General features: G+C 43.3%; 3 protein-coding genes across 14 annotated transcripts; 2 read left to right on the top strand and 1 right to left on the bottom strand.

The window, feature by feature from the left end:
• Positions 1-720: 720 nt before the first annotated feature.
• KLHL20 (kelch like family member 20) lies at positions 721-32,795 on the top strand. Of its 5 annotated transcripts, none has more exons than XR_010611451.1 (14): positions 721-831; positions 2,950-3,010; positions 13,466-14,039; positions 18,927-19,085; positions 22,959-23,053; positions 23,667-23,782; positions 24,186-24,369; positions 25,554-25,697; positions 25,894-26,027; positions 26,628-26,836; positions 28,730-28,836; positions 30,850-30,930; positions 31,954-32,013; positions 32,399-32,795. XR_010611451.1 is itself a non-coding variant. In XM_065674019.1 (13 exons), coding segments are annotated over exons 2-13 (1,827 nt in total). In that variant the 5' UTR covers positions 721-831; positions 2,950-2,987; the 3' UTR covers positions 31,955-32,795. The 5 variants fall into 5 exon arrangements, 3 of the variants coding, with proteins under 3 accessions (XP_065530091.1, XP_065530090.1, XP_065530089.1); XR_010611452.1 differs by having other exon boundaries at positions 32,640-32,795; XM_065674019.1 differs by having other exon boundaries at positions 31,954-32,795.
• Positions 32,762-38,602, bottom strand: CENPL (centromere protein L). The gene is made up of 4 exons (XM_065674020.1): positions 38,264-38,602; positions 37,733-37,984; positions 36,403-36,945; positions 32,762-35,096 (listed from the first exon to the last, which is right to left on the bottom strand). The coding sequence occupies exons 1-4, from the start codon at positions 38,576-38,578 to the stop codon at positions 35,025-35,027; spliced, it is 1,182 nt and encodes a 393-aa protein (XP_065530092.1). The 5' UTR covers positions 38,579-38,602; the 3' UTR covers positions 32,762-35,024.
• Positions 38,447-55,757, top strand: DARS2 (aspartyl-tRNA synthetase 2, mitochondrial). Of its 8 annotated transcripts, XM_065674015.1 has the most exons (19): positions 38,447-38,550; positions 38,582-38,612; positions 39,041-39,177; positions 40,156-40,255; positions 43,208-43,274; positions 43,570-43,671; positions 44,830-44,925; positions 45,930-46,053; positions 46,686-46,732; positions 47,461-47,567; positions 48,389-48,458; positions 49,064-49,243; positions 50,015-50,122; positions 51,331-51,393; positions 51,572-51,724; positions 52,625-52,843; positions 53,282-53,392; positions 53,608-53,683; positions 54,857-55,757. In XM_065674015.1, the coding sequence occupies exons 2-19, from the start codon at positions 38,608-38,610 to the stop codon at positions 55,042-55,044; spliced, it is 1,953 nt and encodes a 650-aa protein (XP_065530087.1). In that variant the 5' UTR covers positions 38,447-38,550; positions 38,582-38,607; the 3' UTR covers positions 55,045-55,757. The 8 variants fall into 8 exon arrangements, 7 of the variants coding, with proteins under 7 accessions (XP_065530087.1, XP_065530084.1, XP_065530086.1 ...); XM_065674012.1 differs by lacking the exon at positions 38,582-38,612 and having other exon boundaries at positions 38,464-38,550; XM_065674013.1 differs by lacking the exon at positions 52,625-52,843 and having other exon boundaries at positions 38,493-38,550.
• The last annotated feature ends 14,188 nt before the right edge of the window (positions 55,758-69,945 follow it).

The following is a 69,945-nucleotide window of genomic DNA, read 5'->3' on the forward strand; positions in this document are numbered from 1 at the left end:
CCGCACACCTGCCGGTGAGGTTTCACCTTAGGCAGAGCTCGAAGTGTTCAACATGGTGCCAAAAGGGTAGGGAGCAGGGATGGGGGAAGCCGTGCAAGGCAGCGTGAACCAGAGAGAGCTCCGAACCAGCAGGCACGTCGGGGAACTGTCCATCCCCAGCAGGCGGCGCGGTGGCTGCCGTGGAGGAGCTGAGGGAGCAGTTAAGTGGCGAGGTCACCGGTGCGTGGATGAACATACTAGATCTGGAGGTGCCATCCTCCGACTTCCTAACACCTGCTCTTGTCCTCGTGTTTGCCGTCGCACTGCCTCTGGAGGCTGATTAGTCCGTAACTACTCCTGGAGGGAAACGACCTGTGGTAGCCCGGCATGTATCGTTTGCTGCCGCCTCACCGGTACATGGGCTTGTACTTAGAACCTCCAGGGTGTGGGTGCCTTTCTGGGGTGCCGATTACCCGGCGGGATAGGGGTAGCCACCGGGGCCCTCGGCACAGTGAGTGCCGCATGACGTCGGCAGGCGCACCCGGCCAACACGGATACACCGGCCGGCACGGACCCTGCCGGCACAGGACCAGCTCTGGGGAAAGTCACAGCCAGCGGCGGACTGCACCAGGCCCCGCCTTATACGGGGCCGAGGCCGGGGCCGCGCCAGCAGCCGCTGCCGCGGGTGGGGACGGAAGAGGCGGGCGCGGGCCGTCGCGCAGCAGCAGCGGTTGGCGGGGCCGTCGCGCGGGGTCGGGTCATTTCCTGCCGGTGGGGAGGGGCGCGCCGGGTGCGCGGTGTTCGGGGCGGCTGTTGCGGGACCGTGGCTCGGCGGCGGATCCCGCGCCCAGCGTGAGTGAGCGCCGCTCGGGCCGTCCGGAGGTGTTGAGCTGGGGGCTGCTTCTCGCCGGAGCCCGTGGCTGCTGGGGGCCCGTTTGCCGCAGCGGTGCGGGGCCGGGCGCGCTGCCTTCTCCCGGTGCTGCTGGTGTGGCGGGGCAAGGCTGGCAGCCGTGCGTGTGGCGGTGTCTCGGCAGGCCGCCGTTGCAGCGCGGCCTGGGCCATTCGCTCCCGGGCCGGTGGGGAAGCGGTGGCCTGGAGGAGCGCGTCCGCCTTCTCGGCTCGGGTCGGCTTCTCCGGCGGGTCGGGGTCCGCGCCCCTGCCTGCCGCTTGCTGTCATTTGCCGGCCGCCGCGGGCTGTTGGCCTGAGGTCTGCGGGGGAAGGGGCAGGAGGGAGCCGTGTTCGTGAGGGAGGAGCAGCCGCATGTCCCGGGAAGCCTACTTGCGCCTGCGGGTGATTGAAAGCCAGGGCTACGCATTGCTGAAGAGGTTGTCATTTCGTCCGGTTGCTGCCCCGCAGAGAGCACCAAACCGAGAATCCCGAGCTAAAATGTGTTGGGGCTTTTTTTTTTTCTTTCCTTCTCATGACTTTTCATGTGTTTTAAGGGGTTTAAATCTGATGCAATCAGGCATCTTAAGAATAGCATCGTCTACACTTCTAGCGTGTGCAGAATGCTCTGAACAGCCTTTGAATGTGTTACAGCACGCGGGCAGTTGTGGAGATGCTACTTTGCAGTGGGGCAGCTGGTGTTCCCTGTGGGTGCATGCAGTGAGGCTCGCTTTTCCGGGAAGCCCTTCGATGCTGGGGAGAGGAGGGGTAGCAGGGTCTGGTCGGAGTGAGGTCGAGCATTCATAGTTTGGATTTAAATGGGTGTGCAGTGCCCTAACCAGGAGGAATCGGCTGGCTTTATTTGCAGGAAACGATGAACCTGAGTAATTTGCAGCTGTGGAAGACAGCAAGTCTGAGCTTATTCTTCATCAGCTGGCAAACTGCTATGTTTGTGTTTCTGTGATAATGTACCTACAGAATGCTGCATATAAAATAATGTGCTTCTTCACGTAGCCAAATATTTATTTTGTAGTTAAATTGTGCCAGAAAAAATTTTGTTACTGTTGGATGCAGGACTCCAATGAGACAGTTTCAGTCTTCCAAACATTATTTTATTCTTCCAGAATTTAAGTTTTCCTATTTGAATTGTTACTTCTGTTTATTGTCAGAGTTATTCAGTCTCGTTCTGTCATTGCTTTTCCTATAGTTTCACTGTGTTCTGATTTCTCACCGCATTTATGGATGAGAGGAAGTCAGTATGGAAGCAGAATATCCTTATGTTTTTTTTAATATATGACTTAAGTTAGCCTTATTGCTTTAAATAATGATTGAATTAAATGTACTCCTAATTGAGTTGATATTAAAAAGAAAATTTAGATGATTGATACCTTTGTAAAAAGGGTTAATCTACATTAAAATTGAAGTTAGTGGTTGAACGTGGAAGACCTGTGCAGTTTGCAACTGTTATTCCCCTCAGAAAATGGATATTTGGAGTGGAGAAAGCATTAGGCAGCATCATTAATCTTTGCAGATGTACTACCATTATTAGCATCCCTTTTACCTCTGGGGAACATAGTTATCTTCAGTTTGCAGACACAAGTTCTATCTTGCGTCAAATACTGTTTCCTCAGTGTAGCTGTTGAGCAGCACAGTGCTGTTTATTAGGTGCCAGCCTGCCTTAAATCTGGTAAATGTATGAAGGAGAGATACCTCCTGGCTCTGGGGAAGGAGTGAGAGTAAACACCCTGTTACATGAGGTATTTTTTCCTTTGGTAGAACAGTTTTAAGGATTCAGGGAGGCAGGCAGTTTATTGACTTTATGATGTGTGTGTTCCATTTGCCTAAAGAATCATTATGCAGCTGTGATGAAATTTAATGTTGATGATATTTTCTCCTGTTTTATTCTCTACAGTCCAAGACATCATTAATCTAGGCTGTGAATTATAGCTGGTTAAGAGCTTGAAGGCGTATTAGTCTGTGGATGTGGTCTGTTCTGTGGTCCTAGAGCCAGGATGAAGAGCAGAAAGAAGGTTCTCTTACTTCAGAATATGACCCTTTTTTGTTCTCTTTTTCTTTTGGATCAGGTCTTGAAGAATAGGGTGAAGGTTTCTCTGCGCGGTGCATGGACGGAAAGCCAATGCGCAGGTAAGACTGTGAAGAACAATTGTCCTTCTCTTACGCAGCCATGATAAATCACACAAGTTGGTTTCTTAAGTGACTAGACAATTTCTTTCTTTTTTATTTTTATTTTTATTTTGTTGTTGTTGTTAAGCCCTGGCTAAGAGAATTATAATATAAAGTGTTCACTCTTAGTCGTTACTTAAATGTATTTAGCTTTCTATATTTATAACACCAGAAGTCTCTAAATGAATGTGCTGTTAGAAAGAGTACAGCAGACGAGTTATCATGATTCTCCATCCCCCGTTTACTATGCTGTTTAAAATTCGGTATTTAACTACTAATTTAAGTGTGTGAAATAATCTGCCTGGGAATAAATTTAAACTTTAAGAGGCATTGTTTCTCCCCTTAACTAAAGAAGTTTAGTTGCTTTGCTGAGGTAAGGTCTTGGGTGAAAAGGAGATTTTGTTTTCAAATTATGAATGCCAGCTGCCTCACTTCGAATGAGTTCAAGATGAAGTTTAATTCAGGGGAGTTTTTGCGGTGATTATGTTAAAAACGTATCTGTTATATAGAGAAACAATTACCGCAGTAAATCAGCTTGATGACAGTTTGGCAAACAGGGTTGTCTGCTAGTTCTAGTTGCGTTTCACTATCCAGTGGCAATCTGATGGAGAAACTTAACAGCAGATATATTTCTGTGCTTGTGTGTGATACAAGCTGTGTGGAAGCAAAGTTTCCTTAAGTTCTATACCTCTAAATGAAGTAAATACAACTTGCACAGATTGCTCAGTCTGTTAGCACTCTTCAGGATGTTGAAAGCAGGGAAACTTTTATTAACAATAATTCTGTAAACAGTCATGTAAAAGTAGAAAAGGAATTTTAATCATAGATGAATATGTGGAGCATTTCTGTCTACAGCATTTGGCACTTCAGGCTTTGGGGGACTTTCTAAATTTTATTTGGATAATGGGCGCAGACCAGACCTTTGAGTACTTTTTGTTTTCTCTCCCTCTCTGGCAAAACAGGGTAAAGCATGGATAACAAGTCTGACATATTTACGTGCTCTTAATTTTGAACTAACTAGCTGATTACTGTGCCTCGACATATTGTACTGCTGCAGCCTAGGCATGTCAAGCAGGGCTCTTATCATAAGCTGTGGACTTCAGTTCTTGAATATACTTGCATGTTTTAAGGGCCTCTTTGTTGATAAAATTTGTTTTTCTCCCGCATGTCTTAGCAGAAAATGATAAAAGATTCCTGACTGAATTTTAAGCTCCCAAATCTTCCTATAAAGTCCAGCTAAGCAAATGGTGGAGTACTTCCTTCTATCGTTTTATTCAGAGCTTTGCAGCCGTTTTATATCATGTGCAAGAGTCCTGTTAGATACTGCAAGAAGAGGGAAGTGAGACTTAGTCTGTACTCTGTTAGTAAGCATGCTGACTTGGTATCAAATGTATACAGCATTCAGAGGATGGGAAGTACAGTTTGAACAGAAAAGTCATTGCAGATACTTCTGTCAAGGGTATAGTAGAGAAAACGCATTGATGTTGAAACATGATTTATCTTCCTGTCCTGGTTTCAGCTGGAACACAGTTAATTTTCTTCCTAATAGCTGGTGCAGTGCTGTGTTTCGGCTTTAGTGTGAGAATAATGCTGATAACACACTGATGTTCTAGCTGTTGCTAAGTAGTGCTTACCCTGATGAAGGACTTTTCAGTTTCCCTTGCCCTGCCAGTGCAGAAGAGCATAGAAGGCAGGAGGGAGCAGAGATGGAACACCTGTCCCAAACTAGCCAAAGGGGTATTCCATACCACAGCATATCATGCTCAATATATAATATGGGCGAGTTGGCTAGAAGGGTCTGATTGCTGCTTGGGGATGGGCTGGGTATTGAACAGCGAGTGGTGAGCAATTGTATTGTGAATTGCTTGTGTTTGGGGGGTGGGGTCCCCCTTTTAGTTTTATATCTCTCTCCTTGTTATTTCCCTTATTATTATGAGATTGTACTTTATTTTAGTTATTAAACTGTTCTTATCTTAACCTGCAGGTTTTGCGTTCTTTTGATTCTCCTCCCCATCCCGCCTGGGGAGGGAGAAGTGGAAGGTGTGAGCGAGTAGTACCTGATACTGTGTTTCCGGCTGGTCTGAATAATGACACTTGCATTAAGAATGCAGTGACAGTTGGGGCAGGCTATACTTTCTCACTGTCAGGGAGCTGCAAGAGAACATTGTTCTGCTGAAGGAAAAAGCAAGGCAGAGGGGACCTCTCAGTGAAGGGTGTAGTCCCACAGTACCCGAGTAAGGAGGGCAGGGAAAATCTGATAATCAGGGTCAGTCAGGAGTCTGGTGCTCATCAGGCAAGTCTGCAGTGATGAAGAAGGGCTTGAGGTCAAGCCAGGAAGCCAACTCAGCAAGTCAGTATCAGTGGAGTACAAGGTCAGGTGCAGATGTGCTCAGGCCAAGCATGAGGGCTTGAGCAGCTCCCAAGCAAAGTGGGGAGGTCCTCCTACCTCTTTTCTCTTCCCTGCAGCCTGATTCGAGGTTATAGCAGTGCTGTACTGGAGGGGCCTTGAGCAAAGGCAGCCAGACCATGCTGAGGGAGAGCCTTCAGACCCCAGCAGTGCATTTGGGGCTCTCGTGTGCACTTGAAGTTAACAAGTAGCTTGGACATAGCACTTGCCCAAGATGAAATACTAAAGTCTTAGGGAGGTTTGGAAAGACTTCAGTGATAACTTCATCTTTCAGAGTATGGACATCCTCATTCTTGGTGAAACTGAGCTTTCTAGGTTTGGTAAGTGGAAATCAAACTAAACAATGGAATAGGGACATATCATAGAAGCATAGAATGGTTTGATCTGGGTTGGAAGGGACATTAAAGCTCATGTGGTTCCAATCCCCCCTGCCTTGGGCAGGGACACCTTCCAGTAGACCAGGTTTCTCAAAGCCCGTCCAACATTGCCTTGGACACTTTTAGGTATGGGACATCCACAACTTTTCTGGGCAACCTGTTCCAGTGCTTCACCACCCTCATAGTAAATATGCAGCAGATCTTTGCTGCTCTCCTGTTGAGTAATGTAAAATACTGTTGCAGTCAGGTTTATCCGCTTGTTTGCATGACTCGGTCTCGTTGATAATGTGTATCTAGAACTTGCTGGCTAGGTAAGAAGAGGAATTGGTGGTATTTTTAATGATAATCAGACTTTTAGCTGACTAATTCTTAGAGTATCGATTGTCACAGTAAAGCACTTCCATTTACCTAGTTGCCAGTGGTGTTGTCACTTTTGTCACCAAAGGTATTGCATTTGGCTAGGCCAAATCAAAGGTCTTTGTTTTGGCAGTTTTGTAACCAGTATAGGAAATAATATATTCTTTATGTATGTGTTAAATTGAAATCAAAGCATTGAAAGAAATTGCTACTGGTTTGGTTTGAATTTTCATTTGCTACTAAATTCTGTTGCTACTGAAATCCAGTAGTGATGTATGATTTTGGATTTCAGTTGATGTTTTCAGCTTGACACTTGTTCTGTTGCATAGGTCAGCCTATTTTTTTTTTTTCTGAAGAGTGTTAAATCTTGCTTATAATCCTATGCTAAAACAAAAACATGTTAACCTAAACAAAAAAAAACACCACCACCACCACCAAAAAAAGGCAGTCCACTGACTTGGCAGTTAAGGAACTCTAGGGCAGTATTAGAGAGAATTTTTTTTAGATATGTTATTAGATATTTTTCTGAACTTTGGATGGATCTGCTATAAGCTCCTAGGATGGATGTTTTATAGTAAATAAAGTTTTGGCAAGTGGTGTAGCCTAGTAAAATGGAGGCAGAGCAGCATATTTATCTAGCTCACTTAGGGCTGCAGACTGCCTGTGTTCCCATTTGTACTTTGCAGCAGTGTGCTACAAAAACTGATCCTTTGTCAGCCCATTGTATTTGCTGATTTCCCAAGCCCTGCATTTGATGGAAGCTAATCCCAGAATATCTGCATAACTGGGTGTGAATCTTTTATCCTTGCATACACATTTCTTCTCTGATCCTCAACCCTTCTTAATCACCCTGAGTGTTCAGGAGCAGCTCTTAGCTTTGTGTGTGTGTGTGTGTGTGTGTGTGAGGCAGCTAGCCTGCCATGTGAGAATCAAGTGTTGCCTTCTGTCTTTCACACCTCTAAGCTACTGACTCATCATTTCATTCTCTATGCATATATATGCATAATGCATGCATAATGCAGTTAAATTATTATACCTGTGGAGGTGCTTGCTATCAGTGTCCTTCTAATTCATGCTTCCATGCCTGTGTAAGCAGCAACCCACAGTGCTTAACATCAGGTATCTGGTTTGATCCAGTATGAAAATTCCCAAGCTGCTGCATTACCCAGAGATAAGTTGTGGACGAATTTGCTAATTTGTTTATTACTCTTTTAGAATCATAGAATCATAGAGTAGTTAGTTTTGTAAAGGACCTGGAGATCATCTAGTTCCAACCCCCCTGCCATGGGCAGGGACACCTCACACTAAACCATCCCACACAAGGCTTCATCCAACCTGGCCTTGAACACCGCCAGGGATGGAGCACTCACAACCTCCCTGGGCAACCCATTCCAGTGCCTCACCACCCTAACAGGAAGGAATTTCCTCCTTATATCCAATCTAAACTTCCCCTGTTTAAGTTTTAACCCGTTACCCCTTGTCCTGTCACTACAGTCCCTGACGAAGAGTCCCTCCCCAGCATCCCTATAGGCCCCCTTCAGGTACTGGAAGGCTGCTCTGAGGTCTCCACGCAGCCTTCTCTTCTCCAGGCTGAACAGCCCCAACTTCCTCAGCCTGTCTTCATACGGGAGGTGCTCCAGTCCCCTGATCATCCTCATGGCCCTCCTCTGGACTTGTTCCAGGAGTTCCATGTCCTTTTTATGTTGAGGACACCAGAACTGCATACAATACTCCAGGCAAGGTCTCACAAGAGCAGAGTAGAGGGGCAGGATCACCTCTTTTGACCTGCTGGTCACGCTCCTTTTGATGCAGCCCAGGATACGGTTGGCTTTCTGGGCTGCGAGCGCACACTGCAGCTGGCTCATGTTCATTTTCTCATTGACCAGCACCCCCAAGTCCTCTGAATCTCTGCCCAATCTGTAGCTGTGCCTGGAATTGCCCCGACACAGGTGTAGGACCTTGCACTTGTCATGGTTGAGCTTCATAAGGTTGGCATCAGCCCACCTCACAAGTGTGTTGAGGTCCCTCTGGATGGCATCCCTTCCCTCCAGTGTATCAACCGGACCACACAGCTTGGTGTCATCGGCAAACTTGCTGAGGGCGCACTCAATCCCACTGTCCATATCAGCGATGAAGATGTTAAACAAGACCGGTCCCAACACCAATCCCTGAGGGACGCCACTCGTTACTGGTCTCCAGCCGGACATCAAGCCGTTGACCACAACTCTTTGTGTGCGGCCATCCAGCCAGTTCTTTATCCACCGAGTGGTCCATCCATCAAATTGATATGTCTCCAATTTAGAGAGAAGGATGTTGTGTGGGACAGTGTCAAACGCTTTGCACAAGTCCAGGTAGATGACATCAACTGCTTTACCCTTGTCCATCAGTTCTGTAGCCCCATCATAGAAGGCCACCAAATTGGTCAGGCAGGATTTCCCCTTAGTGAAGCCATGCTGGCTGTCACCAAGCACCTTGTTGTTTTTCATGTGCCTTAGCATGCTGTAGAGGAGAACCTGCTCCAAGATTTTGCCAGGCACAGAGGTGAGACTGACTGGTCTGTAATTCCCTGGGTCTTCCATTTTCCCCTTCTTGAAAATGGGGGTTATATTTCCCTTTTCCCAGTCATTGGGAACCTCACCTGACTGCCATTACTTTTCAAATATGATGGCCAGTGGCTTAGCAACTTCATTCGCCAGCTCCTTCAGGACCCGCGGATGGATTTCATCAGGTCCCACGGACTTCTGTGCGTTCAGATTTTTAAGATGGTCTCGAACCAGATCCTCTCCCACAGTGGGCCCAAGGTCTTCATTCTCACAGTCCCTGTGTCTGCCTTCTAAGACCTGGGTGGTGCAGTCAGAGCCTTTGCCAGTGAAGACCAAGGCAAAGAAGTCATTCAGAACCTCAGCCTTCTCCAAATCCTGTGTAGCCAGTTCTCCCGAGAGCTTCCTCAGGGGGCCTGTGTTGTCCCTGGTCTGTTTTTTGTTTGCTACGTACCTGTAGAATCCCTTCCTGTTATTCTTAACATCCCTGGCCAAGTTTAATTCTTACTGGGCCTTAGCCTTCCTAACCTGGTCCCTAGCTTCCCGGACAACATCCCTGTACTCTACCCAGGCTGCCTGTCCTTGCTTCCACTTTTTATAAGCCTCTTTTTTCCTTTGAATTTTCCTCAGCAGCTCCTTATCCATCCAAGGAGGTCTCCTGGCCCTCCTGCCGCACTTCCTTCTAGTTGGGATGCAGCACTCCTGAGCCTGTAGCAGGTGATCCTTGAATATCAACAAAAAGTCTTGGCCCCCCCTGCCTTCCAGGGCTGTATCCCATGGAACCTTACTAAGCAGGCTCCTGAAGAGGCCAAAGTCTGCTCTTTTGAAGTCCAGGGCAGTGAGCTTGCTACATGCTCTTCTCACTGTCCTGGGGATCTCAAATTCGACCATCTCGCGATCGCTGCATCCAAGGCTGCCCTGGAGTGCCACATTCTCAACAAGATCTTCCCTGTTGATGAGCACAAGGTCAAGCATGGCACCTCTCCGTGTTGGCTCCTCTATTACTTGCAGAAGGAAGTTGTCTTCCACACAATCAAGGAACCTCCTGGATTGCTTGTGCCGGGCTGTACCCTCGCTCCAACAGATGTCAGGGTGGTTGAAGTCCCCCATGAGAACAAGGGCCTGCGAGCGTGAGGCTTTTCCTATCTGTAGAGTGCTTCATCCGCAGGTTCTCCTTGATCAGGCGGCCTGTAACAGATCCCCACAGTAATGTCTCCCGTGGCTGTTTTCCCTTTAACCCTGACCCACAAACTCTCTGTAAACTGCTCACCTGCCCCCAGACAGAGTTCCATACTCTCCAGCCTATCCCTAACATAAAGGGCAACTCCCCCTCCCCGTCTGCTGGGCCTGGCTTTTCTAAAGAGCCTGTAACCTTCCATTCCAACACTCCAGTCATAGGAGCCATCCCACCATGTTTCTGTGATGCCTATTATATCATACCCCCGTAGATGTGCACACATCTATAATTCCTCTTGTTTGTTCCCCATGCTACGGGCATTTGTATAGAGGCATCTGAGACGAGCTCCAATTGAAGCCGGCTCGTTGGCTGGAGCAGCTGGAATATATGTACATTGTTCTGAGCATTTATTATAGGTGTTGGCAACTGACTGGGTGTGTTGGGATGGAATGATGCCCCCCTCCCCCAACACATCTAGTTTTTTTCCGTCTTTTCAGTTTTCTTTAGTCATTAACCAGGACTTTCCTGAAGGAAGGAGGCTGGATGCAGTGCAGGCACTCAGATGAATGCTGATGGGAACAATGCAGGAACGCCTCCAGGTCTTACTAACTAGACTCCCTTTCAGTTTATTTAAAGACTTGTTAAGCAGTCTCATTTGGGCAGAGGAATCCTGTTCTGTCCAGTCTTGGCTAGGAAGGACTACTGCCTAAATCTGGCCAGTTATGTGGCATAAGATGGTCCACCCCATTGCTCTGTGTCAACAAAGTCTTGTGTGGTGGGATTGACAAGGTACACTGTGTTCCTTGTGGCAGCATAGCCTTAATCTGATCTTTCTGTATTTAGAATCTGTGCCAGTCTAGAAAGTCCTGAGATATACTTTAGGGCTGTTTTTAGCAGGAGTTGTCTTTGAGGACAGCCTACAGATGTAGTAGAGGGATTCTGCTTTCTGGAAGCAGGTATTGTTTTGGACATAGGTCATCTCTTGTGGGATGTTAGTTATGTGGAATGGTTTTTTATTTGAAGAATGCTTGTTCTGTACTGTTGTGCTTTGACTGACCAAAAATTATTATAGTAAGTGTGTGTCTTAATAGGGCTTGTATTTTTCTTTTTTTTTTTTTTTCCCAGGGGTTGGTTTGACATAGCTTGAAGACCCTAATGCACAGTAAAAATCTGTTTGGCTTGCTTGACAAGAACTAGATTCTGCAGGTGGTTTTTTGTCACTAACTTTCTCTGTCTCTTGGTAGAGGGATTAAATTACTTGCCCTCTGGCCTTAGCTGCTGAGGACCATGAAAATAAGCTAATTAGGTAAATTGATCTTTAGTCAAGGTCTTGGGGGTGGGGGTGGAGGGGTACCATTACACTTATGTTGTCAATGTTGCTGTGAGGAGAGCTTAGCACATTTTTTATGAGGAACTTGGCAGAACTTTGAAAATGATTGTCAAACCCTAGGAGGTGAATTTGGGTTGTGAGGGACAAGAGTGGGTGGAGGAGAGTGAGAGGCAGTATAACAGCAGAAGGATTTGTTAGAGATGTCAGAAAAGGAGAATGGTGATGGATATAAAAAAGATGGAATAGGGGTAAAACCCAAGGCATTTAAGGTGCAGAGGCTGAACAAGAACAGGCAACAAAACCGAGAGGGGAGATCCAGCTGGTAATGTCCTGAAACATCTGAATATGATGACGGAGTGTATGAGGGGAATGAGAAAACGAGCTAAGATGCAAGTGAATAATTTGAACTGCTGTAAAGAGACTGGTTTCCCTGTGGTTAGAAAGTTCATTTGAGATAATAATGAGAGGGAAAGATGAGAGTTACTTATTTTTAATTCTATCCTTCAAGCATGCTGCAAAATACATTGAGCAATTGCAATGTGAAGTTAGATTTCTTTTTAACTCTTAATATGAACCAAGTGAGGTAGTGACTGCTCACAGATAACAGTGTACCAGGGGAGATGGTAATGGATAGCATGTATTGGGTCTTTCAGTAGATCTTCAACAGCTAGTGTACTAACTGTATAATTCATAACTATCAGTATTCTGATATTTTGTGCAGTATGCCTTAATTAATCTAAGTGTTGGTTTTCCTTTGAAGTGGGAAGAGGAAATAATTTATTTTCTTTATTTTCATAGTAATTGATATGTTACTGGTGCTGATGCATCTCTTAGTAATTGTGCATATGATATGTGGCAGAAATTCACATATGGTGTGCTTGGAACGTGCAAAATGCCACCTCAGTTATGTGTGTACTAATCTGCTTATTTAGTCTGATTGCTGAAAACAGAGTTAGGTTTAATTCTTGCTTAGCATTGATTTCAGTCGTAAAGTGTTGTGAAGCCTGGGGTGTAGGCAGATGTCTCTGAAAAGTGAGGTTTGAGGTGTGTCATCTTGGTTCATCCCTACAGAGCTGCAGAAGGGTTTGGGGCAATACTGCATTCCCATTCTCTCGGGTTAGTAGTATATGTGGTGTGAAGTGTGATCTGTCAGCGTTGTCATGCTGCTGTGCAGAGGGATACTGCACCTGGTCTGTGGCAGAGCTGACATCTGCTCAGGGATGTGAGGGATAAAGGAAAGGTACCTGAACTTTCATCAAGAAGAACATCAACTAGTTCCACATTGCATGTGGAACTTGTAAGATAGTATGTTGTTCCTACTCTTTGCCAGAACTTTGTTGGAAAAGACTTTGTTTAAACCAGAAACTCGGTTTATATATTCTCAAGTCATTCCTCATCTCTAAAGTTATCATGACTTTATTTTCTTCCTTTTTCACTAGGCCGATAGTTGTAGATACTTTGATTGTTTTGACTTTTTCCTGATCAGTCTGATAATCGTGATTGCCTTCTGCAGTTCTTAGTATACCATTCTTGGGAAAGATTAACCTTCTTTTGAAATGTGTCAGGGAAGCTGGATTGAGTCAGAAGCCTCCATAATTCAAGAATAACTGAAGAGGTGATGATGAAATGGGTATTCTGTGAACCCAAAACACTCATGGTAGGCTGCAGGCTATGTAAGTTGCTGAAGTTTGTGTGACAGTTTAATGTGTTCATATATCATTGATGAGTGACCCTGTAAAAAACTGTAGGTAGAAGAACAGAAAAGCTTGGTTAAATCATGCAGCTGGAATTCTTCGCACTGGAAATCCATTTCTAGCTCTGCTAAAGAAAACTCAAGTGACAATGGGCAAGTGGGCTAATCTTTTCTGCTTTGAGTCACTCCCTGTGAAATGGGGATATTGCTTCTCTACCACACAAGGTTATTATGAGGTTCAGTTAATGAATACGTGTGTGTAGTTCGGTATTACAGCCATGTGTCATAGAAAACATACAAAAATAGGTATAAATATAAGCCTGTTACAAGTTGACATTTGTTTACTTCTAGGTATGCTTTGGTTAGAGACAGATTCCTCTTTCACGTGATTGTGTGCTTGTTTCCGTGTTACGACAAGGAGCTACAGTCACTGCTGGTTTTGTGCTTGTAATCAGTGCGAGCTGTAGAGCTTTGGCTTACAGTTGGTGGTAGATTAGTTGACGATGGTCCTGTCTTATGACTTCCTCCGCTGCAGGTGTAGCAGTACTCGACCAGGAGAGACCGGAATGGATGTGACTAGCCGTTGCACACTTGGAGATCCTAACAAACTGCCAGAAGGGGTGCCACAGCCTGCTCGCATGCCCTACATCTCTGACAAGCACCCTCGACAAACCTTGGAAGTCATCAATCTTCTGAGGAAGCACCGGGAGCTGTGCGATGTGGTGCTAGTAGTTGGTGCAAAGAAGATCTACGCCCACAGGGTGATTCTGTCAGCCTGCAGCCCTTACTTCCGAGCCATGTTCACTGGGGAGCTGGCAGAGTCTCGGCAGACAGAGGTAGTAATTAGAGACATCGACGAAAGGGCCATGGAACTGCTGATTGACTTTGCATACACTTCTCAGATCACTGTAGAAGAGGGAAATGTCCAGACCTTGTTGCCAGCTGCTTGCCTTCTCCAGTTGGCTGAGATCCAGGAGGCCTGCTGTGAATTCCTTAAGAGACAGTTGGACCCTTCCAATTGCCTGGGCATCCGAGCTTTTGCTGACACCCACTCGTGCCGTGAACTATTGAGGATTGCTGACAAGTTCACACAGCATAACTTCCAGGAGGTAAGAAGCTAGTGTGTTGGAGTTAGGGTGTAAAATGTGTGAATGTGTCCTGTGACAGCTTTGAGCAGCAATCATCTTGTGCTTCTTTCTAAATTCTGCCTTTACATTTGCTGTGTGCCCTAACAGTGGTGAGTTCCAGTCATTAGGTAGGGAAGAAAGAGGAAAGAAGTACTTGTAGGACTGTGTTGTACTGATGGTTTGTATATGATCCATAGCATTTCTTAAAGTTGGGTGGCAAGTGCTATGTGGAAGGCAAGGTTGCAGGTGTAGCTGGAGTTTGGCAGTGAATTTGACAGGACTGCATAATGGTATGACATTTCATTCAGCTTTCAGAAATGTTCTGGATTCTATGTGATTGGAGAGGAGCCAGGTGTTAAAGGAAGGACAATGCATCAATAGAACCAAAAAAGTTTGATGTCGAGTTTAGGGATCGGAAAGGCAGGTGTATAGGGAGAGCATACACCAGCTTCAGTGGAGTCTTAACTCCCTTGCTGTAGCAGAACTGGGGATTTGCATCTATTATTCAGCAGAAGCTGTTTAATTTTGTAGCTTACCTTTCTAAACTCATCTCTCTTCATATGTTAATTCTGCCTAGGTGATTTTTTTTTAATGTTTTTTTAATTTTAATTTTTTTTTGTCTTTTGGGCTGGGGAATTGCCAGCAACTGGTTCAGGGAAGGATCAGCATAGTAATCAAGAATTTTGTGAGCAGTAGTCTGGAAGAGTGAGTCTTTGCTTTGCTATGACACCCAGATGCAGAAAGGAGTCTAGTGCTTTTAAGCGGTGTCTTTCCTGAGCCCTGATTGGAAGGGTAAAAATTTGTGTGTGTTTGGGAACGAGCTGCTCTCTAGGAGTGCTCTTAGCATGGATGTCTATTCCCGTGCTAAAAGAGATTAGCCTCTTGCCTCTTCTAGAAACTGCACTCTTCCATCCCTTGTAACATGTAGCCTGCCGTGGAGAAATCTCTTTCTACCTGCTTCACAGGTAGATCTTTTCCAAAGGGGCTAACTCCGGTATCAACTCCTGATGCTCATTTAGTGTCCCCAGAGAAGCTGCAGTATGTAAATGCTGTAATTGATTGCAGCTTGCTAACTTTTCTTCCTCTGCAGGAAACAGATTGGAATTGTATTAGTTTCAGTCAGTACTTAAGAAAAATATGAGCAGAAGCAAACACAATGGAACTTGACTGTTTGAGACGTTGAAGACAATACTTAGTGTCTAACTGTAGACACATTACATCAGTTTACTCTAAAAGTTGCAGTTAAATACATCTTTCCTATCTGTAAAGACTAGAAAATAGAATCTGCTGTTTTAAGATGAGAGCTTGTGTTCTGCAGAACTTGGTGATTTCCCAAAAGCCCTGCATGTTAGCTCCATTTCGTGTGCTCGGTGCTTGCTCTGCATTTTGTTTCTTACATAGTTTTTCAGGGGGGAGGAGCAGGATGGTATAGCAATTTTTTTCAGTGCTTGATTGTTTTAGTGGTTAGATCTGTGCTGCTTTTGTTATTACATGAGTAGGGCATGCTTACAAGTCTCTGAATGACAGCATAACAATTTTTGTTTAAAATGTTTTAGCATTAATACATATAGCTGGCTATTAAGGGCTGCTTGCTATGGGGTTCTTTTCTTTTGCAGTCCCTCAAAAACAGCTTTCTGTCTTTCTTAGCCCTGTTAAAACATACAAAGCAAAAGTTTTGGACTCAAAACCACTCCTGCTCAAAGATGACACAAATTAAAATTGACTTAACTGAATCACGGCCTCTGGAAAACACTTACTTAGATTAGAGCTCTATTTTTTATTTTTTTTTTTTTTGGCCTGGGCCGGTTTTGATGTCCCTTTCAGTGCCCTGGGAATTTTGCAGCTCTTCATCCTTAATGATCATTTCTTTGCTCTTACTGTTTCTCTGCAGACAATCTTAGTGATGCTGCTTGTTGGGATTGTGTTATATTCTGCCAGTATTTTCCTTCTGGAGAGTGGATTGGTAATCTCTGATGGAAGCCAGTGATCTATCTACTTAATCATCCTCTACTGTGGAGGCTGAGAACTGATAAAAATGTGCCTTCCTCTGCAGAGGTTGTACGCTCATCATTCCTCTGAGCTGGGCAGAAGTGCGAGATGGGAATTTCCTGAATGACAATGTAAAATATTAAGCACTAGGCATCAGGCCAATCCATGCAGTTTTTATCGCTTCGTGTCCTCTGCTGCACTGACCTCTAGTTCTATTAATTTTTATGTGTATGTATCTGCATTACATCATTAACTTCTTGGTAAAATATTTTTCCAAGTTTTCCATTCTCCTTAATTTAATTTGTTGCCTAAACCCCCTAGTTAATCTTGTGGATATAATGTGAAATGGTTCTGTTAACAACTCTGCTGTATAGGAACAACTTTTGTATTCTTTTGTTTGGTCTCTGACACCTCTGTGAAGGGAAAAATATACTTGGGGATGAACAAGGTGCACTTTGTATCAACAAACAAAAAAATGCATTCTATGTGGTATACTTTGACATTTATTCTATTTGTAAAAGCAGCAGTGCACATGAATACTGTAGAGGAAATGAAGCCCATCCTATTCTTGTTTAATAAGAAGTCAGTCTAGTAGACCATGAGTATTAATCAAGTAATTATTAGTGTCCTGATAATTAAGCCAAAATAAGCCAAAGCATTTAAAGTAATTTACTGTATAAACTAACAAGTTGCATAGTAGTAATGATTTGGTTTGCAGAAGTGCTTCCAGTACTTTGAGTTTTGTGAGGTTATCAATGAAACTGGGTTTTCTGAGGGTGGATGGGAGAGTCTGTTTTCAGACTCTGAGGCTGCATTTACAAACTGTCAGAGTAAAGTTTAGACATGAGCTAGTCAATGTAGAAAGGAGGGAGACTATGGAAAAATGCTGATAAATATCTTTAATGACCAACCCAGTTCTTACTGTAAGGCTGAAGAAGTGTGGGTTAACCTGTCCCTGAAAGCCCATGGAATCCAAGAACAGTCTGGTAACTGATCTCATTATTGTGGTCTTTTTTAACTATATTTTCTGTTGTCAGTAATTTTCTAATTTTTATGTGTCTGTTGAGTGCTTTTAAGTAACTTCTTTAGGTAGTTAAAAGGATTGCACAGCTGACTCCTGTTGAGATGGTTGTGTCAAGATATTTTTCTTTAATTTGTGCTGCAAATCATAAAATAAGTCATGGAATTCTAATGTGCTCACAAATGATAAGAACAAGCCAATATTAAGTTACTTTTTGTCACTGAACATCTTGGAGATTACAGTCGACAGACTGGGAATGCTTGTAGGGAAGCCAAGCTGGCAATTGTCAATCAAACCATTTCTGCAGTTCTCTTTATTTTGATTCTTGCATCTTTCTCATGCTACCTGTGTGGAAGACATGGCTGTGCATGAGCTCTGTAACTTCTAAAGGCAGTCACAGACTGACTCGCGTGTGCTCTGCAGTGTGTTGTGTGAGCAGTCCTCAGTGATAGATAAAGCATCCTGAGAAACTTGGTTGCTAAAGCCAACTGTATCCTGGGCTGCATCAAAAGGAGTGTGACCAGCAGGTCGAAGGAGGTGATCCTGCCCCTCTACTCTGCTCTTGTGAGACCTCACCTGGAGTATTGTGTGCAGTTCTGGTGTCCTCAACATAAAAAGGACATGGAACTGTTGGAACAAGTCCAGAGGAGGGCCACAAGGATGATCAGGGGACTGGAGCACCTCCCGTACCAAGTTAGGCTGAGAAAGTTGGGGCTGTTCAGCCTGGAGAAGAGAAGGCTGCGTGGGGACCTCACAGCAGCCTTCCAGTACCTGAAGGGGGCCTATAGGGATGCTGGGGAGGGACTCTTCGTCAGGGACTGTAGTGACAGGACAAGGGGTAACGGGTTAAAACTTAAACGGGAAGTTTAAATTGGATATAAGGAGGAAATTTTTTCCTGTTAGGGTGGTGAGACACTGGAATGGGTTGCCCAGGGAGGTTGTGAGTGCTCCATCCCTGGCGGTGTTCAAGGCCAGGTTGGATGAAGCCTTGGGTGGGATGTTTAGTGTGAGGTGTCCCTGTCCATGGCAGGGGGATTGGAACTAGATGATCTTGAGGTCCTTTCCAACCCTAACTATTCTATGATTCTATCTTGCATGCTGAAGGAATTATGTGTTTGGAGATTGTCAGTGGCTTGAATTTCATAAGAGATCAGTCTTTAGAGCGTTAGGAGGCTCTGGTTCCCTCTTTAGTTCATCTGGACTTGTGGATACTTATATATTAAGAACCAATGAAAGAGGCAGGATCAAATGAGTTCATCTCCTTTCCTGAAATACTTTTGTTCTGCCACAAATCGGCATTCAGGAAGACTTTCCATGTTCTCTACAATGCCTCTGGTAACTTTTTTCTGAGACTTTTATTTTGTTCTCTGATTTGAATTCCTTGTGAATAGAGCCTCTCTATTCTGATAGTGCTTTTCAGTCACATATTTATCAGCTATGCAACATTTTTATTTCTGCTTTGTGTTAGACATGCCAAACAAGGAGACTGATTTTTAAGAAGGGGTTTATTTTTTTTCCTGTATTTTGAAATCTGACCAGTGCGTTCTGTGGTTTAAAGTGTCCTACAAAAAAAAACTAAAAATTGTGTAAAGGTCCCTTTCACTTGCATTCCCATCTAAAAGTGTCTTTGTTGTGTTGCAAGGGGCTGCATTCTGCTCTGTATAGCAAACCCGTCACATGCGTTGATGTCAAAACTGATGGGTATTTGGCACTTTACTGGGTCTGTACATTAGACTGTAATTCAGGTGGACTGTATCCTCTTTAGAGTTGCACTGAAGTGCTGGTGTGGTGAATGCTCTGGTGCTTTGGCTGTTCTCCTTACTTTTTTTTCCCCTCCCCTTCGTTTTCTGTTTAACCAGGTAATGGAAAGTGAGGAGTTCATGCTGCTTCCTGCCAATCAGCTCATAGACATTATATCCAGTGATGAGTTAAATGTTCGCAGTGAAGAGCAGGTGTTCAATGCAGTGATGGCCTGGGTGAAATACAGCATTCAGGAAAGAAGACCCCAGCTGCCACAGGTAATCTTGAGCACAGTAGCATTCGAGGCTGCTTTACCCAGAAGAAGAGTAATGAGGGCTGAAATGGTGGTGGCACAGCAGTGTCAGTTCTGAATGTATACAAAGCTCTAGTAAATCTTTCTGACTTCCACCTATGCTAGGTGTCCTGTACTCTCAGTTCATCTAGGTTGGAAGGTGCACTGTCTGGAGCCATCAACAGGGGCTTTGTTGAATGGTTTCCAGGTAGGACTTGCTAAACTAGATCACTCCAGTGGTCCGTCCGGAAAAACTTGTCTGCATTGCTTTGAGTGTTGTATAAAAAACATAGTGGATAAAAGAAAAAAGCGCTTGTCTTCATTTGTGATGTGTCTTCAGTCTCTGCTGCTTGATGCCTTGGCCCTCGTGATCTTATACTGGAGCTTTTCAGAATGGTTTTGTTGAAATACGATGTTTCATCTTAGCCAAGCCATTTTCTGACGAAGCTTGTCAGCCAGAAAGCCTCTGAAATCTCAGGCTTTCTGATCAAAAGAGGTGAGAGTCTGCCTGCCTCAATGTTTCTGCTTTGGAAATAGACATTAAGTGCAACTTTATTTAGTTGAAAGCTTTGGAAAACAATTTCCAAGTATAAAATATTAACTGAAACAAGCCAGAAAAACGTGCTGTTCTCTTGGTATCTCTTAATACTCATATAAATGTTTGCCTTTTTAGGCCTCTCTGTCTATACCTGCTTTCATCTCTAAATTCTAAACCATTGTGAAAGACATGTTACTAGTTACTGTTCCTTTACTACGCAATACTGCTCACATTTAAGAGAGCTAAATGGCTGATAAAACTTCTAAGTTGTCCTGGGTTCAGCAGTAGCAGTCACATTTTCTCCTTAGTAGCTGGTGTTTTTGACTTTTGGCCTGGGAGCAGCACTGATAACACCGATGTTTTTAGTTACTGCTCAAATGTTTACTCTGACCAAGGACTTTCTGAGGCTCATGCTCTGCCAGGGTAGAGGGGAAGCTGGGAGGAAGCAGAGACAGGACACATGACCCAAACTAACCAAAGAGATATTCCATACCACAGTACATCATGCCTAGGATGTAAACTGGGAGTTACACAGAAGGGCTAGTTCACTGCTCGGTCAGGCTGGGTATTGGTTGGCGGGTAGTATTGTATTCTCTTCCTTTGTTATTTCCTTTATCATTGTTATTATTGATGGCAGCAGTAGTGGTTTGTGTTATACCTTAGTTACTGGACTGTTCTTCTCTCAACCCATGGGAGTTACATTCTTTTGAATCTCTTCCCCATCCCTCCGGGAGCAGGGGGAGGGCAGAAGCACAGGGGGGAGTGAGATGGAGACTGCGTGGCTGATTTACGGCTGAGCTTAAACCACGACAGTTCTTTTTGGGGCCCAGTGTGGGGCACAAAGAGTTGAGATAACGACAGATCTGACCAGAATGTGTCAAATCATATTTATGATAAGCATGCATTGTTTCGGATTAATAGTCGCTCATCACAATGCTGATTTATTGGCTCTCAAAGTTTTTGCTCTTGATCTCACAGTGTCAGCATGTCGGTATTTACATTTTACATTTACATTTACATTACAGCTGGTATTTGCTGTGTTAATGTTTATCGGATGGGGGGGCTCAGGCTAAGGTCCTTGTTTCACTGTACTTTATGGTAATGACTTGTAATACAGGCGGGCTCCGGCAGCAGGGCAGGATGGACACGGCTGTGATCTTGTACCTGGCCGTCCCGCTGCTCTTCACCATGCCCTTGTCATCGCGTCCGTCTTTGTGAAGCTGCAGAGAGCCAAGGGGAGAGGCTCTGGGAGCTGCTGGCAGCTGAACCGGCCCGGGAGAGCAGCCCCAGGGACCAGGAGGCTGGAAGGGGGCGGCTGCTGTTGAAGGAGGTCTGGGCAGTCGAGGAGGGGAAGGAGGCAGCTGCCAAGCAGCGGGAGGAGGTGGCGGAGGAGCCGAGCCCCGTGGCCAAGCCCAGCCCCTTGGTGGCTGAGAGCATCCCCCAGCAGCTGCCCGCCGAGCCCCATGAGCCTGAGCCTCAGGAGGATGCGGAGAGCAAGATACCACCTTTGGGAGTCTCAGCTGGGTCCAGCCTCGGGCACCCGGGACAAGTGGAGGATGCAGGAGACCACGCAGCACTTTCCAACAAGGCAGAGGAGGAAGATCTGGACTCAGAAAAAGAGAAGCTGGTGGTGAGAGAGCTGGCAAGCACAGCAGCTACACCAGCCCCAGTGACAAGTACAGCAGCATCGTTTGAGAGTTCTGAAGGTGTTGAATGGCCTTTGGGTACCCTTGGGACCTGCCTGCTGATTGTGATGGGGATCAGCATGTTGGCACACATACAGAGTGTGTTTTACCCACGACCATTTTGCCTGATCTCAAAAGTTAAGCAGAGTCGGGTTTGGGTCTTGTCTAGGGTTAGATGACGATATAGGAGGACCAAGAGGTTTTCCCCAAGGCTGGACAGTCATGAGTGGCAGGTTGTGTGGAACAGTATGGGTGAGTATCTAGTCCACTTGGTCCCTCCAGTGCTTTGGAAGTGTCGGAGATGGAAGGCAGCTCTATGGAGTCTCCAACGACAAGTTGCAGAAACTGCTGAAGGGGAGGGTGAATAATTTTGAGCCTGGTGGGCCCATGACACTTCAGGCCATCAGGGCAGAGATGCAACATACAGATGGACTCGTGATCGAGGGGTGGACTTAACAATGGACGCTATTGCCCAAGTTATTCACGAGCGTGAACACTGCAAACAGCCTCTCCTGCTCTGAAAGACTGTTAAAAGAGATGGAGCCTGACATCATGGACTAGGTGGACTCAGCAGCTTTATAGGGATTGGTCCATGCATGCAGGAATAATCTCTCTCTCTGTTGATGTGTGTGTGTATATATATATATGTGTGTATATATATATATATATGAGTGGTGGTATATTCAAAATGTGGGATCTGAGCATGACGTGAATAGTATGGAATAAGGGGTGGATACTGTCCTGGGTTCAGCAGTAGCAGTCATTTTTTTCTCCTTCTTAGTAGCTGGTGCAGTGCTGTGTTTTTGACTTTCGGCCTGGGAACAGCACTGATAACACCGATGTTTTTAGTTACTGCTCAAATGTTTACTCTGACCAAGGGCTTTCTGAGGCTCATGCTCTGCCAGGGTAGATGGGAAGCCGGGAGGAAGCAGAGACAGGACACCTGACCCAAACTGGCCAAAGAGGTATTCCATACCACAGCACATCCGGCCAAGGATGTAAACTGGGAGTTACCCAGAAGGACTAGTTCACTGCTCGATCGGGCTGCGTATTGGTCGGCTGGTGGTGTTGTATTCTCTTCCCTTGTTATTTCCCTTATCATTATTATTATTATTGGTGGTAGCAGTAGTGATTTGTGTTATACCTTAGTTACTAAACTGTTCTTACCTCAACCCGTGGGAGTTACATTCTTTCGAATCTTCTCCCCATCCCTCCAGGAGCTGGGGGAGGGCAGAAGTGTTGTTGGGGGGGAATGAGAGAGAGACTGCGTGGCTGATTTACGGCTGAGCTTAAACCATGACATAAGTAAACTAGTGTTTCAGGCAAATGTATTGACCTCTGTAATTTTGTAAAGGTTTTTAATTGTGACCCTGTTTTCAGCTGTTAATAGATCGAGTGGGTTGTTCCCTTTCAAAGACTGATATTTTGCTGGGTGTATAAATGGGTGTATTGGAAAGGTAAAGGTGCTGGAAGAGGAGCTAAAATGCCAGGGTTAGGCTGTGTAAATGACTGTGCATGTTTGCTAGAGGAATTATTAACTCTTTATCAAAATCTGTTGGCCACTATTTTCTATTTGGCTTCTTGCATCTCTGTGGGTGTATGTGGTTTACCATACATGTTCTGTTTTGTGTTTTAGGTCCTGCAGCATGTCCGTCTACCACTGCTGAGTCCCAAGTTTCTTGTGGGTACAGTGGGTTCTGATCCACTTATTAAGAGTGATGAGGAATGCCGGTAAATCTCCTCATTGATTTACACAATGGGATTTCATTGCATTGTGTCTGCTCTCTAAAATTGTCCTGATTTGTCGGTGGTAAATGGGTAATATCTCACAGTTTCCTCTCTTGCAACTGGGAGGAGAAGAGGCAAGAAAAAGTGTTTTCTGTTTGCATAATAGCCAGTGGTGTGCCCTAAAAATGTTTTTGTTCTCTCAAGTTTCCAGTGAAATAGTAAACTTTAAGTGTGCAGTTTTACTGTTGATAAAATACCTTTCAGTGTACTGTTTTCCACTTTATGTTTTTTGTTTTTCTAGTTATGGCCTTTCATTACAGCTTATGACTTGCATGGCATTCACAATCTCCTTAGGACTTAAAGTAGCTTTTCTGTGTAAAAAGTTTGCACTTTGATAACTTAATTGGATACTGGGATTCGTCTGTTATTTCCCACAATGGCAGTGAAGTGATGAGTTTATGTTTTGACTCGACCTGTTCATGCACTTATATAACTTGTGAATACGTGAAGTGTGTGACTATTGCTGGCTTCTGTTGTCATCAGTTTTGATTTGTATCTTCTTCCAAGATTGGTATCAGGCGAACTTTGGGGATTAATATTTTCCTATCTTGCACAGGGATCTAGTGGATGAAGCTAAGAACTATCTCCTGTTGCCCCAAGAGCGGCCACTAATGCAAGGACCAAGAACTAGGCCACGCAAACCCATCCGCTGTGGAGAAGTGCTCTTTGCAGGTACGTGTAGCTCCTGCTGTCTTAGGTCAGAAGAATCTGTTCTGGGTTTTCTTATGGTAGTGTTCTTGGAAGGCCAGTCCTCACAACATATTTCTGAAGTGACCTGTGCATTACAACATATTTCTGAAGTGACCTGTGCATTAATATTTGGAGGTTTGAGTTAATTTTCACTTTCTTGCTTGTTTCTTTGGTGCTATGAACACCACAGTGCTTCCAAACTTACATTAATAATCTTGAAAATCACGTTCTGTCTTCTAATTGTAGTTCTTAGAATGAGTAACTCAGGGACGGTAAGTGGGTCAAGACTCACAAAGTCCAGAGGGATAATTCATACCAGGCAGACACAGAGTACATGAGCTCAGTGCATTGTTATGACGCTGTTTCTTGTGCTTGGTTCTTACAGTGGGGGGCTGGTGTAGCGGGGATGCAATTTCCAGTGTCGAGCGCTACGACCCTCAAACCAATGAGTGGCGAATGGTGGCTTCCATGAGCAAAAGACGCTGTGGTGTTGGAGTCAGTGTTTTGGATGATCTTCTTTATGCTGTGGGAGGCCATGATGGTTCCTCTTATCTTAACAGTGTAGAAAGGTAGGTCTCCAGAAGGCCAGTGTACAAGATGTTAACTCTGAATGCCTAAATCTGGGTGAAGCCTCTTAAAAATGAATTCATTTTGCCAGCTGTGTTGTTGTTCTGTTGAAAACCTGAAATTTATACTATGTTATATACATTTCCTCCTCCCTTGTGTACCCTTTCAATATTGTGTTGGTTTACTGCTGAACTGGAACTTAAAGCATAACAGCTTGTGTCGTGTTCTCCCCAGCTTAACGAGACAATACATAGCCTTTGGTATAAGGAAGGTATATATAAGAGGTGGGTCTGGGTATAATTGGTGGGAGGAGTGCTGATCCTGGTTAACCTTCTTTGCAATTGTGGCCTTGTTTTTAGCATTATTGAGGAAGGTGAGGTTACAGTAAGCATTCCTTAGATGTTGAGGGAAAGATCCTGGAATTTTATTGTGGAGTGGAAACTAAAGATTTAAGGAACTTTGGCACTTACACAGAAGAAGGAAAATAGGTCAGTTTTAGACCTGTGAAAGACTTAAGTCAGAAAAGCTTTACCAGGCTTCATATGGCAATCCCCATAACGAAAAGCCGTAAGATTCAAGCACTGCTAGTACTATAAATCTTGGTCCTGTAACAAATACAGTGAACTATACTATGCAGATATGAATCTGTTTTCTCCTCGAGTCTTTCCTTCCCACATATCTCCTTGCATACTCCCAGGTTCCTAAATCATAACCCTAGCCTTACATCTCCTGCATCCTGCACTTTTCTTCTATGCACCATATTTTCTTGTCTCTGGATTCCCAAGTCCATCTGGCTCTTTCATCCTTTTATCTTCAGATGCAGGTGCTAGTGCTGGATGAGTTCTTGTGTAAACCTCAGAAAACGTACAGCAGAGTAACTCAGGCTGCTGCTCTTTGCATAGAAGCAAGTTGCCACATGTCAGCCAGTCTCTGGTAACCTGCTCTCTTATGAACCTGAACCTTTGATCTTCAGTTTGAATCATCTCACGCAGCAGTTTGAACATCCCTGGAATAACATATATGGGATGCATTATATGACTCAGAGGTTTTGTCTAACTTACAAATAGCTGCATTGCAGTCTAAGCTCAAGATAGGCAAGTTTCATTGCCTTAGTAGTTCCCAAGCATGAGAGAGTCTGAAACGTGCCTAGACAAGCAATTTACCCTGTTTGGTATGTTTTCTCTAGGTATGATCCGAAGACCAATCAGTGGAGCAGTGATGTGGCCCCCACCAGTACCTGCAGGACCAGCGTTGGAGTAGCGGTTCTTGGAGGCTACCTCTATGCTGTGGGTGGCCAGGATGGTGTCTCTTGTCTAAACATTGTAGAAAGGTACTTTCTGATTAAAAAAAAGCGGGGCTCAGGGAGAAGAAGGTCTCTTAGAAGGTGCATCTGATGCAGATGAGCTGGAGAGAGAGCAATTGCTGTACAGATCTCACAGGGATTTTTGTTTGAACAGAATAAGGTTCCTGCCCCTTTGTGAAGATGTAGACACTTCGCTAAGCTTTGTTGTTTATTCTTCTGCCAGGTATGATCCCAAAGAAAACAAGTGGACTCGAGTGGCTTCTATGAGCACCAGGCGCCTGGGAGTTGCAGTGGCTGTGCTAGGGGGCTTCCTTTATGCTGTGGGAGGCTCTGATGGAACTTCTCCTCTCAATACTGGTATGCCTATTGCTGTCCCTTAACTGCAGTCAGCACTTGTCGTGGTCCTGTTTGTCCTTTATGTCCCCAGATGGCTTTTGATTGTCTTAGTGATCAGTTTGTAGTTTTTTCTTCTTAAAATACAATTTTAATTCACTCTCCAGGCTTGTGAGCTCCTATGACCTGCTTGTGTCTTTTTCTTTGTTTTTTCTTGTTGCTGCATTTGGCAGTGTGTCCTGAATACAGTACTTTGATCATTTGCATTATAGTTGCAAGCATGTCTTTCTTTTTTTTTTTTTTTTTTTTTCCCCCTGCAGTAACCCTTTTCTGCTGTAGAAAGGAAATTGCTAAAGGTAAAACTACTGCAAGATGGTTATGCAGGTCAGTTTGCAGCATTGCCAGCTCCCTCTTGAGTGTAGATGCTGAATGTGATTGACTGTAGGGCTGGAGACAGGAGAGATAATAGCAAGAGTTCTGTAGAACAAAAGCATTAGAGTGAGGGATAACAAACTGGTTCATCATATTTTTGGTGTGTGGAAATTGTAGCGTCTTTAAAGATTGAACAATGCTTTGAATGCAGGTTCAAAAGTGCTAACCCCCACCGTGTCATTTCCTCTGCAGTGGAACGCTACAATCCCCAGGAGAACCGCTGGCACACAATTGCACCTATGGGGACAAGGAGGAAGCACCTGGGCTGTGCAGTATACCAAGACATGATATATGCTGTGGGAGGCAGAGATGATACAACAGAGCTCAGTAGTGCTGAAAGATACAACCCTCGAACAAACCAGTGGTCTCCTGTTGTGGCCATGACATCCCGCCGGAGTGGAGTGAGTTTGGCTTGATTTTCTTGTCTATACTATACATAATCACGTAGTGAGAACATAGTATAATGTCATCTTGTGAGGTTTTTCTCTTGCTTTCTCTGTACCTTCACCTCTCTTCTGTGAGAGAAAAGGGGGAAAGCTTTGCAAAAAGTCAAAGCTCTTTAGCAAGACTGGAGAATGAAGTGGTAGTCGTGTCATTCCATAAACAGCTGTTTAACATGCCTGAGGATGGGGAAATGGAGTAATTTAAGGATCTTTTTAGTAGTTTTGGTCCCTTGTATGGAGTCAACTACTTAGGTCTGAAACAGACGAGTTCTTCAGGTTTTTACATGGTGATGTAGGCATACTTGGTATGAGATACTTTTGGAGAATAGTATCAAAATGAGTACCCTACTCTCTTTGGGTGAATTAGGAGATGAACGTACTTGCATAGAAGAGCAAGCTAGGAAATCAAGCAAGCAGGTGTTTAGATATAGACTTCATCACAGTCTTTTACTTACCTTGAGATGTGTGTGGGAAGAAGGTTTCTGGGCTTTTGGTTAGTATGTTGCCTTTCTTCACTGAATCCTGTGAATATTTGGAGTTGCAGCACCTCATCAACTGCTAATCTTAGTGCTTTCTGTAGACTTCTTTAGAAAAGAAGTGGTTTAAGTAGTCATTGTGTTTAGGCAGATGCAAATGCCATGAATATATATCATTGGATAGAATCATAGGATGATTTGGGTTGCAAAGGACCCCGAGATCATCTTATTTCCAACCCCCCTGCTGTGGGCAGGGACACCTTCCTGGGTCGGAGGAGACCAGGGACCAGGTCACTCAAGGCCCTGACCAGCCTGGCCCTGAACACTGCCAGGGATGGAGCATCCAAAACTTGGGCGGCCTGTTCCAGTGCCTCACCACCTTCACAGTAAATGATTTCTTATATCTAAGCTAGATCTCCCCTGTTTAAATTTGAACCCATTGCCCGTGGTTGTTTCACTACAGTCCCTCATGGAAGAGTACTGAATTCTGTAGTAAAGAGTGGACTAATTCTTTCTGTAAGTTAGCATTTCTTTGGTGAGGCAAGTATGAATCATAATTTGAGCAGCTACTGGTTTTGGAGGCAGAGAACACGTATTTAGTTCCATCAAGACATACAGTTTGATGTCCAGTGCTGTCCTTTTTAGTTAATGATCAGGCATTGACTTTTCATGAGCTGCTTCTCTATTTGCTTTCTTTAAGTTGCTAAACAGATGTCTGTATCTGCAGCCCTCCTGAGTTTTATAATTTTCTCAGAGCCAAAACAAGCACTTTATATTGTGTTCTTGTATTTTCTCTGTTATGCCACAAGGTGTTTTCACTGAAATGATCTTCCTAAACCACAGAACTATTGGAGATTTCAGTGATTTTTTTTGTGCTTCGGGAGAAAAAAAGAGACATGCTGGAATCCAAGATGCTTACAGATGGTCCAAGCCCCAGCCTGAGAGGAGCAAGCCAGGGGCTTACATATGGGTCCCTAGTTCAAGCAAGTGTTCCAGGCTGTAGGCTGGTAGATATTCTGGTGCATGCATGTCACACTTGAAGAATTTCAGTCCAGGACATAGTAAGTTTTGTCTGACAAAGGCTTAGATTCTCATGTATCTGTTATAATTCTGGCAGTTCTAGTTCTTTTAGCTGGTAATAAGGGGAACCTTCTGCTTCTTCTCTAAGAGACTCTTTGTTTTGTGATAACTTTTCATGTCTCATTATTTTTAGGCTATTTTATTTGCCCTTCCCCCAACCAGAAAACCTCTACTGCAGACTGCCTTTCACCAAACATGATTATTAAATCCTTTTAATTCTAACCCTGCTTTTCAGGACCTGTCTTTCCAGGACATCCCAGCTAAGTAGCTGCTACCTGTGGTGCTTGTTTTGCAGGTTGGCCTTGCTGTGGTGAATGGACAGCTGATGGCAGTAGGGGGTTTTGATGGCACAACATACTTGAAGACCATTGAGGTGTTTGATCCAGATGCCAACACATGGAGGTAACTGTTAAGTTTGTGAAACAATCAAAAAAGCAATCTCCAGCTGTACCTGCTGACACCCAGCTGGAGGTGTCCCAGACAAATTAGAAGTGTGATGTACACTGTAGTGAAGATCTCATGTGTGGTAGCCAGCATAACATTGACTTGTGTCTTGTTGGCTTGCATGGAAGTGTAAGAAAGAGAATTACACTTTGAAAAATATCACAGTATGTAATTTACCTACAGCATCCCCATGTCTATGGTTGTGGCAGTTGAGAAACATTTTCTTGCAGATTTCTGCTTGAATTCCAGTCATTGGCAGCATTTTAAATAAAACTGGAGTGAGATTTTGACAGTTTTCCTATCTAAGTATCCAACAGATCTAACCAACACCTGATGAATAAAGTTGCATTGCATCTTTTGCAGGTGGGAACATGTACAGGTTATTGAGACCCAGAGAAAATAAATCATTTGGCAGGCTTGTTGGGTAACAAGCAAAAGGTCATACTAAAACCTAGTTTGCTTTTAAGTGCTGCTTTTAAACGTAACACAAATGGACCACACTGAGAGATGCTCCTTCTGTTTATTTTGGGCTGAATCTCTTCCACTTCTCAGTAAAACTAAGCTTGCCTTTAACAAAAAGAGCTCACAGTCATGATGCAAAATTAAGCCTACTCATTTTTTTTCTTTCAAGCTGAGGCTCTGATTTCCAAATCCTTTTGGAGGAGCTGAAACAGAACACTTCAAGCATATGATGCTCTTCCCCTTTAAATCTGCAAGACAGCAATTAGAAGAATGACATCAGATTTATAAGCTGAGAGAAATAATATGAAATTGCTGATCAGAAATACATACTCAGCAGAAAAGAAACAGGAAAGATAACCTTTTTAGTAATAACTACACTTGAAAGCAATTGCTTGTGTATTTATTCCCAAATCTAATTAGTACAAAATTTCAAGCTCCCATGGGTATTCTTGCTGCTTTAATAATCTGGCAGGAGTAGGGAATAGAAGTTAATGTCTTTATTCCTTCCAGCCTAGTAATACTAGTAGATTAATTCTTTCCTGTTGAGATAAGCTGTCATAAGAAGCAGTGGAGAAATTTCCCCTTGTTTCTTGAGTTATGGACAGTGCTTTTTGAACTGCTGAGAAAACTAGTTGAGTAGAGAGTAATACGTACTTCATATTCCTTAGCTTGCATGGCTTCAGCTCCTCCTGGTGACAGTAATAACATGTCTAGAGTTAGGAGTTACTGCTTGGGCTAGCATTCACAGAAAGTCAGGAGGTTGTTCAATGTCTATGCCTGTGGTTTTCTCCCACTAAATTCAGTATAGCTGATAACATCTGCAGTCTTTTCTTTCATTTGCTGAACTTCTTGCTCTATGAAGGTTACTTTTTGCATTACCCAACTGAGAAATGCTTCTGATACAATCTGGATTTAGCAAATTGCATTGGTAGGAGTTTAAAAACTTGCTTCTCCCACTTCTGCCAGCAGACTTCAGTGGCACAGAGGGGAATATGCAGCTGAAGTGAGTAGGGATCAGATTTCGATATGAAATGCAGGCACCATTCTGGTAACATATTTCAGAGAAACAGATGGTGCTTCAGATGTGTTGTACCTTGGTTGGATCAGCTGAATTTATGGTATTAGAAATATAAAAAAAATTATTTGAATTGCGAATAGCAAACCTATTCTTACTCCTGTGTTACCCAAAATGTAGCCCAAGGTCAGCTATAGTCTACAGAGTTCTCTTCTATCATGTATATTACCAGATGGGAAAAGCAAGTGATTATTTGAGAAAACTGCAGTGTCAAAATGAGCAGCAGTTTCTGCTTTGAGAAAGGAATGAGCAAATACAGCTGTTTACCTTGGAAGTATGTAAGTTGACTGCTACCCAGCTTCTTACTTGTTACGGTCTGCTTTAACCAGAGGTTAACAATGGTGTAATTGTGCTCACAATGGATGGTTCAGTCTTTCCCATGGTAGCTCCATGAAGGAGATAAACCAGTGACCACTGAAACCTTGTCTTTTCAGGTTGTATGGTGGTATGAATTATCGGCGGCTGGGAGGAGGAGTAGGTGTTATCAAAATGACACACTGTGAATCCCATATATGGTAAGCATCAAGAGGGAGGGAGACCCCATGGTTCTCATTCCTAGAAAAACTGAAGAGACTTGTTGACACTGGACCTCTTTGCAGCTCTAGTATGCACAGTCTAGATCCAATATAACTCTTTGCCAGTGACTCTTTCTATGGAATCGTAAAACTGACTTCTGTGAGAGCGTGCCTGATGGGAGACCACGTTGTCAGACCCCAGGGAACCACTGGACAAAAGTAGAAGTGTTGCTTATGTCCGTATTTTTTCTAAATAGTCTACATTTTTGAATAAACCAAACTGTAAAAGTTACTGTAATGTAAACAGTGCTGATGTAGAAACTATATGCTACACTGGGAGTCTGGCAAGGAGGAGGGTTTCCTGCCTTCCCTCCTGCTGTGTGAGCAGTGGATGTGGCAGCTGTGTGGTGGGCGAAAGAGGAAAGTGATACAGAAAACTTTGCTTTTGCCTTATTTACAGAGAGCTTCAAAAAAGTACTTGACCTGCAAGGTGCCACCTTTGCACGGAAGCTTTTCTGTGCACAGAGTATATTTATTTTTTCATTTAATTTGTATCATGTATTTTCTTTGTACTGCTCACAGTGATAATTCCAGCTTTTTATATACATATATGTGCATATATATATATGTATTTTATATATATGTATATGTACGTGTGCAATTTGAGTTCTGATAAACTGGCAGTTAGAGCAGGGCTATGTCCTGACAGCTGTTGTGGTTCCAGGCCTTGTGGTATGTTTTAGGGTCTCTTAAGAGAGTACAGGAGAGCTGTGAGGATGGGTGCCCTGAGCATCTTTTCTGTCTTGCTGGAGGCAAGAAGTAGAACTGGAACTCTCATCTATCGACTGAATCAGTGAAGTGCCCAAAAAGGGTGAGAGTGAAAAGGATTTCAAATTAATGCCTTTTTACTGTACAGTGTATGGTACAAAAGTTCAGCTTTTGTCTCTCCCCTCCCCTGTGTAAACCTAGAAACAACTAGTTGTTGCTTACTTATAAAAAACATTTTCTCACATTGGCTGCTAGATATGGATTCTTGTCTGAAGCTGGGATGCAGGTGTCATCTGATAATTCTGACTAGCTTAGGTAAGTGCTCACCTCTCAGGTTCTTGCTAGAATGCCAGACACAGTCAGCTCCTGCTAAAAAGTTTAGACCATCATCTTAGCTGCCCTCCTGCCTGTTATCTGTGTCTTTAGAATTCCTGTTGTAAAACACTGGCCATGATGAGATGGTACCCTCCCTATTAGTGATTTTTATTATTTTAATGCACTTTGCCTGTGTGTGTTTAGAGCAGGAAAAGGTAGGAAACTCATTAAAGAGTTTGGAGGGGATGGACTGTTTGCTGGCACTATGAGTAACTCATGTTTCAGTGACTGTGAAGGCATCTGGGAGGAGAGGAGGATAAAGGAGAGGAAGGAGAAACTATAGACTCAAAGGTTCTGATATATTTGTACTGTAATTTCTGTCTAGCATGAAAGAATGACTTTCTGCACCTGATAAAAATTTGGACCTTACTAAATCTGATTTTAGAAGAGTAAGAGGACTGCAGATTTTTGAGATGAAAAAGGCAGTGCTGACATCTTAAGTTCTTTAACTTCATAGTTTGATTCACGTAACTCAAATTTTAATGTGCTTGAATATAGTAAAAATTACACTACAGTAATAAATGGGCCATTTAAAACTTTTTAAAAAGTCCCTCTTCCCTTAACAGTTGGTATTCTTGTGTTTACATATGAAGATCATTTGCACCTTTACAAGGAAAACAAGTATTCTGTAAACAAATGTTTACATGTATCATTTATGCTTTTTTCTAGCATGAGTAACTTGTATAAATAGTACTATCTTAATAAATTTCTTCTATGCTGTTCTTGGTTTGTTCCCTTGGGTGAAAGCAGTGGACTATGCTTTTGTATAGTTTGTGTGAACACAGATGCTGGCTTGTTTTTTGGTGTTGTTTTTTCCAGGTACCAGTCCAAGTAAAACTGGCTTAAAACTCTGTTTATTGCTACCCTCAATTGCTTAGAAGCACATCATTCAGAAACAGCTTTTTCTTGAAGAAAGCAGCATGAATCTACCTGGTTCAATCTAGCGCTGGTCATTTTATTGCAGTTATCAATGAGGGGTATACTCCAATTTGTAGATGTTAAATTGGAGAAAGTAGGTTTTCATTTTAGTAGTACCTTAGAGCTTGGCTGTAGTAGATGTATGTATACATAGCAAAGCATCAGTTTTGAAAGCTGAGTAAGGCCATAGTTGATATACGCACTCCACTGGAGTTTCACATGCTATTAGACTAAGTTCTTAAGGTAAAGAACTAGTTAAAAGAGGCTATATGGAATTTAGTTTTTAGAGATATATGCAAATTTGTTGGGAAGAGCTGAGCATTAGATTTAAAACTAAGCCATGGGTGTAACAGTCATGCTTTCAAATCAAGTACAGGTGCCAGTTATATCAGACCTTCTTCTGCTTTACCCAGTGTTCCTCTGAATCAAGATAGCAAACTTTGTCTAAGATGTTTAATAAAAGGAAACTAAAGCACCAGAAGTGATAGTTTAAGTAGCTGCTCTGCTGTCAAAACCTTCAGGGAATCGCTTAGCTGCTTCTATCAGGGTAAGAGTTAGCACTTTACAGACTGCAACCTCTACAAACAAAAATAATCCATCTTCAACTAGTAAACAAAAACTAAAACCAAGTGCATGTTTGTTTTAATAATCTATTTCCAGAATTAGCTAAAGTAGATTAGGAACTAGGTGTGCAGTTATGTCACATTAGGTAGTTAAATATTTGCATGGCTGGCTCATCTCCCTGTGTGGAGAAAAGAAGGAAGAATGTTTTTAGTGACAGCTGACAAATCCTAAGATTATGTGGTTGGTCAAAGAAGGGAAACTTGTCCCTGTTTAGGGGGAACATCACAGCACAAAGTCATCAGACCTCAGAGATGGTGCACAAGTGTGAAGGTATTACAAAGGTATTACAAGGTATGAAGAAACCAGGACTTTAAATTTTGCATCTCACAGAATTACTTAATAGGTAACAATGAGTAGTTAAATCAGGTAAGCACCATACAAGTATATATTTAAGCAGGCATATTTGGTCTTTACTTAGCTCAAGACCAATGTGTTGGTAAAAAAATGGCAAATAATATTTAGTACTGTAATACAAAAATTATAACACTTGACATGTATTTATTCTACTTATGTTCTGCTTGTTTAAGCTATGATTAGGGCACTGTCCACTAGCTGTCTGAAATCCTACCTCCTGTAGTAGGGAGAGATCTAGTAGAAAACTTTAGCACCTATAGCTCCAACCCCAAGAGCTCTGGAGCCTACAAGATTACATTCAAGATAACAACCATCAGGCAAAGCACAGTAAATATCTAACTTATCCACAGCCCTTAATTTCTGATGTATTAACTAACTCATCTAAGACAGCCAACAGGCTGGACACAAAAGGCAGTTGTCAGTCTCATGCTGTTCAACTTAGCCCAACAGGACACAGATGAGTACTTTAACTATTACCAACTGGCCTTAGCAAGCTAGAAAGGAAGTTAGAAACCTGGATTTTTCTGCCCTGGGTTATAGAGCATGCACCCTTTCTTGGGGGTGTTTGACTCTGTCTTTAGATTGGCCTAAGCGTAGTCGCAGTTGAGCCAAAATTAAGGTTGGTATAGCTTAGGCTATGTACTTAAGTGAAAAACAACTTGCTATTTGAAACAACAGAAGTACCTGACGGCAAGCTGCATCCAAGAATTTGCAAAGTTTATCTCCTAGCCCCTGGCTGATACCTGTATCTCTGACTATAATACACATAATCTGACATAACACACATAAATGAAGAGAATGACTGATAAAAACAAAGGTACTTAAGAAGCTACTAGTAGTTTTTAATATAACCCTTCTTTAGGGTAAAAAAGTCTGCTTGTCTTTACTGTGCATGACACTGAATTACAGCTAGAGTCAAGTGCAGCAGTTAAGAGTCCAGTTTCAGACAGTCAGCATGAAAGTAAAGAAGATGCTGCAGGAGTGACTTTCCACTTGATTTCTCAGCATATATGTTCCAGCAGTAGCCTCTTCAGCATGATTTGCTGAAATGCCTCTCACTGTATCTGAGAGATTGCTAGTTCTGTCAGTAGCATCAGCACTTCAATTACATGTTTGCTTTGTAGAAACTGCAAGGGAAAAAAAAAAAAAAGGCATGTAAAAAAATTAGTTGCCAGATTTCCACACCTTTAAATGGCTGAAAACCAACTACCACATGTTCCATGGGTCTAGTCAGCTTCTCTGTTGTTTGCACTGTACCTTTGTTACTGTTTTGACCCTGGATATGGAGAAGATACATATGCTCTCCTTTCAGAGCCCTCCCTCTTCTGCTCCTGTCCCATGTGAAGCAGGATATCTAAGAAATGTCCTGCTCCTACTCCAACTTCTTTTGGAAGCTGAGAAACCTAGTTTCCTTGAACACCCCTATTTCCTATACCACATATATTCCTATTATGGAAGAGCCATAACTGAGTTTACACCACAGACATTCCAGAAGAGAATTTTCTTTTCTTCAGAAAGCCTATTCAGTTGAATACCATTTGTGTTTATTTAACTGCAAAAGGTATTTCAGCCACTTTTAAACTGCTGCAGATAAAAAGAAGCAATGTAACACTAACATGTAGCGTTCAAAGTTCTGCTGAAGGCCAAAATTGTTAAGAGATGCTTCCCAGCAAAGTTTATTATCTCTCATTTGATGAACACATGCTCCAGGAAAGAGGTGCATGAGGGGGGTCCCAGTTACAGCCTCTAACATTCCCTCTGTACCCAGAACAATAAGGACAGTGTGTCATAGACTAAATTTAAGCAATTGCATTTACACAAACTGTTCTTTAACTCAGATTGAAGAAACTTCAGAAAGGATTAATCCTCTGTGATTTTAAAAGACTTTGTAGATACCTCTATAAGAAGACCAGTGCACCTTTATGAAATTATGAGTTACAAATGAAGTAGTTTTAAGCAAAATATTTCGACTATTAAAATCATCTTGTCTTTTGGTTCACACACACACCAGTTACTTTTATATAGCAGGTTACTTATATTTGTCTTCTGCCTGTCTTAATAACTGCAGTACTAGAAAGCTAATAATTTTTTTTTTTTAAGTTTGTTTTATTAAGTCTGGGATCTTTTTAAGCTTCAGTACTGGGCAATGGGCAAAGAAATTTTCCTGTTCATACCACAGCTAATACACCTATTTCTGGCCCAAGACTATGGTTAGTAGCTTCTGTTGCAATACAGCGGTAAAATACTGTATTGATAGCCCCAACTCCAGAACTAGTTATGACTAATAAAACCTGAGGGCTTACCAATTTCTTAAAGGAAATAATGCATAAGAAACATGAAACCTTCATTTTTAAGTGTAAGACATTTCTAAAGAGGTACAACTATTTTATTTGTTGCACATTAGTTAGGACAATGTCCTACTTTAAACCTCACCTTTATAATCCCATCACAGTGTGCTGAGGCAACTGCTGTAGAAACTTTCACCAGTTTTGTAGCTGACAGGTGGATCTTAAAGTGTCTGTGGAAGTGAGAGTAAAGGCAATCCATAAAAACATCCACCTCTTCTTGCGTTACCTCTCCTGGAGTTTTTTGGACTGTGTCCCACAGAGCTTTTGCATCCTCTGCGTGAATGGCATATGAAATATCCAGAGACTGGGGGAGATTGGGGACAGAGAAAACAAGTTCCATGGCAGATGCATTTTCTTCCAACTTGCATCCAGTCCACATAGCTGCCATCCAACTGAGACTGAGAGGACTAATGGCTAAACGGTGGAAGCAGCAGTCAAAAGTCTTCTGAAACCAACTTCCAACAATGGACGTGTAACTCTCTGCCCCATTAGCAAGAAACACAGGTAAACAAGTGAAGTCTGCTGGCATGTTCTTGGAAAGATCGTCTCCACACACAGAACAGAACCAGCCTGACCATACCAGTTTCTCTTCTGACTTTTTTTGGGAAGCTTGTGATCGCAAAGAAAGCTGGGATAGGGAAGAGAAGCGTTTGAATGCTACAGAACAAGTTAGACATTTTTTAGCCATTTTTTTTGTGTTTGTTTTATAACCTCAAGCATTTGGTACAACATTTTTTTCCTCAGGAACCTCACATACAACATTATTTTCTGCAAAGCTCATACAGTTATTTAGTCTGTTACATCCCTAAAAGACACGTGCAATTCTGTTGAAAACAGCAGGAAAAGCACTTAATTAGGAACAGTACTCAGATCCACGCTTATGTTGCTTAATTCAGAAGAGCCAACCCCTGGTACACACTGATCATTGCCATACTGAACTTGGCCTTTCAGCAGCATCTTTCACTTGAGGCGAGGCATTTCAGAAATGACGATTAGACTTGAGCTATGGCCACAAGGTAGGATTATGCCAACTTTATCCAGGAAGCTAAATAACTGGAGTTCTTGCAGTTAACTGACTGCTCACTAAAAAAAATAATGAGGATTGTTCCTTGTAGTCTGATCTTATAAAAAAGCTTAAACTCAAAATTGCATTACTTGTGTTCCAGTTAAAAATAGACCAGGTTCACTTATATTAAATTTCAAGAGATGCTACAGTAGTTACCACACACAGCTAGGGTTTAGTTGAGGGTTGTTTTATTTTTTTAGGAGTGGTAGTGTTTGGTGGGTTTTTTTGTTTGTTTGTTGTTTTTTTGGGTTTTTTTTCGTAAGAGGTAGAGCATTTTATGACACCAAAAGCAACTTGTAAAATGCAAATCTCAATTACAGTTACCAATACTGCCAGGAAGACTCCTTACCTGCACGAGAACTGCAGCCTCGTCTTGGTCACTACCTTTCAGGTCTGGAAGGCTGGAGATAGCCACTTTGATGTCCAGCTCAACCCCTACTTCCACCGCCACCCCCTTCTGCTTCTCGGCAGCGATATATGCACTCAGCAGCTTAGCGTAAGCCTTCAGATGAGCGCTAGAGAACTTATACAGAGGGGTCACGCTGTATAAGGCCCACCGCTTGCGCAGCAGAAGCGCTGTTGCCTGAGGATCTAAGTTTCTCTAGAGGAAAATAAAGCACAAAATAAGAACACCCCCCCGAGCGGTGCGGAACGGCTCCCTCAGCCTGGGCTTGCAGGAGGGCCCCCAGCCGGCACGGCCCCGCCGCGCCCGCAGTCTCTGCCCGAACACGCGCGGGTTTCCCGCCCGGCAGGGCGGCGGGAGCGGTGCCAAGGACAAGACGGCAGCACCGAGACGGGTCCCACACCCGCGGGGAGCAGCGGAGGAGCGCGCTGGGCCGAGAGGACGAGGAGGACCCAGCCCGTCCGCCCCCGGCCCTACCTGCACGAGCAGCCGACCGCTGGGGCTGAGCCCGCCCCGCCCGTGCGCTCGCCCGAAAGGCAGCCCCCACGACAGCCGCCCCGTGCTGGCCAGCGTCCGCGCCGCCCCGTCCGCCGACTCCATGACGAGCAACGACCCGCTGCGCCCTTCCCCGCCAGGCGCCGTTTGAACTCTCTTCCCGTCAGCCCCGCGGCGCGCTAGGTCGCCATATTTGTGGCGGCCGGAAGTGGGGGAGGACCCAGTCTTCTTCGGTGCAGCTGGGCCTGCGGGCGGGGAGGCCTTTCCTGGTGAGCTGGGGGCAGTGGGCTTTGTCATGAGGTGAGCTGGGGGCAGTGGGCCTTGTCATGAGGTGAGCTGGGGGCAGTGGGCCTTGTCATGAGGTGAGCTGGGGGCAGTGGGCCTTGTCATGAGGTGGGCTAGGGGCAGTGGGCCTTGTCATGAGGTGGGCTGGGGGCAGTGGGCCTTGTCATGAGGTGGGCTGGGGGCAGTGGGCCTTGTCATGAGGTGGGCTGGGGGCAGTGGGCCTTGTCATGAGGTGGGCTGGGGGCAGTGGGCCTTGTCATGAGGTGGGCTGCCTGCTGCAGCTGCGCCCCGCCCGGCCCTGGCTGGAGGGGCTTTGTTCCCCGCTGGTGCCCCAGCCTTCTTCCGCGGAGGTGGAGCCCCGGCGCCGGGCTCCCCCGGAGGGAGAGGTTGAAGCTGGCGGGCTGGAGCTCCTCCTGTGCCTGTGTTTGTAACGGCTCGCAGGTTTGTGACCGTCCCCTTTTGTCTGCGGTTCAGGTTCAGGTGCAGCGGTAGGATGGCACTATCGTGGGTGCTGCCCAGGGTGCTGCCCGAGCTGGCCCGAGGGCTGACCCGGCCGGGCTGCGGGCGGGCTCTGCGCAGAGCGGCCTCGGCCTCAGCGTCGGTTGCTCCAGGTGAGACAGAAGCGCTTCTTTTATTTCCACCGTCTTCTCTGGGCTTTAGTTACCGCTTTGTCCCTGGGACCCAGGTCAGGGTAGTCTGCACACACAGTTAAAGGCGCACACTTACGATAGATTGTCTTCCTTAGCTCGCTTTTTAAGTGTAATTTCTAATTCATGTTTTTATTTAACCTTTGGTTTCTCTTAATGAATTGTGGTTTAAAGTATACCAAGACCAGTTTGTTGTGGGTTTTTTTTTTTCTTTGAGCTTCTACTTTATTTTTTGTCCCTCTTTCTTACGTAGCACACTGTCTTTAAACAGGGGTAACGGAAGGCCCTAATGAAATAGTTGGAAACCAAACCTTTGTGCCCTTCAATCTTTTAAAGCCTGTGATGTAGCAAGGAAGATCAGTTCACGTAATTACATATATGTTTAGGTAATAGTTTCTTTCAAATTTTTCCTTGTGAACTGAATTTCTTGAACATTGTGTAAATGGTGTGCTTGGTTTTATAAGTTGTTATGCCAGGCACACAGGTCTGTGGAAAGGCTTCTGTAGTAATGGTTCAGACCTTTTACCAGTAGTTGCAGGCAGGAAACTTCAGCTTGCACCCACATGGTTGGTGTATGTATGTTTCTGTCTTGGCTTGTATGTTGTATTTTCTAGATTTGAATATGGAATTGTAAGTATGCCTCAGGACTGATCTGCAGCTTTCCTTTTTCTTGCCCCTGAAATATTTAGGGCAATAGTTTGCAGCAAGACTGTGTTCAGATTTCTTTGTGAAAGTTTGATTGAGACATATAAATAATTCCTTAAAAAAACTTGATTAGAATAATTTCATATCATATGTCCTGATGCCTTATAGTAGTCCTGTTGGGCATATATGAAATAATTTGTGTACATCTAACTGTGTTTGGATTGGGGAGCAAAACTATCACTGCTTTGTCTTGCTTGTCAGCAAAAGCCACAAAAGGTTTTATTATTTTTATTCAAGACTTTAATAGTTTTGTCACTCGGACAAATACTTGTGGAGAGCTGCGTTCTGCTCATGTGGGACAAGAGGTCACACTGTATGGATGGATTCAGTATCAAAGGTAAATGCAAACGAAGGTGAAAATGGAGATGCTTGTTTTCCAGATTCAGTATCTGCTGTAGGCCTGGATTCAAACGCTTCTTTTTATGCTTCAGGCTGTAGAATCATGAAATGGTTTGGGTTGGAAGTAACCTTAAAGATCATCTAGTTCAAACACTCCTGCCATGGGCAAGGACACTTTCCACTAGACCATATTGCTCAAAGCTGGCCTTGAACACTGCCAGGAATGGAGCATCAACAGCATCTCTGGGCAACCTGTTCCAGTGTCTCACTGCTCCCATAGTGAATAACTTCTTCCTAATGTCTCATCTAAATACCCCCTTATTCCTATTAAAGCCATTCCCCCTTGTATCACTACATGCGCTTGTAAAAAGCTCTTCTCCAGTTTTCTGTATATCCCCTTTAGGTACTGAAAGGCTGTTACAAAGTCTCCCCTGAGCCTTCTGTTCTCCAGGCTGAACAAGACCAACTCTCGCTGTCTTCATAGTGAGTGTACCATCCCTCTGATCATTTTTTGGCCCTCCTCTGGACACTCTCCAGCAGGTCAATATCTTTCCTGTACAGAGGACTCCAGAGCTAGATGGAGTACTGCAGGTGAGGTCTTACGAGAGCAAAATATAGGGGCAGAATCCCCTCCCTCGACCTGCTGGTCACAGTCCTTTTGATACAGCCCAAAACATGGTTGGTTTCTGGGCTGTGAGCACACACTGCTGGCTCATGTTGAGCCTCTTGTCAACCAGCACCCCTGGTAAGGTCTCCCATTTCCTTCTGGAGAGGACCCATGTTTTCCCTTGTCCTCCTTTTATCCCCAGGTGTACCTGTAGAAGTTTTTCTTGTTGCGCTTAATGTCCTTGGCCAGATTCAGTTGTGTCATGGCTTTAGCTTTCCTAAGCTGATCCCTGGCTGCTCTGACTGTATTCTGCCCAGGTTACCCATTCTTGCTTCCACCCTCTGTAAGCCTCCTTTTTTTTTTTTTCTCCCTGGAATTTGTTCAGGAGCAACTTCATCCACACAGCCTCCTGGTGGTCTTGCCTGGCATCTTCTTTGTTGGGTTACATCGCTTCTGTGCTTGAAGGAGGTGATCCCTGAATATTAGCCAGCTTTCCTGGACCCCTTTTCCCTCCAGGGCTTTATCCTGTGGTACTCCTCCAAGCAGATCCCTCAAGAGGCTGAACTCTGCTCTCCTGAAGTCCAGGGTAGTGAGCTTGTTTTGTGCCCTCCTCGCCATCCTTAGGATCTCAAATTCCACCATTTCATAGTCAGTGCAGCCAAGGCTGCCCTCAAGCTTCACGTTCCCCATCAGCCCTTCCCTGTTGGTGAGGGTAAGGTCCAGCATTGTCACTCCTTGTTGGTTCCTTCCATCGCTTGGAGAAGGCAGGTATTGTCAAGGTGTTCCAGAAACCTCCTGGGTTGATTGTGCCCTGCTGCGTTGTCCCTTCAAGGGATACTGGGGTGAAGTCCCCCATGAGAACCAGGGCTGGGGAACATGAGATGACACCTGTCTGACTATAGAGGGCCTCATCCACTTTGTTTTCCTGGTTGGGTGTCCTGTAGCAGACGCTGTACTGTCCCATCCCTGGCCTCCCTTTAATCCTGACTGATAAGCTCTCAGCTGGCTTCTCATCCATCACCAGACAGAGCTCTGCACACTCCAGCTGGGCATTGGCTGTCACTGGCAGTCATTGATGTGACTCTCCCTCCTCGACTCCCCAGCCTGCTTTTCCTGAAGGGCCTGTATCCTTCCATTACAACACTCCATCTCCATGATGCCAGTGAGATTGTAACCCTTCAGGTGTATACACACTTCTAACTCCTCTTGCTTGTTCCCCATGTGATGTGCATTGGCATAGAGGTGTTTAAATTGTGCCCCTGATGCTGCTGGCATATTGGCTTGAAGTCCTGTCTTTTCATGTCCTGCAGTAGTTGCTTCTGAAGTGAGTAAACCAGTTGAGAACTGTGCCAGATCAGTATTTAAGATTTCAGAGCTTTATACAAACCTTAATTGATCCTCATTACAGTACTTTAAAGAAGTTAAATATTATTACCCTTGTTGTATAGGAGAAAAAACAAGTAATAGCATATTTATAGCAATTCTAACAGCTGTGAGCAAATAACATCTTTTATATAACATCCTTAAATTTTAAGCAGGTGATGTTTGTCTCTTCAACTACAGCATCTAATCACGCATATTTAAAGAATGCAAGTTTTGCTTAAAAAGAGGAAATAATAAGGTAATGAAGCTTTTAAGAGGAGCAGCTGGTGAAACGTTAGTTCCAATAGTTTGCTATAGGTGGCATGATATAGTCATTCCTATTGAAGTCGAATGTTTTGTAAATACTGGGTGAAAAGCATGTCTGCATACAACATGGAGCTTCAGGAAGCAGTTAGGATTATTGCAGTGCAATTGTTGCACTCTTGCTTTTAAAGACGGGCAAAGCATGTTTGATTTGACAGCTTCTTGATGGATTAAGTACAGTGGTGGTTGTCTCTACTGCAGCTGAAGAGGTCAAGATTTACGGTTCTGGATCTAGGACTGTGGATTGTTCTTGTGAAACTTTTAATGGGACCAGTGTTCTTATTTTGTAGGTGAAGATTTTTTTTTGGTTTTGTATCTATGTGAACTTTAGTTTTATTGTTCATCTAAATGTGATGTTTCCTAGCAGGAAATCACACATGTTCAGAATTCCTGCTCTACATGGATTAATGTTCAAGTTAAAATCCTGCCTCTCCTGGTTATTTGCACATGTTTGTGGCTGGGCAAAATCTGAAATAAATTGTTCAGTTTAGATTCAGGTGTGGAAAAAGTATCTGTATATACACTGCTTGGAAGTGCTTTGAGATTAGTCAAGAGCTACAGAAAGTAGCTAGTTGCTATGTGCTTTGGCTTAAAAAGCAGAAGACTGCTGCATTCTTGGAAAAACCTGGTTTTCCTTTTGTGTTTTTCATGAATCAGACAAGGCCTGTTTCTGGTTTTGAGGGATTTCCAGGGACTGATCCAGGTCATCATTCCACAAGATGAGGCAAGTGCTACTAAAATACGAGTGTCTGTCTTATTTTCACTTTTCCTTTGATAGCATGGGTCCAGCAGACACAGAGTACAGAATGAAGTACTTTGTCAGACTGAGTGCGCTGACTCACAAGTAGGTTTAAGTGTTACAAGAGCCCTGATCTGAGATAGTAATGAAAATATCACTGCTCTCCTCTGGCTTATGAGGAGTGATCCTGGAATCAAATGGGCTGTTAAGAAAAGAGGCTCTTGAACATGGTGTATTTGTCCTGTTTGAATTTCTGTGAGACCTTGTCATCTTCTTGCAGGCACATTCCCATGTGAAAAATCTTCTGTGTAATGCCCCAGTGGAGTCTGTTGTTCGAGTGACTGGAATTGTGTCACCTCGACCCCCAGGGCAGGAGAATCCGGTGAGGATGCTGGGAACACTGAGGGGTTTTATTCCTTGGGGAAAAGAGCACTGGACAACAGAATTATGGTGGGGTTTGTGTCATAGCTTTGCCATAGTTTCTGGGTGTGTGACAGCCTATCCTCAGATATTGTGAGGTGAGATAACTGCTATGACATGTAACTTAGGAGAACCTCAAAGTGCACTACAGATACCGACAAATTAAATTCTGTTCCAGCCCTTTGGAAGAATAATGGCTAGATTCTTCAGGCTTTCAAAGTGTGGTTGAGAATTTCTTTTTCTTGAAAATAAGTGTTGTCATCACGAGTTCCACAGCATGCAGTGACCTGTTTTTCGCTCAGAATAGATTTTGTTTTTCTCATTGTGCAGTAAAGAGAGGTTAAATACTTTTTTAAATGTTATGCATTTCTCAGCTCTCACTGTAATCAGCTGTAGATTAATCTGTCAGGATTGTATGTATCCTATCACTGGCAGGCTTTAAAAGAGAACCTCAATTTATGACCATAACTTCTTTTTTTGCTCTGACCACTTACAGATGTGCATAAAGATTGCAGGCTTCAAGCAATGCTTTTAATTTCTTTTAATTGTTTATCATTTTATTGGAAGGTTGTATATACTTTTCCCTGGTAAACAGTTCTGTAGGATCAGGTGAACTTTGATGTGGCACAGTGCTAAGTGGGGGAAGCTGTCTATTCTCCCATGGGATCTAAGAAAAAGAAGGCTAGTTCTGAGAACTGGTATTCAGAACTAGAAGTTCCTTACAAGTTATCTTTTTGGACTTGTATTAAGGTCTGATGGTGATGCTACTAATGCATTCTAAAATATATACCGCGTGGTTTCACTGAAGCAGAATGTCCTTCAAGAAGAAGGCGAAGTAAATATATTTCTTGTAGAGATCAGTATGCTACTGGGAAAGAGCATGCTATCTTTGGTGAGGCGACTTGTGTTTTTCTCAACATTTGGGAAATCTAGGAGGAATCTCTCCTTGAGAAAAGATCTCTAGGTTAACACTGTGTTAGAAGGCAGGGAGGATAATCGCATCACATGGGTATTTTGGTATCCCTGCCATTTCCCCCCTACCCTATCTGTGAAATGCCTTTGTCCAGTTGTTTTCCTTAAGTTTTGAATCTAATTTTTTTTGCTTGTCTTTTTGCTCCAGAAAATGCCAACAGGGGATATTGAAGTGAAGGCGGAGACTGCAGAGATCCTAAACTCCTGCAAGAAGCTACCTTTTGAAATCAAGGATTTCATCAAGGTGTCCATGTTTGTTTGTTTGGGTTTTTTTGTTTGTTTGCTTGTTTGCTTTTCTTCAAAGTAGTGGCTTTTCAGTAAATTGGGAATTTGCCCAGCATGATGGCGAAACTTCTGAGTTGCATCTGATTCTCCCAGCCCTGCCCTGGGGGAAGGATAGTATTTAAAATAGAGGTTCTACTTGTTAGCTGTGAGGATGTGTTTCTAATTAAAGTAAAGCAGAAAACAAGGCTTGAATGATTCCAGTGCATAGGGTGTTCAGATATCACTGTAAGAACGAATGATAAAGGGAGGGTAAAAGAAATCAGACTATGCTAGCTTTTTTGAGTGTGAAACAGAACCTGCCAGTGCACTGCTGTGTTCCAAGGCAAGGGTGCTTAGTCTTGCCTGGACAAGTAGGTAGTCTGTCAGACTTTCTTTGTAAGTACAGTCTTACAAGAGGTTAGTTTTAGTACAGGCTCCATGATGGAGGAGTGGCATTGCAGTTAACTTTGCCATTGAAACCATGGCTGATGCACAGGTGTTGGAACTGGGAGAACTGGGTCCTGTTCCTTCCAGTTGTGGGTCCTGGACAATTCCCATCATCTGCACTACTTTAGATTTCCTGTCTGTAATAAGGATGTTTCACCATTTAGTTGATCCTTTAGATCTGTGCATGATACCACTCCTCTGATTAAAAATTGTAAGGCGGTGCTACATGCTGTTGCAGTGGACTAAGAATAAGGAGGGCTGAAATTCTCAAGTGTATTCAACTATACTGAAGCAGCTTTTGTCACAGTAAATGTCTTTTTTCGTTATACTTTTTCAATTATTTTTTTCAGATTATGTCTTTTTTAGTAATTGTCATGCATGGAAACACTCTTCATTTCATATTTGTAGGTTGGTGGGCTCTGGTAATGGAGCAGCATTGTTTTCTTGCTTACTCCTTTTGTTCTGTGGCTTCAGGAGCAGCTTCATTTGAGATGTAATTTGAATTTTGTCTCTTAATTCTAATTAACTCGTCCTCAGAAATCAGAGGCCTTACGGATGCAGTACCGCTACTTGGACTTGCGTAGCTTCCAGTTACAGTATAACCTGAGGCTGAGATCACGCATCGTGATGAAGATGCGGGAATATCTATGTAACCTCCATGGTAAGGAAAGTGCTTGAAGAACAATGTGTAGCAGACAACATTTTGGCTCTCCCTGCGTCTTTTTCGTATTGCTGAGAGAGATTGCCAATCAGCTTGCCTTTCCAACTGGTCCTACTTAGTAAGGAGGAAGGATATGTCTACTTGTAGTGTGGTCTTCAAAGATGTTGTCAGACCTGAAGAACAAATACATTGAAATCTTATGGTGTGTTACAGACCAGTTATTTCAAATGAGCTATATCCAGTGAGAAAAGGCCTTTTGCAGATAGTTTTCCCCTTCTGGTCAGCCAACCTGAGGCATATCAAAGGGATGAGTTTCTTGTCGGGCTTCTGTTTGTCTTAAAGTCAGGAAGTGCTTTGTGGCTAGTTTGAAATAGAGAACTAGTAATTTTTCAGTCTTTATGGAGTCCTGTCATTAACAGTTCTGGCAGGCCAGCAGGGTAGCTCAGAGCCTTTAAATCTTTTATTGCACAAGTTATTCTTGGAATCAGTGAAATCTGTACATTTTGAAGAAGCTACGTGGTGTGCTAGATTACCTGTTTTGCTGACTGACCCTACTCTATCCTAGTCTGTGTCATGCTAGTTCTCCCTGATTTCTGCATATTCTGTGTTTGAAGCATGTGTTTATTCCTCAGGGTTTGTGGATGTAGAAACACCAACACTCTTCAAAAGAACTCCAGGGGTATGTATTCCAGTAATAGAGCCTTTTAGCCTCCTGCAATTCCATAGGCAGTTCAGTTGAATTATTGTCAATTTCCTCTCAGCCTTCATTGCTGTTTCCTCACTAAGTAACAGCTTATGCAAATTTCTGATATGATACATGGATCCTTTTAAAAGTAGAGGGTGTGAAAGGGAAGAGGTGATATCATGGGTCTTGCTTTATTCATCTGAAGGTTCAAAATTATCTGTCTTGTGGAGCGCATGTTGAATGCAAGTCCTGTCTTGGGACAGGCAGATTATTATTTGGCAAAACCAAAAAACTTCCTCTAAGCACTGTTTCCCCAGCATTTTTCTTTTAATGAGTAGGTTACTGCAGTGGCATTACTCAATTTTAACTTCTGAATCTATATTCCTTTCTTTCATTTAAAAAATAATTACAGAGAACTGTAGTCCAGGAATTGTTGATGCAGCTAATACTTGGTATTCATGCATTTAAGCCCCTGCCTTGGATGGTGTATTGTTACGCATTAGTCTCTCAGAGCAAAAGATGGAGAAATCCTCCTTTGGGATATTTTGGACTAAGCTGGTTAACAGATTTGAGTGTAATGTACAAACAGCCATTTCCTCACAAGTGGGATTTTATTATTGGGAAAAGAGGTCCTTTCCTCTTGCACTTTCGGTCTGTACTCTCTGTCAGGAATTGAGGCCACTTGTTTGCCGAACTCCTTGAGCTTTTCTTTCTGATGCTAGGGAGCAAAAGAATTCCTTGTACCCTCAAGGGAAGCGGGCAAGTTCTACTCTCTACCACAGAGTCCTCAGCAGTTCAAGCAGCTCCTCATGGTTGGAGGCCTGGACAGGTAATTGTTTCTTGGATTCCTGTTCTCCATATGTCCCATCCAGGGTGTGCTTGCTCTGGTCTGAGGTTTTAAATAGTTCCCAAAAACGTACAGCCAAGGGTTTTGTGTTTTGAAGAGGAATCCTTAATTACTTCAGATCTTTCAGGTAGACCGTGCCCTTTGTCTCCCCACCCAGCAGTAGCATCTCCCAGTAAGAGGAAATGTATCCTGTTTGAAGGTTGAAACCTTCTGGGTTGTTTTAAATGGAAACCTGATCTGAAGCCCAATCTGCCTGAAGAGCAGAAAAACTAGTGTGTGATAAAAGCCTCTCCACGAGTAACCTGTAGAACTAATTGAGATGAGGTTGGGCAGCTGAGCATGACTGAGACAAGGAACGTATACTTTCAGGGTGCAAGAGTACAAAGCTTTTAATTTGGCTTGTTCTCCTAATAGAATTGAAGGAGAGGGAGACAATTGTTCACACAGTGAACTGCAGGCCAGGTCTGAACATGGGTGAATTTTGCATGGTTGTTAATGGAGTCCAGGTTTGGAGCGGAACCTGGGAAAAGGGATTGTGTATGTCCCTGTTGGGAGGCAGGCTCCACATGCCTCTGGAAGATATGGCTGGAGATGGATACAGCTGCTGGTACAGTTCCTTCCACACAGAATTTCATGCCTTTGAGGGGATGGGAACAATCAGGGCTATGATCCTCTGCTGCAAAGGAAACAGAGGAACAGAGCTCTCTCTCTGCCCCCCTCCCTTTTTACATTATGATCAATTCTATAGCCACAATTTAATTCAGGGTACTTAAATGGTTATCTGAGTAAAAGTACTATTGCAGGTACTTTCAGGTTGCTCGCTGCTATCGAGATGAAGGTTCACGGCCTGACAGGCAGCCTGAATTCACTCAGGTAACCAACTCACACCCCCTTTCACCTTCCTCCTTGTTCCAAATAGCTTGTAGCTATTTTCCCTTCTGAAGGTGTAATTTCTCTTCGCTCTTGTACTTCTTGGGGGGGTGGGGTGGTGGTGGTGGTGTGTACAATGTTGCTTGCTGCATACTTCACAGACATGTCCGGTACTAGCTTCAAAGGGCTGTGTACAGACTGGCTACTGTCCTTGGCTGACTGGTCCCATGTACATTAGATGATCAGATGTGGGAATTGTGTTGCAGCAGTGGTTGTCCTTGATGATGCAATCTCTTCCTGTCCTGCTGGGTCAGGCATCTCATTCCTCAGCCTTGAGATCCCAGGCAGAGTTAGCCTGGTTCATTCAAGGCTTCTCCTTCTGTCCTTGTCATCATTACCTCATTCAGTTGTCTGAGGAGAATGTTGCCTGAGTCATCGTGCTGTAGGGAGACCATAGCATGTCCCCAGCCTAATGCAGTCATGCTAGAATTTCATGTAGCATATTGGTTCTTGTTATGCTAGCTTCATAGTCAAGAGCTTCTGCAAGTAGCAGTGGAAAGGCAAAATCAGTCTAATGTGGAATCCACCCTCTTGTTTTCTGTTTTAAGATAGATATAGAGATGTCATTTGTAGATAAAGCTGGGATCCAAAAACTGGTGGAAGGCCTCCTGCAGTATTCCTGGCCTGAGGAAAGAGGCTCCATTTCAACTCCTTTCCCTTCCATGACTTATGAGGAGGCACTGGCTGGCTATGGGACTGATAAACCAGACACTCGTTTTGGGATGAAGGTGAGGGATTTCCCACTGGAAACTTGCATCTTTTCCTTTCTGTTAGTTTTGTATTTGGATCATATATACATGATTGGTTGGGGTTCTTAATGCTGTACTTTTCCCAAGGTGTTTGTTTCATCGTTGCTGCTTTGTACAGGTAATCGCTTGGAGAAGAGAGGGTTTGATTAGTTGCCTGTGGAAAACATATGTTTTAAGAAAATTTTATGTTGAAGATAATGTAGTGTTAGGAACTGAAGCCCATAAGGAGTTCACAGGTAACCGTAAATGCTTTTACCTGCTGTACTCCAAGGCATACTCCTGGTGAGCATGCTTCATGAGGCAGGCTTCTCCAGCCTTTTAATGACCTGAAGGTATTTTCAAGATAACCAACTGTGGTTGTGTGTATACACTTTCTATATGAAGTAAGAGTATGAAAGTATAAAATTAGAATATTGACAAATGTGTTGAGAGAACAGTGCTGAAAAGTTTCCCCAGGAATTAATTTGGGGGGTTTCTTTCTCAGTCTGCAGCTCCCTTCTCTGTGGTAAGATGTCACCATCTCAACCTTGGGTTTTTCTGCCTGCCTTGCATTTCTGTTTCTGCAGTGTTCAGCCTCCTATTGGTTATTCCAGCTTGGCCCTGTTCATTTCTTTCTGTGAACCATTTGATTTCTCTGAGCAAAGAAATGACATCCCAGGGAATGGTGTTGGAGGCTTTGACATAGGTGCTGGATTTTTGTTTCATGTTCCTGAAGCAAACTGCTTTTTCCTGTGCTCTCTCCTTTCTTAGATAGTGGATATTGGTGATTTTGTACGAAGATCGGACATTCGATTTGTACAGCATGCACTCAGTTACCCACATGGCACTGTCAAAGCCATTTGTATCCCTCAGGGTGTGGTAAGTGATGCATTTACATACTGCTTATGGTTTATATGAAATAAATAAAATGTCATTTTGAATTCCTTTACTGATATGGAAATGTTCCTTGCTATTACCGGGGTGTTGGTATCCTTTGGGATTGGTTGTAACTGATGTCAGGTTGGGCTGAGAGGTGGTGGAATGGAGGTGATCAGCTGACAGGAAGAATATATTATCTTTAGGAAGGGGAGGAAAATAATAGAGCTGCAAGATCCCTTGAGGAGAGGGAAGCTTCCCAGGGCTTCAGCTTGCTTTTGTCAAGGGTTGCTTCTGATGTGCATCTCAATAATAAATCTTGCTCTGTGGCAAGCGATTGAAATAGAGCCAGATATGGCGCAGCTCTGTTCTGGACTAGTGAGAGAAAGTTCAGATAGTTCCATGCCCTTATGTTTGCTTTTGCTGCATTTGTGGGCCAACTCATCTTGTGTGATGAGAATGTTACAGACCAAATCCAAGGCTCACAATAGATGTAAATGATTATTTGACACAGCCATGTATTTTGGAAGGGAAGCAGATTTAATTCTGGCTGTGGTTATATTTTAAGCTTGGACAGTATGGAAAAAAATAATCTACTAAACCCTGACTATTATTTGGGGAATAGGACTTTCTGACCGTGATTTCTCTTGGGATTCTTTTTATTTTGGTACAAAGTGCAAGTTACTGGCTTCCCACGAGAGGGCACTAGGGTGTGTGTTTGAGCTGAACAAAACTGGAATCTTGAGCCTCTAAACGTTAGAGTAGATGAAAAATTCAAGATCCTGACACAGGTCCTTGCTGTATTTCTTCACGTGTGAGAATGAGCCCAGTTGTTTTCCCTCTGTTGTTACTCCAAATTGAGCTATGCCTTCTTCTTCAACAGTATAGTGCTATGACCTTGTTTGTGTGGTGGAGGCAATTAGTTGTCATGATGTGACTCTGGTGACCAGATTTGTGAGCCAGGAGAGAAAACTGCAGCTAGATGTAAAACCTAGTTAGGTCTCTTCCTGAAAGGAGATCTTGGAGAAGAGTCACAGCTGCTGCCTAGTGGGGTGGGCCCTTTCCTGTTCCACAGCCCTCATAAGAGCTTGTATTAGAAACAGAAGAGCTTGGGAAGTTTGGAAACAGCTCAGCCAGTAGATTTGAATCCTGGTCAGGTTTTCCATAGGCTTTTCCGACGTTTAATGTGTCTTGTCTTGCTCTTTCCCCAGAGATACCTTAAAAATAAAAATTTGGAGTCACTAAAGGAGTCTGCAAAATCCCAGTTTAACCAGGTGAGACCAAAACACTGTTGAGGCATTGGAAATGGTGAATGACAAAGTATAAGGGCAATTGAAGGCCGAGGAAGTTTTTAGTAGAAGAGCAGTTTTTAATAGGCGTCAGTGCCTGAGCATGTGATGCTTCAAAACAAGAGGGGGCAGCACTGAACTGAACATACCTATGTTTCTTTAGGAAATCGTGGAAATTATCTGCAGGCCTGATGGAAGCTTGAAGTCTCTGCTTACAAGGTTTCTTGGTGAGAAGCAGCAGTCACAACTTGTCCAAGCACTGAACATGCAGGCAGATGATGTGGTACTGCTGGCTGCTGGTGAAGAAAAGCAAGTGGTAGGAAGCATTTCTTGGGTGGCTATGTGAGTTGACTGTTGCTGATGATAAATTTGTTACCTAATTCTAGTCTAAATCTATTATGTTATCTAAATCTAGTCTAATTCTTCTCACTGTTAAAATAGATAATAATCTAATTCTAGGTTTCTTTGGAGCTGAGCTATAGCAACAGCAAATAATGCATGTAATGTACCTATTGCTTTTATTTCCCTTAGTCACATTCTGGGTAGAACTTGTACCTGTAATGAAAGCTGGATTATAAAACAGGAACAAATTAGTGCCTTCTTTTCTCTCACCTTAATTTTTAAAGCATCAAATAGAGATTGGAAAACAAGGTCACCTAAGTAATTTCATCTCCCATAAGCAGATGACAAAGTGAAGCACAGCTGTTTATTAGCAGCAGTGATAGGAGATTCTGTCCATACTTTTCTCTGTATTCTTGCCAGCAGATACTCCTTTCCAGGCATTGGTATATGAGAAGGTGTTATGCTTTGTGTGATTTGTCAAAATTTTATCATATTCTTCCTATGTCTTCATTTGTCTGTAAAGTGCAGATCTTATGAGTGTTTCCTCAGTTAATCCACATTTGTTGTGTGGAGCTTGTGGTTAGTCTAGACAAGTTCTATGAAGGTGGAACAGTTGGAAGAAAATGGACTTTCTAGCTCCTTTCTTGGTCTTTGTCAGACCTTGGAGTTGATGCTGCCTCAGCAAGAAGGTGGTATATTTCAGGATACAAGGCAAAAGTGTTTAAGGCAATAGTGCATTACAGCTGATGCTGTCTGTGATATAGAATCCCTCTGTGGAACACTCTTTCCCTGGTCCACTCTTTCCCTGGTCGGTGCTTGAGTCACTTCCCTATAGTAGATTGCCTCATCTCATTTGCTCCATTCCGTTTTGCAGTGCTCTGCATTAGGAAGCCTCCGATTGGAGAGTGCTGACCTCCTTGAGGCAGCTGGGCTGGTACTCCGTGATCCTGCAGCTTTTCACTTTCTGTGGGTGGTGGATTTTCCCCTTTTCCTCTCAAAAGAAGAGAATCCCACTGAACTGGAATCTGCTCATCACCCTTTCACTGCCCCTCATCCTTCAGATACCAGCCTCCTCTATTCTGATCCCACAAAGGTAACTAAATTATATCTGTGTCTTATGGAAAGCTAGGCAAGAAAAAGATGTTGTTTCATGGAACTGACTGCATATTGTATGTGTCTGTCTGGAAGAGATGACTTTGAGATTATTCCGAGTGGCAAATATCCATGTGTGCTGCTGATAAAAGGGACTCATGGGAAACAGTTGCTTAAGGTGAAGTCTTGTATTCTGACCCATCTCATTTTGCTTCGTGTTTTGATAAACTTTGCAAAAGGATTTGTACTGTTCCCATGTCTGTCAGCAGCAATCCGTGCCTTGGATAGGACTGGTAGCTGAACTGCAAGGTACTTTTGAGGGCAGTGTTGTAGTATGTCATGGCTTTGTTCCCAGTGTCTTTGCCATCTGAATGCAGGTGGCTGTTACATCCAGCTGTGCCCCAGCCTCGCTAAGGTGCTTGTTCATGCCTTTCTGCAGGTCCGTAGCCAGCACTATGACCTTGTGCTAAATGGCAATGAAATTGGGGGTGGCTCCATCAGAATTCATAGTGCAGAACAACAGCGTTTTGTGCTGGAGAAAGTGCTGAAGGTAACACCTACCTAGAGATGTCTCTAACATTCTCTTGAAGTTTTAAAGGGCTAATTAAATATCCATTTCAAATTCTGAAAGAAATACTTGTGTGTTTCTCAGATAAAGAAATGTAACTCTTAGCCCTGAGTGATGGATAACTTCATCATACCTTCCTCTTACATTGCTGGTAGGAAGAGCATTGCTTGTCCAGTGACACTTACATTATTTTGCAGGAGGATTCTGAGGTGCTTTCCCATCTACTTGAGGCTTTGGAGCTTGGAGCTCCACCTCATGGAGGAATTGCTTTAGGTAAGTGCTCTGTAGCTTACTAGATGTGGGTGTCTTGTGACTTTTTGGCATATTAGATTTCAGGAGCAAGCTTCACGCTTGTTACCAAAAGCCATGTCTTCTTCTGACAGAGATAGTTGTCCTGGTGTTGCTGTTTGGTACACCAATATGGTAAGACTGTGTGGGCTTACGGAGTGCTTCCATCTCTGTAGCTGTTTTGTAGAAGGAAATGGGTCTCGTCACCATGTACAGAATGTTTTGGTGTTCCTTCCCAGCGTCAGTGTGATTAGGTTCTTATGCAACGACCAAATCATATGTTGGCGCGTCTAAGAGTGATCCTTATCTGCTGTTGTACATTGTATTCGTTAAGATTAGGTTGCCTTTATTCTCACTCCTGTGCAGCCAGAGCAGGATTCCTCTACTGAATGCCTAGAGGCCTGGGACACCATGATACTTTGTTTTCCATGAGCTGGTTAATTGCCTCAGTCTTGCCGTCTCCATCAGTCTTGCTTCCATTCTTCCGTATCTGTTTTGCGTACTAATTTGGTGTCAGATTTTTTTTGTGGTTTTATAAAAGGAAAAAACAAACAAAATACCTGCACACCAACCAAAACAAAATCAAAGAAGTCGTCAAAACTAGCAACCCCCTCCCCAAAAACCTACAAATAACAAAGGTAACATTTTAACCTGTGGCCTTCCAGTGTGATTTCTTTCCATCTAATTACCCAGAGGCTCTTGTTCGTTTTTAATTTCTCCTAGTTGTTGTAATCCTTCAGAACTGGATGATCAAGGTCTTTGAGCAGTTAAGCAGAACCCTAAAGCTCTCAGTCTTCTTGCCATTTAGCTTCCCTCGTTTTGTTATGCTGCCTTTTTGTAGGCCTGTTTTTTGATGTAGGCCTTTTTTTGTTCGTAGGCCTTTTTTTTTTTTTTTTGTAGGACTTGATGTGTTGCAGAACTTTGTGTAATATTGAAAAGCTTTACTTTGCTAGGCATTCCTGGTCTTCAGGCAAATCTGTTTCTCTGCTACTGGTTAATATTGATTTATTTTTAGATTTTTTTTTTTTCCCTCTTACTTGCTTCACTTTTACCTTCAGGCTCAGTATCATCTACTACATCTTTCTGATCTTTCTGAGTTGGAGGAAGTAATACAGTGCCATAACTCAAGTGGTTCACCAATTTGTTTTATGCTTCTAGGACTTGACAGACTGATCTCTCTCATCGTCGGTGCTCCAAGTATCCGAGATGTCATTGCTTTTCCTAAATCCTTCAGGGGACGAGACCTGATGGGCAATGCTCCAGACTACGTCACTCCAGAAGAACTAAAGCCATATCACATCCAGGTTTCCTGGCCTCTAGAAGAAAAAGAGGCAAAGAAAAACTGACTTAAAGGCAGTGATGTAAGCTCATCTGTGTAACTAGAGGTGCTTCTGAATTAAGTTCAGAAGACATGAATGGGAGGGTGAGGGACAGTACAATCCACTGTGACAGTTTCAGGATTGAATGGGAGATAGATACGAGGGTTCCCTGTTAGGAATTCGCCTTTAGTTGGTAATGGAAAGGAGAGCTAGAAAAGCAAAAGAGAAGAATATAATTTTAACATAGGATTTTGAGACTGTTGGCTTTGTGGTGTCATTGATGAGATCTATATATTTTATTTCCCCCCCCGCCCCCACCCCAATTTTTACATGTTCCTTGCAAAGCATTTCTTCTCCCATCTGGAGGAGATAATGTCAGCTTCCATGGAAGGATGGTTTATATTCCTGATGATCGCTGAATCTGTTAGTTGAGGACTGTCACAATAAAGCAGTGCTGCGCTGGGCCAAGAGCTCTGGACACTTCACAGCAAAACTTTATTATAGCCGGAAGCTTGTTTGATGTTGGGGGATACAAGATCCTCCAGAACTTGCCACATAGAGTTCATATTCTGCTGTGTTGCCCTTTTAAGTAGGGGAAGTGTTCATAACATTGCCAACAATTGTCCTTGTAATACTTGTCTAAGAGGTGATCTGTATTTGGGGCCTGTGGTCCTTGTGCTTTTCAGCATGTTAATTCTGAAGTTTGTATATTTGTAAATAAAGTTCATCTGGCAAAAGTGTTTTTGACTGAGCTTGGCTCTGGGCTTCCTTTACAAGAACAAGGTGTCAGTTTTTCTTTGTGACCCTTGATCACTCCCGGAGATGACAAGAAATCTGTGACAGCAGAGCAGGGTTGCAGCAGCAAGTTCTGCAAAAGTAACTGTTCATTGCTGACCCATGCCAGAACAGCCACAGTGTAGGGTGTGTGCTCTAGGAGTGTCCTACCACACCATCTCTGCAGTGAGCCCTCTGCAGAGGCACTCCAGCAGATGTTCTTAACTCTGTGTTTAGGTTGGAGAAAGCAGAGAATTTGTGGGAGGAAATGAGGGAGGTGAAGAAGCTGAGGAAAAAAGAAGAGGTTACCTGAATAAGCTAGGAAGATGATGCAAAGGGAGAAATGCAAAGCTACTGTGTCCCAGCTGGGAAGGACAGAAGGAAGACAGGAAGGGACTCTTCATTAGGGACTGTAGTGACAGGACAAGGCGTAACGGGTTAAAATTTAAACAGGGGAAGTTTAGATTGGATATAAGGAGGAAGTTCTTTCCTGTTATGGTGGTGAGGCACTGGAATACGTTGCCCAGGGAGGTTGTGAATGCTCCATTCCTGGCAGTGTTCAAGGCCAGGTTGAACAAAGCCTTGGGTGAGATGGTTCAGTGTGGGGTGTCCCTGCCCATGGCAGGGGGTTGGAACTAGATGATCTTAAGGTCCTTTCCAACCCTAACTATTCTATGATTCTAAGACTGCAGTTCCTGGCTGAGCAAATGCTGAATGCCAGCCTTAGGGTCTGCTGACAGATCCTAATGGATTCTGGGCTGCTCTAAGTATTATCATATAATTCAGTCCCCTCATTGTGGGGTGACATTGCATGGTGGTGTACACTGTTCCTTTTTTTTTAAACGCTGGGCTGTTGTGATGATAAGAAACAGTAAGGGAGGTGGCTCTTCTTAAGATTGTTTTGGGTTAGGGTTTTTTTGGTTGGTTGGTTTGATGGTTTTGAGTACTTTGTGCAGGCTTAAAGTACCATCCATAGTCAAGTAACAGCAGAGCTGACTTGCTACTGCTTTGCAGATTGTAAGATGATGGAGTTGTAGATGTAAAAGAAAACTTGAATCCTTATGTTAAGATAACAATCTCGTTAGTTTCAGGATATGGTTAAAAACTATAAAAAAAAAAAAAAAAGGAAGTGCAAACCAGCACAATCCTGGATTTGTATTCACATCATTCCAGCCAAACACAGGGGTTTTAGTTGGTTTTTTCCTTGTATGACCTATTAATTCTTATCTTTAAATTAATTCACCTTAGGTTTACTCCCCCCCTACCCCCTAAAGTAGAAGCTGTCAGTAAGGGAGTGAGGATCAGTTTTCAGAAAGAAGCTGAGCAGATGCATGTTAATTTTTCTTTTCTTTTTTTTTTTTTTTTTTTGTAGGGGAGAGTGTCCCCTTGTGAGAGTTATACCTGATATTTTTGTTCTCCTAACTTGTAAGCTGGAGATATGGAATACAGCCACTAAAAGGCTATGTATTGTATACAGGCCGGTTTTTTAGAGGATGCTGGATTTCATTATATAGTTTCCTTACTGGTAATGAGATTAAATCTTGCATGGAATTTGCTTGAAGATCATCTGTGTTCCTAAAGCAGGGGTGTCAGAGGCTTGCTTGGGGACATTGCATCACAGAAAATAACAGTTATTCTGAGAAGCTCTTCATTCCCCCCATTATTTATAGTAACTGTAAGCATAACGTGCTGAACTTCTTATTTAATTGTGAAATAAGGAGTACTGTATTGCTTGGTTAGTAACCCTTTGCAAACGCAAATGTTGTTTACATCTGAAGAGTCACAGTTCTTTAAATAAGGATTATCATCAAACGTTCAAAGGGTAACTGATGCTCTAAGAGGCTTATGCAGAAATGTAAGACTGCCTGGAACGTTCTTGAGAGCACTTCTTAAAACATGTGAGTAAGCTGTCTGAGGCATATGCGTCTGCTGTCTTGTGCAAGTTGTTCTGTGTGATTTTCGTTTACCCACTGCTATATTCAGGACTCACTGCAGTTATAAGTGTGTGACACAGTTACAATTAGTCAGAGTGAAAAAAAAGATGCAACAAACCATGTCATCTGAGCTGCTGCAGTCCTGCCACAAGTAGGTCAGTGGAAAAGATGTATCCCAAATTTGTAAACCATCTGTGCTTGGATTTGTGAATGAAGGTGGCTTACTAGTGTGTGAATTTGTGGTTGTGTGAATGTTGCCAGAGAAGACATTAATTGGGGTTTTTCATAGGTGTCCTGATTTAGGACAATCTATTTGTTATACTTAGATGCATATTTTAGTAGAAGACACAATAGACAGGTATTATAATGAAATACGTAGAAATAAGGGGTGGTCATATTGCAGACTAGTATCTTGTGTTTGCTGCTGGCCTGTGATTCTGAAATGAATGTCAAAACCACAGCACAACGTCCATCAGAAAGTCCTGCTGAAAATAAGCTACAGCATAATCGCAAACCGCAATCTTTCACAGAGCCTTTGTTACTTCTATTCTCCTTTCTTTACCCTGTTTGCGATAAGCATATGGAGAAATGTTGCTATGTCCACTATACTAGAAGGTGCAAAGTTCTGGATTCTTTTGCTAAGAGTTAATCTTTAAGTGATCTTTTCATTAGAGGTGTGATGTGTAAGAAGGTTGGTGGGTTTGTATTGCTGTATGGGTTGGGTTGGTTGGTTTTTTTTTCCCTTCCTCATGCAGCAGAAGTCTCCAGGCCCAAGTCAAACTAGCAGTGTAACTCTGCTCATTAGCTCAAAATCCTTGAAGGTGCCTTTATGCTATGCATTTTTGTCCAAAGAGCAATAAATAATACAATTAATACTTGCAGGCTTCTCCCTGTGTTGAAGGTACTAATAAGACTGTTGGCTGTTGCCAGAAATGCTGCTCCTGCCCTGGCAGACAGAGCATCCCACCGTGCTACAGTATGCATGCATGTAGAATTGGTAACAAAACCCCATACCATTACTATCTCTGGATTCCTGCAGTGATCTCCGTGTGTCATTGTGACTCCTCTGCTCTTTCTTCAATGTCTTTTCAGCGTGTTGTGTATGATGGACAAGATAACTGCTCAGCTTCTAGGCACTCTATCTGGAGCAGCTGGATTTGTTGGAAGTAAGAATCACCAGCTGGATAGAGATGCTGCCTGAGGATTTGGTTTGGGTCTCTGCAGTTACAGATCAGCTTGTAATGGTTGAATGTGTTCTCTGACATAGTCTACTCAACTGCAGAGAACTTAGTGACTAGCATACACAGAATTGTACAAGGAATGCTCTTGCAGGATCCAGAGTTGTATGTGAGGCCTTTGTACTCTAACTCTACCAGCTTGCTGATTTTCTGTTGGAACTGAAATAAACACTGTTAAAATGGAGAGACAGTTTATTCTTCGTCTGTAGGGGACTTGGCTCTGCATATTTCAAAAGATTGAACTGGAACAATCATCTAGTAAGTTTATACCACCCAATTTTAACATCAGAGATGTTTCTGGTTTGTTTCAGTATTTTTTTTCCCTGCCTTTCCAGAATAGAAATATAGCATGCTGGTGGGATTCTCAGCAGCTGAGGGGTGTTCTTTTCTTTTTGAAAAGTTCCCAAGCCTACCCAGGATATTTCAGATTGGGCCAAGCTGGGGAGAGATTGCAGCTCTGAATTTCAGCTGTCTCAGATGGCTTGGGTGAATTTGGCTGCAAGGATTTTGTACAACTGCCACAAAGACAGGAACTGTTTCCAGAACTGAAGCTGAAGTTTAATCCTATATTGTGCTGGTAGCTCTCTAAGGTTAGCTAAATTATAATACAACTTCACAGCAGCTTTGTGTGATCCCAGGCTGCAGATACCTGGAGGTTCAGGGTGCTGATTAAATCCCCTTTCTGGGATTTAATCAGACCACTGCTATGTGAAAATGTTATCATTTGTTACCAATCAGAATAAATTTTCAAAGAATGATTTCAGCTGTTTTCAGCTGGGTTTGTACCCACTATTTTACCCTATGGGGAAAGGGGGAGAACTACAGCTCTATACTGTCACTCTTCTATAGCCCAAGTCTGATAGGAGGACACGTGTATAATTTTCCTCTGTCTTGAAGAGTATGGAAACCTTAGCTCAGACCTGATGTAAGGGCACTCATTGCGGTGGAAGCCAGAGAGCATTACTTGGCTGTACAAAGCTACTCCTAGAGCTAGACAGAATGCTAGAACCAGTGTTGTTTCATGCAAGCAGGAGTTGGTGGTTTGAGTGGTGGAATCTTCACCCCAGGAAGGCATGACTCTACTGCTCCGTGTTTCACTGGGGTCTGTCCCACTGAGAGGGATGGAGAAAGCACACCGTCTGGTGATGCTGCACTGGTGTCCAGCATCTAGTGAATACAGGCAGCCTCAGAAAAAAAGTCCATAATGGTAAGAGCAGAAGGATAAAGAGAACTTATGTAAGGGTTTCTGCTTTTTCCCTGCTTACTTTATGCCTTTAGTTGCTTGCAAAATGATTTGTTTTGGCCACACATTCTGGCTATTGTCAGTGTTGGTAACCAGCTGTCTTGTGAGGATACCTTGTATACTCTTTGACCTGTGCGTTTACAGCAGCAGAAAAGGCATAGATTACTGACAGCCACCTTAATGGTAGCAGATGGAAATTCCTCATGTAAGCATCACATGACTTCATCTCTAAATGTCTGGAGTCTCATTTTAGGCTTGTGTTCTAGTTTGTTGCCTTTTTTTGTTTTTTTCAAAGCATTGTTTTATGTAATTAAAAAATGTTGATTACCTGCAGTCACCAGCTGTGCCAAACAAAATTTTACATCAGGCAGAACTTTGTGACAGATACATTTAAAGGGATTGGTCACATTTGCCTTTGATAATCCATCAGGCTCCAGCTGTCTTGTTCTGCTTTGATAGCCTTTATGTCTCCTGTAATGCTGGAGTTCAAGAAAAGCATTATAGACAGCTCTCCCATTAATTTAGTCTTATCTTAAATGTATTTGTATTTCTACAGCCATGAGTTCTGTTAAATTATGTGTTATCCTAGAAAGTGTGAGGTGTCCCTGCCCATGGCAGGGGGGTTGGAACTAGATGATCTTGAGGTCCTTTCCAACCCTGGCTATTCTATGATTCTATGATTCTAAAGTAATTCCTCTTGCTTAATTTAAATCTCTCACCCTTTCACGAGGTACCTTCCCATGCAGGTTATTAGAAGGTGTGAATACTCAAATATTTTGTGTTTTCAATTCTGCCCATCACTTCATGAACTAATATCATCTGCTTTTTAATGACACCCATTTTAAGCTGTACAGTTTCAGGGTGATTTCACCCGCTTGCATGCCTCCTGTGCTACCAGCAGTGACTTTCCCTACACACATCAGCAGCTAAAGTGGCCAAAAGCTGATGCTGTTTTATGCTGTTTGGAGGGTGTTCCCCCTTATGTGCTACTCTTTGCATTTATCAGCCTTCACTTTCTGGTCCGTACTGTGCAGGGGTACTAAATAACTTTTTTGGTGCAAAACCTAGTATTAACTGTGTACTTCAGGTAATACTTTAAAAAAAAAATTACCAGAAAGATCACAATGTACCTGAAAAAGAAAGCAGTAAGTTTTGGTAATGCTTTGTGCTTTCCCAAGTACCACATGTATACCAAAAATGAATGATATAAAAACATTTCTGAGAGCAGTTAGTACAAGGGGCAGATACAGTGACGGGTTTCTCTGGAACAACAGTCACAGTTACTATTGGATTTTTTTATATTATCCTCTATTTGGAGAATGCTAGACTTAACACACTTTCAATCCTGAAGAATTTATTCTTTTACTTAGCAATTTGAAGAGAACTGTACTTGAAGGTTTCAGCAATTTGATGGTGTCCCTTGAAATGTAGGCTCATTTGTTATCAATTCAATTTTTCTTGTCATTATATCTTTATTTATGTATAAAGAAACAGATGTCCAGTATGGTTCTGTAAAAGAAAAGCCTTAAATATATTTTTCTTGTAGCATGAACAGAACTAATTTGACAACAATTACAGTGCCAGGGCTGTGAGTAGGGTGGTACAGAGCAACACTAATCCTTTCAAAGAGCATCGCTTCACTTTGGCAAAACAACAGTGTCTAGATCAAAATGGGTGTGATATTTCCTCTAGGTGATACAGCCCCTGCTAACTGTAGGATGGCCTTTTTTTGCAGCTCTGCACAAGCGTATTGTAGAAGCAGTAGGAGAGGTGGGTGCGTGACAGGCTGACCAGCTCAAGGTCACACAGGGTATTGTCCAGATGGAACATCCCAAGAGCACTGTAACAGTTCACAAACTGTTCACTCGTCTTTAACCTCCCATGCTTCTTCACAAGGGAAAATGCTGGAGTTTAAATAAGAAGTACTGTTTTGTATTTATTATAAAAGTTTAGAAAAACAATTATGGAAGGCAAGAGTTTAATTTGGATGTTTAGGATGTCTTGTAAAAATCCCAAGAATAATTTGCATAGATTTTGAAGGGAAAGCATGAATTCTTATGTGTTTTCACTGTTAAAATTGTATAGCTAAAGCCAGATCCAGAAAAAAACCACAGATTCTTTTAATGGGAAGAGCGTAATTTTAGCACAGTTGCCACAGAAATACACAAGACCAAGCTCTGCCCACAGTCGCCTTTGGAGATAGCTTGCTGGTTTTAATGCATTTGCAGGAGCCGCATGAAGATATCTGGCATGCTGTTAGTAATTGCATTTGTGGAAGATGAGATAAATATTGATGAATATAAACATCCATTAAATGTAAGTTCACTAGTTAAATAACTACACTGATGAATATGAAGTACTTTGCAATCATGAGGACATTAAGATGGAATGATGCAGAAATTGACTTTCAGAAAAGAAGTTTATAATTTTATTAATGCTATCTGAAAAAACTTCTATTTAAATCCAGGCTGTGAGCCTGCAGACCATTTTTTATGTCAAGGACATTTCCATCCCTCTCTTCTGTTCTTCACTATTTCCTTGGCAGCACCAATCTAAGCGTTTGAGGGATGCCCGGTAACCAGCATTATTTCAGCTAGGACCAGTTTCTGGATCCAGCACACTGCATGGCCTCTTAAACAGCTGCTGCAGCTCAGGTGAGCAATAGGAGTAGGTGGCTGAGGTTTGGAGAAAACGGGGATGAGGGGATGCTGAAGTAAAATACCGTGCTGGTACATCATGCTGCCACCTTGTGGCTCCTGTTTAAAGAGATTGAAAAATACTGAGAAGCATTAGTCGGAATCTATCATACAACAGGAGGAAACGCCGAAGCTGTTCTTTAAATAGCCAGTGACACAGACAGAAGATTTTTGTGTGTGTTCCTGGGTGTTACTGTTCCCTTTGAAAACATAAAGTAGGTTGCTGTCTTATTCCTTAGCCTTTCACAATAGTGTGAACTAAAAACCTGGAGGTGCACAGGGTATAATATATGTATCTTCTGTGATATTATCCATCTTATTATGGAGAACAGACATCACATAATATGCTGTTATAGAAATTTGAACGCATTTATGCATTTAACAAATTCATAAACCGCAAATGGAGTTTAATGTGGAAGTTGATTGGTAGTGTTCAGTTATTCATTTAATATATACCTGGAGGATAAGTAAAACTGAGGCTGAGAAGTCTCACCAAAGCTTGCTGAAAGCTGTGTCCACCCCGGTGTCATAAAAAAAAGAAACAATGAGGGTGAGTTACCTTAACTTGCCTTGCTTTCAACAGCCAGGACTGGAACTTGATTCTACGTTACTACGTGAACAGTAGGATGTTTCTAATTAATCTTAATACTTCCATGACCTCTTTGGCAGCTCTTGTTTCACTTGACCTTACTTTTGAACTGCTGTAGGTTTGTTCTGGATTTGGTTTTTTTCCCCTCCCTGGATCTAGGATTGCTCTTGCTAGTGTCTCAGGTTTCTTCTCTGCCTGTAGATGACTCAGATACCCTTAAGTCACTGTAGTTTTTCAGGGCATTCTGAGACTATACAAATAGTTAGTACTTAACAGTTGCCATTTGCCACTTACAACATTTCATGTAATGTATGACAGAGAGTGAGCTGGACTGTGCTGCATAGCTTGCATGGCCAAATGACACTTTATTCCTCCCTCTCCCTGTCCCCCCCGGTTTCTCTGTCAGTATTACAGCTTGGTTTCTTGCAGGCTTTCTAACTTAAGGCTTGCCTCTTGAGCAGTGGGAGCGAACTTTTGGTGACACTGACCTAAGGTGCCACGACTAAATTAATAACCACAGTTCTCCCTTTGTATCTGTGAGATTAGTTTATATCTTGAAGTCTGCAGGACAAATGCTGCTTTGCTTTTTCATGATCCCTTAACATAAGAAATAGTTGTTACGACTGTGACAACCCTTCCTTTCAGTAGTCCGGCAAGCACAACAAATGAGCAGGTCAGCGCTTTCCTCGGTCTTCCTCATACTATTAATGTACATGTAGGATAATCATGGGAACAGAAAGACCTATTCAAAAATGTCAAGAAGGCTGAAATGCTTAGTGCTTTATTTCCTTGTGCTAGGCATTGTTAGAAAGTTCAAAAGAAAGAAGTGCTGACTAGCACTGCTGGTGATAATGACAAACAGCGACATCTCTGCTTAGAATAGAGGAAAAAAACAATACATTCAAGAGGGCTCTTGGGAAATCAGATGGTCTCAAGCTGTCTGGGTGTCAGGAATTTTGATAGAAAGTTAGCTGAAGTGATTTCAGAATAATTTGTGGATATTTTTGACAAATTATGGTGGATAGATGGAGAACCTGACTGCCATAAACATTGTGCAGTACCTGTATCTAGAAGGAAGACAAAGAGGACCAGGGTAGCTACAGATCAGTTTAATTTTCATTTACATTAAAAAAACCCCCCACAAAAACCAAAAACAAACACAACAATCTGAAACATCCAGCATCTTCCAGACTGCTTTGAAGTTCGAGGGTTTTTTGAGGAAGGTCAGCTCAAACCAAACTATTAGCATCCTATGACAAGATTAAAAGGTCTTATTGCTAGGGGAGAGGTAGTACATGACAAATACATAGTCTTTCTGGCATAGGCATACCTGATGTGACTCTAGATGAAACTGGATACAGGATGGTTGATGATTCTACCCGGGGAGGGGGGAACATAAATGTGTATTTTGAGGTGCTTGTCCGAGGAACCTTTCTTTCAGTCTTAGATGGTGAATAGAAAATGCAATTTTAATATATTTATTAAGAAACTATTACAGATTTGAAGAATCTGTAGGGTATTGAGGAGAGGTATAGCTGGAATTTAAACCTTGACAAATGCAGAAATGGTCATGGAAAAACTAGGATGCTATGCAGTGCAGATAAATGCAAGTTTCTGTATTTAGGAGGAAAAAAAACAGCTCTGTAGACAGCAGCAGATGCTGTCTGTTCTGACAGCAGAAACTGCTGGTGTTTATACTGGGTCACAAGCTAAACATGAGTCAACAAACTTGTCCTATTGTGAAAAAGCAAATACCATGCTGGGGTGTAAACAGTTATTCAGAAAGCGAAACAGGCGTAGCTGTCTCTTCTTTCTGCTCAGCATGGTGTGGTCTCAGCTATAATACCTGATTTTTGTGTTCGCAGCTGTGCTCTTAAAGAGAACCTGCATGCTGCCATAATTCTCAGTCTGTGCTTCTGGACTGGCAAAAAGCACTGCTGTTTGCTTGCTGCCTTGTGACTTGGGTGTCAAATGATTCTCTTTGATACAGAAAAGCTGTTTCCTCCGGCCTGCAAGCAGGGAAGGCAGAGACTGATACCAGAGAGCTGACCGGGTGAACAACTTGGGTTCTCTTTTTGGTGTCAAGCATGGTGCAGCCCTAAAGCTCAATTCCTAGCCCATGCAGAGTTGACCTGCTATGCCAGTGTGCTTTGACAGTTAATACTGGGTTGTTTTAAAGAGCAGATGGGCTGTTCATCTCATGCCTTTGTTGCATATTCTGGGTGCTCCCTGAAGTCCACGGGATTCCTAGAATTTGCATCCATGCTGCCTTTGTAGGCAGTCTGAGCTCAGGATTGTCTGAGTCTGGATCAACTTCGCTCGCCCATGAAACCAGGGACTTCATCTGCCTGCTGTCAGGCAAATAGCATATTTGCAAAGGCAGATGATGGGAAAATCCTGAAATACAACCCACTTTCTGTGGGTCACCTTATTTGGACAATTTTAGTCATGCATAATAAGGTTGCAAGCAGGATATACACAACTTGGCTAATAAATACAGCTTTATGGCTTTAACACAAAGTGAAACATAGGTTTTAACACACTGGTAGACCAAGCATTAGCACAAGCTGCTATGTCAGGTGGTAGTATGCTGCTACCCTCCTTTTCCTAAGACATCCAAAGAGCCTTTGCTGGCCCCATAGGCATTGCCAGAAGCAGAAAGGTTGGTCTCCAATGCTCCCTGCAGCAGATCCTTAGTGGTGCTCAGTTACTGTCTTCTGCCTCCATGAGTGTTTCCTATAGAATTTTCAATATTGATGTTTTCCCCTTGAATCTTTGAGCCCCTGACTTCCCCAGCTGCAACAATTCTGTAACTTTGTCTTATCTGGCATAACTCTGGTTTATATATTTTTTTTCCCATTTCTCGGCAATTTTTCCCAATTTTCCAGAGCTGGGCTGCATTGATGTTAGGCATTAGGCCCTTGGACACTGCTGAATCCCTTGGAGAAGTGGCAGAAAGTTAGAGAGAGAGGATTACACTGTTCCCAGTCTTGGAGGCAGTTTCAGTGAAAGCTAAGAAGGTAGCACTGTTGGTGTCAGACAAGTGACAGGTTAGGCTGGCAAGGAGGGAGGAAGGTAAGAGTCAACCTCAAGCACCAGAGCCAGCCCTGTCTCACCACTAGCATTGATTAAGGGGGCTGCCTTGCCTGCTGGATTTGTCCCATAGGGGACAGATCTTCCCAGCTCACGGCTACTTGTAAGGGACTTTCTGCTGCCTCACAACATGGCTCCATGTTTTCCTCGGCTGCAGTGATAGAAGTCTGAAAGACGAATCAGGCAGACATCTCCTCTCCAAGTGCACCACTCTTTAAATAGAGGCTCACCAGTTTTCCCAGATGTTAGTTTAGCAATGTAAGGGCTAAACAAACAGCAGCAGATGGGAAGTCCCCTGTTGTTGTGTGCCACAAAGCCAGAATACGAATCCAAACCACGTTTTGCAGAGTTGCTGCTCACAGCAGGTTAGTTTGAGTGAGCAGTGAGCTACAGCTGAAGGAAATGAGAGAACAGCAGGAACGTTGTTATATCCTTCTCAGTTGTGATTAGGAAGGAGCATTGGAAGATGACGGCTCGCTTCTGAGTTCTGTGTGCTGCTGCTGCTGCAGCAGCAAGGGTAAATGCAGAGAAGTAACACTTTGTTGTGTTTTTTTAAAGACCTTTTCTCCAGAAATGCTTTATCAAGAGTGTTGCTCCCGGGGCCATTTATGTTAGGGGAGAGAGACAGGTTATCTCAATAGTGTTTCCTAAAAGAGTTGTTATGCGATGTTCTAGCAAGATAGTCTTTCTCCACAGACTATGCTTTTCCTAAGGAGATGAATCTATTTTGCAGAGCTTTTTCTTGTATGTTTCAGAAAACTTATTTCTGCCTCCATTTTTTGGAAAACAACACAATACTCTTTGAGGCCTTGGGTCTGTTGGTCAATGCGGTGGTCTCCCTTGCCTCCCAGGCACACAGAAGTTACAATACAGCTGTCTGCGGTCAATGCCTTTGCTCATTCCTGCTCTTTGCTTGGACTCTGCTTACAGACATTCAGAGTCCTTGGTCACCATCCTTTCTGGAAGTCTCCTCCCTTGCTGTTTTCACACAGGTGTTCAGGAACATGGCCCCAGGATGTGGGACTAATGGAGCAGAACCCACAGAAGCATCCACACTTCCGTGGTTTTTCCCTTCATTTCCCCATAGGAGTGGACTTGCCTTTTCCACCATTTTCAAGACCCATTTAGCCAATAAAGGGCTTTCCCAGAGTCCCAGGGTCACACATGCAAAATCAGTCAAGTAGCAGCATCATGTTGTTTCCCACCAGTGCCAGCACTGCCACATGATTGTTTCTGGAGCTAAAAGATCTCTTAAAGGTATGGGGTGTCTGAAAAACACCTGGGTGACTAGCTCTGAGGTTTTTATTTCCAGGCTGGGTATTACTGGATTCACAACCTGGTTTAAGCAGGGCAGAATATGTGTGTGTGAGGGGAAGGGGAGAAAAATGTCTCTGGCAAGCAGATGCTGATGAAGCTGCCTGTCCCTGCAGGTACCAGGGTTCCTGAGGTGGAGCCAAGCCATCAGATTTCACAGCCAGGATGAGCTGCTAATTTCAGTACTGGCACTGCCCCAGCTGCCTGCTTTGCAAGATGCTTGGGTTTTGTTTATGCACAAGGGAGCTGTGTTTTGTGAGTGCCCCGTCCACCACAGGGGATGTCTCTGTGAGCAGAGGGCCAGCACTAATGCCATCCTGTATGGCTGTGAATGAATTTGCCCTTTATTCAGTGCTCTCCACCCCTGCTGAGCCAAGGGCCCTGCACTGCTCATAGGCATGTATGGATGCTGCCATTTGCAGCGCTGGTTCGGCTGGGCTTCCTTGCCCTGTTGCCTCTAATTTTGGACAAAAAAAGGGTCGTGGAGCAGCAAACACAACAAGACCTCTATTCTTAGCCTGGAACGCCTCAAAGCCGTTTCTCTGGGGTGTAGGGTGATGAATATGCAGTTACTGAAGCTCTCAACAAAGCCGAGTGCATAGCAGCGTTTGTCATTAGCTGTGAACATACACTCCTCTCCCATTGGATCCGTAGCCTTCACTGCGGCTTTTCACAGTTACATAAATACAGCCTATTTTCCCCTCGCAAATTAATCTTGCTAAGTTTAGTCTTCTGCACACATACAAAACAAACCCTCTGATTTTTCACATGCAGCTGGATCACCCAGGATCCTGGATCACCCAGGGAGAAGCCATCCCTGACGGTATAAATCCTTTACAGCGGTGATGGACAGTGGCACAGCCAATGTCTCTTTGTGAGTGACATGACTCCGCAAAGCCCTGCACACTGTGCTGCAAACCATCTGAAATGCCTTGTCCTTTTTTTCCCCTGGGAAAGTCAGACCCCAGCTGCAAGGATGCTGGAGGGTCTGCCTTGCTGGCAGGCCGCATGGCGTCCTGGAAACTGAAAGGTTGGCTGCATGCTTTGGGGCACAGAACAGATGTTCTCACTCTCCAGAAGCCACTCTCCAGATGTGGGTATTATTTTCCCCAAAGATGGTTCATGCCTACCCTGCCTTCAACTAGGAGATTGCACTGCAGCATATCTGCATTAAAACAGCCCTATAGAGAGCAGATGTCATTTGGAAATCTCCCAGCCTTGGGGTGTAAGACAGCTGACACTCACCCACTGAGACTCCGGCAGGCTTTATCAGTGATATATATAATACACATGCACAGAGCTGGAAAAAAGATGTCCATGCCCACAAAAAAGATGTCTGTGCCCACCCTTGCAGTAGTATTACTCTCTACTTCAGCAGCCTCAAGGGATCCAGCTCCCCAGTGCTGCTGGAGTTTCTGCAAAGTGGGGAAATGGTCAGGATCCTGGCATAGCTTTACATCTCAGCCTCTTACTCCTCTTGTGGTGGGAATAAGGATTCCTGATTTTAGGCCCTGAAACCATCATCCCCTGAGACAATGTGTCTGCTGCTACAGTCAGAGGAACCATCTGAGGCTATGGATCTACGATGAGACCTTTACTACTCTAGGGCTGATCGCATGCTGTGACCGAAAATATATTCTGACAGCTCCTGGCAGAGTGACTCATGAGAGAGAAGTTTCCTGGAGCTGGGCACCAATGTCCTGAGGCCAGCTGAGCAGGTAGCTGGCTTGTGTGCTGGATTTTGGCTCAGCAGGACTGTGTCCTATCCTGCTCTGTTGCAGTGTGATCTCAGGTGAGCTGTTAAGGTGTATTAGAGATGGACTTGGCAACGTGGTGTACTCTTAGGTTAACTGCTGTAGAGAGTATTGACTAGGAGACTTTCCGCACTTGTAATTCAATGCATGCCATCCGTTGATTTTTATTAACAGCAGCCTTATGGCTAGATATCCACACGTCTCCGAAATCACCAACGGGAGATGCTAGAGTAGGGAGCTGCACTGAACAGGTGACTGGGGTGTTTCAGGGGAGCGTATAGTACCTGAAGTAT

The sequence above is a fragment of the Lathamus discolor genome, chromosome 3 (genome assembly GCF_037157495.1).
Source record: "Lathamus discolor isolate bLatDis1 chromosome 3, bLatDis1.hap1, whole genome shotgun sequence".
In the NCBI taxonomy this organism is placed as follows: domain Eukaryota; kingdom Metazoa; phylum Chordata; class Aves; order Psittaciformes; family Psittacidae; genus Lathamus; species Lathamus discolor.

Coding starts and splice junctions, on each gene's coding strand:
- DARS2 (XM_065674015.1), top strand. Junction 39,178..40,155: donor CTCAGCGTCGGTTGCTCCAG/GTGAGACAGAAG, acceptor TTTTTATTCAAG/ACTTTAATAGTTTTGTCACT. Junction 43,672..44,829: donor CCCCAGGGCAGGAGAATCCG/GTGAGGATGCTG, acceptor TTTTTGCTCCAG/AAAATGCCAACAGGGGATAT.
- KLHL20 (XM_065674017.1), top strand. CDS start 13,434: ATGGTCCTGTCTTATGACTTCCTCCGCTGCAGGTGTAGCAGTACTCGA. Junction 19,086..22,958: donor GAAGACCCCAGCTGCCACAG/GTAATCTTGAGC, acceptor TTTGTGTTTTAG/GTCCTGCAGCATGTCCGTCT. Junction 26,028..26,627: donor AACTTCTCCTCTCAATACTG/GTATGCCTATTG, acceptor TTTCCTCTGCAG/TGGAACGCTACAATCCCCAG.
- CENPL (XM_065674020.1), bottom strand. CDS start 38,578: ATGACAAAGCCCACTGCCCCCAGCTCACCAGGAAAGGCCTCCCCGCCC. Junction 37,985..38,263: donor GCGGTCGGCTGCTCGTGCAG/GTAGGGCCGGGG, acceptor ATTTTCCTCTAG/AGAAACTTAGATCCTCAGGC. Junction 35,097..36,402: donor ACTGTGATGGGATTATAAAG/GTGAGGTTTAAA, acceptor TTTCCCTTGCAG/TTTCTACAAAGCAAACATGT.